This window comes from Nyctereutes procyonoides, unplaced genomic scaffold (genome assembly GCF_905146905.1).
Source record: "Nyctereutes procyonoides isolate TBG_1078 unplaced genomic scaffold, NYPRO_anot_genome, whole genome shotgun sequence".
NCBI lineage: Eukaryota > Metazoa > Chordata > Mammalia > Carnivora > Canidae > Nyctereutes > Nyctereutes procyonoides.
The window spans coordinates 59,280,436-59,352,524 of NW_026575125.1; the positions used below are offsets into that span (position 1 = coordinate 59,280,436).

The 72,089-nt window shown below is 39.4% G+C and overlaps 1 protein-coding gene across 1 annotated transcript; it reads right to left on the bottom strand.

Annotated features, from left to right (window-relative positions):
• Window positions 1-3,123: 3,123 nt before the first annotated feature.
• Window positions 3,124-45,740, bottom strand: CYSLTR1 (cysteinyl leukotriene receptor 1). The gene is made up of 3 exons (XM_055338670.1): window positions 45,577-45,740; window positions 13,875-13,957; window positions 3,124-4,173 (listed from the first exon to the last, which is right to left on the bottom strand). The coding sequence occupies exon 3, from the start codon at window positions 4,144-4,146 to the stop codon at window positions 3,124-3,126; it is 1,023 nt and encodes a 340-aa protein (XP_055194645.1). The 5' UTR covers window positions 4,147-4,173; window positions 13,875-13,957; window positions 45,577-45,740.
• Window positions 45,741-72,089: the final 26,349 nt, after the last annotated feature.

The window sequence follows — 72,089 nt, forward strand, 5'->3', positions numbered from 1 at the left end:
CCCTCCTGGGTCCTGCTCCAACTCCCTGCGAGCCCCTTTCCGCCCGCCCGGGAAGGTTGGTGCAGCTCCTGCTCCTCCGGGACGGGGCTCTCCTGTCCTGGGGACACTCGCCCCGGCCTCAGCCCGGCTCCTCGCAGGGCCCCTCCCCCTTGGAGGCCTTTTGTTTCTTTATTTCTTTTTCCCCGTCTTCCTACCTTGATAGAAGCGCGAACTTTTCTCACTGTAGCATTCCAGCTGGTCTCTCTTTACATCTCAGGCCGAATTCGTAAATTTTCAGGATGGTTTGAAGGTTATCTAGGTAATTTGGTGGGGACAGGTGATTTGGGGACCCTGCTCTTCCGCCATCTTGCCCCTCCCCCCCTGGAGTCAGACTGTCTAGATTTGAACCCTGTTCTGATCCTTAGCTGTCTGACAATGGACAAGTGCCTCAGTTTTTAAATCAGCAAAACAGGGATAAGAATGGTATATATATTACAGGACAATTGTAAGCATTAAATGAGGTGATATAGGTAAAGTACTTAAAATAAAAGCTCAGTAATTGTCAGATAGCATGACTTATAGGCATATTTTTCAACCTCCAGGAATTGATAAGTCCATAAAGTGATGATTTCACTTTTGGAGAAAACACAACTATGGAAAAATTGGAAAATAATTAAGTATTAAATAGTTTTGTATAAGATATAAATATAAATGACATAAAGAATAACAAATTAGTGGTTAGCTTATGGGGATTGAATTATAGTATGTTTCTGTGTGGGAGAAAGTGGGATTGCTAGCAGAAGTGAGAACATAGGAGAACACCTAGAGGTGGGAATAAGTAAGACACAACCTTTTTTAAAAATGTGAGTTAGAATTTAACTATGCCCATATTTTGTTCTAAATCTTTCAAAATTTAGAATCCATGTTGTAAATATTAATCAGTACATTTAAGTAACAAAACCATCTATAAGTACTTTAAAATTATTTAAAGGTAAAACTTTAACATATGTATATATGTTATGATTACATTTGAGTTTCAAAAGTGCCTTATAAAAAAAAGGCAAGACAAGTATTATTGTTCCCATTTTGTAAATGAAGAAGCTGAGGATCAGAATTTATATCACTCACTTAAAGTTACACCACAAGTAAGTAATAGAGACCTAACAACCAGGTCTTCTAGCTTCCAATTTAGTGCTCTTCTACCACATCATACTTTCTGAATAGCAAAAAGCTTAGAACATGAAAAATGAGGACTGAGTTTTTTTGATAGATATTATGTATGCTCCTCGTCTCAAAAGAGCAAAATATGGTATAGGATAAAAATGTTGATACTGCCAAATCAATAGGTATGTTAAAAATAGATGGGAACCAGTTAGTTATACTATGCTTTCAAGGTCCTCTTTCTTTCTGTTTTGAGTGTTTTCCTAAGGGGTTGCAACATTAGTAGTGAAATAGAAGTAACATACACATGGCAGATTTAGATAGAACTTCTCCTTTCATAGCTTTATTTTTTTCACCATTATCATTTATTTCCTCTGAGGTAACATGCCTTTTGAAACAGAGAATAAAGGAACAGACCATACTTCAGCAAAAGCTTGCCCATGAATATTATATTTCAGCCATAATCAAGTTGTGTTTTAATAACAAAGCTTCCACAGTAATATAAAACCCACTGTAAACATATCCTTGATATTCCGGTCAACATGCCAATAGAGAAGAAAAAGTATAAAATAATAATAAGACTTATAATTAACTTCCACTCATAAATGCATATCATAGAGCAAAATCTCTGACATACTTACATAAATATAATTACTTCTTTTTTTTTAATTTTTATTTATTTATGATAGTCACACACACACACACACACACACACACACACACACACACACAGAGAGAGAGAGAGAGAGAGAGAGAGAGAGAGAAGCAGGCTCCATGCACCGGGAGCCCGACGTGGGATTCGAGCCCGGGTCTCCAGGATCGCGCCCTGGGCCAAAGGCAGGCGCTAAACCACTGCGCCACCCAGGGATCCCAAATATAATTACTTCTTAAAACACCTTGTAATATGAACATTCAAAGTTTTATTCAGAAAAACCACTATAGCTAGTTTTGATCCCAATAATAAGCACATAGAAAAGTAGAACCCTTTCCATCTTCTTTAGATAAATTTTAAATTACTTCTGTTCATTTATCGGAATGCCAGTTGTCTGGTTTTTAAGGAAGAATTGTATGTCATGTAGGGAGAGAATTCTCTGTAAGAACTTCAATAAGCAACAAAAACTCCACCATTCTCTTTTGAGGGCCTGGGTCAGGAGCAGAAGAAAATTAGACACAAACTGGCTTTTGACCAAGTTCATATTCTTCAGTTTCCAGAATACACCATTTGGGCCATTTGGCTGGACACTAGGCTGTTCTAGCACTTGCATATTCTGTTTTGGAAGAAATGGCCCTACTTTGCGTAGTCAGTCAATACTACAAAGGAAGAGGGTGACAGGACATTTTATGTAGCTCATGAACTGGGTAATTCTAGTTCTCATTTGGTGGCATGCATGCAAAGGAATATATTAGGATGATTGGGAAATAATTGCTAATTTTGTATCTTAAAGGGCTAGTTCTTATCCTTTGTGAAGCTTTTGAGAGGAAAACCTTTGGTCTCAGATCCATTTTTTACAATGCCAAGACAAAAATATTCTTTTTTTTTAATAAATTAATTTTTTTAATAAATTAATTTTTATTGGTGTTCAATTTACCAACATACAGAATAACACCCAGTGCTCATCCCGTCAAGTGTCCCCCTCCGTGCCCGTAACCCATTCACCCCCACCCCCCGCCCTCCTCCCCTTCCACCACCCCTAGTTCATTTCCCAGAGTTAGAAGTCTTTATGTTCTGTCTCCCTTTTATTCTTCACCTTTCAGTGAATGATCAAAAAACCACTTATAATTTAGTTCATAGTTGTGGACTGAATTTTTAACACTTAAATATCTTTAGAACCTGTAACAGTGTGGATTCATAAATGCAATATATTTATAGGCACACATTCAGTTAAGTATTTGCAATTTATTAATGTAAATTCTCATTTTTATTGTAGATAATTTGAGATAATACTTATTTGGGAAACTTTTTTCATTGGAAATGAGTTTAAATTACTCTTTACATATTTCTTCTCCTTTTTCTGGCAAAGAGGCCTTTTTCTTGGGTACATAAGTCACACTGGACAAAGAATGCTTTCTAAATGTAGACAGTCTTCTCCTAAAGTTCCCCCCTGAAAAGAAATATAGGAGAGGGTCAAAGCAACAATTTGATGCAGCCAGAGACAAGGTTATGACCACTGACTTTTGCATTCTAAGAACAGAATCACAGGGTTTAGTTTCATTGTGTAAAAAGTGAAGGTGGATGGTGCGTTGAATATGATATGGCATGAAGCTGATCAAAAAGGCAGCTGTCACAACTATTATCATTCCTATAGCTTTTTTACGACTTGATAGATTTTTCTTCATGGAATTTTTAAGTAAGGTTAAAATGATCATTGTATAACAGGCAATTATAATAACAAAAGGAATGATAAATCCTACAAACAATGACACATAATGCAAGACCAAAACATGATTTTTAGCCTGATTGTCCTGTGGAGGCTCAAAGCACTTGGTAATGTTTTCCTCATCTTTGTAAGATGTGGACAGCAAAAATGGAGAACTGGCCAAAATCACAAAAATCCAAATGCCAAGACACACAAACCTCGCTTTCTTCTGGGTAACCAAATTAATGCTCTGGACTGGGAAAACAATTGCAATACACCGGAAAAAGCTCATGGCTGTCATAAAGAAGATACTACAATAGAGGTTGACATACAAGGCATAGGTGCTGAGGCGGCACAAAAAGTCACCGAAAAGCCAAATGCCTTTGTGAACGTAATAGACCACACGGAGAGGCAATGTACACACACACAGTAGATCTGCTACTGCTAAATTAATCATGTATACTTGGAAAGCTGACTTCTCATGATATGTTTTTATGAGGACATAGAGCACAAAGCTATTGCCAAAGAAGCCCACAACGGAGATCATAGAGTACAAAGTGGAATATACTTGATTGCGGAAGTCATCAATAGTGTCATTGCACTTGTTATTATTGGCAGAAGATACTGTCAGATTCCCGACTCCATCCATGTTTCTCTAGGAATATCTGCTTGGTGCCTACAATATACACACAAACATATAATTCTTGTCAATTATTACCAGACAAAAAAATACAGGAAGTACTAAGATTTCACTTTATATTGTCATTATATATACTTTCTGATCATGGCAGGAAGCACAGGTGATGAGGCAATAAAGAGGGATTCAGCTGCATCTTGCTTACAGGGGAAGGATTTGAATCTTACAGGCATTAAGAAAAGTCTTTTTCCTTCTTTTTCCACCCAGTTTACCTAACGAACTTCCTGTTAATCGTCAAGACTTATATTAGCTCTGCTTTTTTAAAGTCATATTACTCTAGTACTATTCTGTAAATCTTCCTTTTTTATTTTACTTTATTTTATTTTTTAATTATTATTTTTACATATTTTTTATATGGAGTTCAATTTGCCAACATATAGCATAACACCCAGGGCTCATCCCATCAACTGCCCCCCTCAGTGCTCGTCACCCAGTCACCCCATCACCCTGCCCACCTCCCTTTCCACTATGCCTTCTTCATTTCCCAGAGTTAGGAGTGTCTCATATTCTGTCACTCTCACTGATATTTCCACTCATTTTCTCTCCTTTCCCCATCATTCCCTTTACTATTTTTTATATTCCTGAAATGAATAAGACTGTATAATGTTTGTCCTTCTCCAAATGACTTATTTCACTCAGCATAATACCCCCCAGTTCCATCCACGTTGAAGCAAATGGTGGGTATTTGTCATTTCTAATGGCTGACTAATATTCCATTGTATACATAAACCACATCTTCTTTATTCATTCATCTTTCTATGGACACCGAGGCTCCTTCCACAGTTTGGTTATTGTAGACATTGCTGCTATAAATATTAGGGTGCAGGTGTCCTGCTGTCTCACTGCATCTGTATCTTTGGGGGAAACCCCCAGCAGTGCAATTGCTGGGTCATAGGGCAGATCTATTTTTAGCTCTTTGAGGAACCTCCACACAGTTTTCCAGAGTGGCTGCACCCGTTCACATTCCCACCAACAGTGCAAGAAGGTTCCTCTTTCTCCACATCCTCTCCAACATTTGTTGTTTCCAGTCTTGTTAATTTTCACCATTCTTACTGGTGTGAGGTGGTATCTCATTGTGGTTTTGATTTGTATTTCCCTGATGGCAAGTGATGCGGAGCATTTTCTCATGTGCTTGTTGGCCATGTCTATGTTTTCCTCTGTGAGATTTTTCTTCATGTCTTTTGCCCATTTCATGATTGGATTGTTTCTTTGCTGTTCAGTTTCATAAGTTCTTTATAGATCTTGGATACTAGCCCTTTATCTGATACGTCATTTGCAAATATCTTCTCCCTTTCTGTAGGTTGTCTTTTAGTTTTGTTGACTGTTTCTTTTGCTGTGCAGAAGCTTTTTATCTTGATGAAGTTGCAATAATTCATTTTTGCTTTTGTTTCCTTTGCCTTCATGGATGTATCTTGCAGGAAGTTGCTGTGGCCAAGTTCAAAAAGGGTGTTACCTGTGTTCTCCTCTAGTATTCTGATGGATCCTTGTCTCACATTTAGATCTTTCATCCATTTTGAGTTTATCTTTGTGTATGGTGTACGAGAATGGTCGAGTTTCATTCTTCTGCATGTGGATGTCCAATTTTCCCAGCACCATTGATTGAAGAGACTGTCTTTCTTCCAGTGGATAGGCTTTCCTGCTTTGTCGAATATTAGTTGACAATAGAGTTGAGAGTCCCCTTCTGGATTCTCTATTCTGTTCCATTGATCTATGTGTCTGTTTTTGTGCCAGTACCACACTGTCTTGATGACCACAGCTTTATAGTACAGCCTGAAACCTGGCATTGTGATGCTCCAGCTCTAGGTTTCTTTTTTAATATTCCCCTGGCTATTTGGGGTCTTTTCTGATTCCACACAAATCCTAAGATGATTTGTTCCAACTCTCTGAAGAAAGTCCATGCTATTTTGATAGGGATTGCATTAAATGTGTACATTGCCCTGGGTAACATTGACATTTTCACAATATTAATTCTTCCAATCCATGAGCATGGACTATGTTTCCATCTCTTTGTGTCTTCCCCAATTTCTTTCAGAAGTGTTCTATAGTTTTTAGGGTATAGATCCTTTACCTCTTTGGTTAGGTTTATTCCTAGGTATCTTATGCTATTGGGTGCAATTGCCAATGGGATTGACTCCTTAATTTCTCTTTCTTCAGTCTCATTGTTAGTGTATAGAAATGCCACTGATTTCTGGGCATTGATTTTGTGTCCTGCTACACTGCCGAATTGCTATATGAGTTCTAGCAATCGTGGAGTGGAGTCTTTTGCCTTTTCTATGAACAGTATCATATCAGCTGTGAAGAGGGAGAGTTTGACTTCTTCTTTGCCAATTTGAATGCCTTTTATTTCTTTTTGCTGCCTGATTGCTGAGGCTAGGACTTCTAGTACTATGTTGAATAGCAATGGTGAGAGTGGATATCCTTGTCTTGTTCCTGATCTTAGGGGAAAGGCTCCCAGTGTTTTCCCGTTGACAATGATATTTGCTGTGGGTTTTTCATAGATGGGTTTTAAGATGTTGAGGAATGTTCCCTCTATCCCTACACTTTGAAGAGTTTTGATCAGGAATGGATGCTGTATTTTGTCAAATGCTTTCTCTGTATCTATTGAGAGGATCACATCGTTTTTGTTTTTTTTCTCTTCTGGATTTGATCAATCACATTGATTGCTTTATGAGTGTTGAACCAGCCTTGCATCCTGGGGATAATCCCAATTGGTCATGCTGAATAATCTTCTTAATATACTGTTGGATCCTATTGGCTAGTATCTTGTTGAGAATTTTTGCATGTGTGTTCATTAGGGACACTGGTCTATAATTCTCCTTTTTAGTGGAGTCTTTGTCTGGTTTTGGAATAAAGGTGATGCTGGCCTCATAGAATGAGTTTGGAAGTATTCCATCTCTTCCTATCTTTTGGAACAGTTTTAGTAGAATAAGTATGTTTCTTCTATATATGTTTGATAGAATTGCCCTAGGATGCCATCTGGCCCTGGACTTTTGTGTCTTGGGAGGTTTTTGATGAATGCTTCAATTACCTCCCTGGTTATCGATAGGCCTGTTCAGGATTTCTATTTCTTCCTGTTCCAGTTTTGGTAGTTTGTGGTTTTCCAGAAATGTGTCCATTTCTTCTAGATTGCCTAAATTATTGGCATATAGCTGCTCATAATAAGTTTTTAAAATCGTTTGTAATTCCTTAGCATTGATGGTGATCTCTCCTTTTTCACTCATGATCTTATTAATTTGAGTCTTTTCTCTCTTCTTTTTAATAAGGCTGGCTAATGGTTTATTTATCTTATTAATTCTTTCAAAGAACCACCTCTCGTTTTGTTGATCTGTTCCACAGTTCTTCTGGTCTCTATTTCATTGAGCTCTGCTTGAATCTTTATTAAGTCTCTTCTTCTGCTGGGTGGAGGCTTTTTTTGCTGTTTTTTCTCCAGCTTCTTTAGGTTCAAGGTTAGCTTTTTTTTCCCCAGTTTTTGGATGGATGATTGTGTTGCGATGTATTTCCCTGTCAGAACTCCTTTTGCTGTATCCTAAAGATTTTGAATGGTTGTATCTTCATTCTCATTAGTTTCCATGAAACTTTTTAATTTTTCTTTAATTTCCTGGCTGACCCTTTCATCTTTTAGCAGGATGGTCTTTAACCTCCACACGTTTGAATTTCTTCCAAATTTCTTCTCGTGATTGAGTTCAAGTTTCAAAGCATTATGGTCTGAAAATATGCAGGGGACAACCCCAATCTTTTGGTTTCGGTTAAGACCTGATTTGTGACCCAGTAAGTCGTCTATTCTGGAGAAGGTATCACGTGCATTTGAGAAGAATGTGTATTCAGTTGTATTTAGGTGTAAAGTTCTGTAAATGTCTGCGAAACTGATCTGGTACAGTTTATCATTTAAAGTTCTTGTTTCTTTGGAGATGTTCTTTTTAGAAGATCTGTCAATTACAGAAAGCACCATGTTGAAGTCTCCCAGTATTAGTGTATTATTATCCAAGTATGTCTTTATTTTGGTTATTAATTGATGGGTATACTTGGCAGCTCCCACATTAAGGGAATAAATATTCATGATTGTTAGGTCCTCTTGTGGGATAGGTACTTTAAGGATGATATAGTGTCCCTCTTCACCTCTTACTACAGTCTTCGGGATAAACTTTAATTTATCTGATATGAGATGGATGGCCACCGCTGCTTTCTTTTGAGGACCATTTGGATGGTAAAGGGTTCTCCAACCTTTTATTTTCAGGCTGTAGGTGTCCTCATGTCTAAAATGAGTCTCTTGTAGACAGCAAATAGATGGGTCTTGCTTTTTTATCCAGTCTGAAACCCGGCGCCTTTTGATGGGTTCATTAAGCCCATTCACGTTCAGAGTGACTATTGAAAGATATGAATTTAGTGTCATCATGATACGTATTCAGTCCTTGTTTTTGTGGATTGTTTCCTTGGACTTCCTCTATCTTTTACAGAGTCTGCCTTAATAGTTCTTGCAGAGCTGGTTTGGTGATCACATATTTTTTTAGTTTCTGCCTATCTTGGAAGCTCTTTATCTCTCCTTCTATTCTGAATGAGAGCCTTGCTGGATAAAGTAGTCTTGGCTGCATGTTCTTCTCATTTAGGACCCTGAATATATCCTGACACCCCTCCTGGCCTGCCAGTTCTCTGTGGAGAGGTCTGCTGCTAATATAACAGTTCTCCCAATATAGGTTAGGGATCTCTTGTCTCTTGCTGCTTTAAAGATTTTCTCTTTATCTTTGAAATTTGCAAGATTCACTATGAAATGTTGTGTCGGAATGTTAAACGGTTTTTATTGATTTTAGGAGGGGGATCTCTCTATCTCCTGGATCTGAATGCCTGTTTCTCTCCCCAAATTAGGGAAGTTCTCAGCTATGATTTGTTCAAATACACTTTCTTGTCCTCTGTCCCTTTCGGCGCCCTGTGGAACCCCAATTATACGTAGATTTTTTCCTTTTGAGGCTGTCATTTTTTTCCCCTTAACCTTTCCTCTTGATCTTTTAATTGTTTTTCTATTTTTTCCTCAGCTTCCTTCCTTGCCATCAACTTGTCTTCTATGTCACTCACTCATTCTTCTACCTCATTAACCCTCATTGTTAGGACCTCCAGTTTGGATTGCATCTCATTTAATTGATTTTTAATGTCTGCCTGATTAGATCTAAATTCTGCAATCATGAAGCCTCTTGAATCCTTTATGCTTTTTTCCAGAGCCACCAGTAGCTTCATAATTATGCTTCTGAATTGGTTTTCTGACATCGAATTGTAATCCAAATTCTGTAACTCCGTGGGAGAGAGTAGTGTTTCTGATTTTTTCTTTTGTGGTGAGTTCTTCTTTCTAGTCATTTTGCTCAGTGCAGAGTGGCTAAAAACAAGTTGTATTGGAAAAAGGAAGGAAAAAGAGAAACAAAAAAGGGCGAAGCCAACAAACAAAAAACAAGGCAGGGTATCCTCTGATTCCATATACTGTAAGTTCCTGGGCTTCCCCTGGAGCTTTCCAGCACTGCTTAGTTAAGAACTTGCTCTTCCCCTGTCTTTCCAGCTGGTGTTCTGGGGGAGGGCCCTGCTGTGCTGGTTTTCAGGTTTGTGCACCTGGGGAAGCTGCCCCGTCCCCTGCCAGGTGCATGACTCAGTGGGAACTGTTTATCCTGTGAGGCCCTTGCTCCCTGGTAGCCCCGCTCCGTCCCAGGAACAAGGTGACACCAGGAAGAAGGAACAGTGGCGATGGCCAGCTCTCCAGCCCTAGAGTCAGTTCCAGCAGTAACTACTGCAGTCTCCCAGTACGCACTTGCCTGGATGCTCCGGGGGCAGCAGACGCGGATCTGCACAGCTCGGGGCCGCCCGGTGGCAAGAGCGTCCTTCTGCCCTGTGTCCTCCTGACCTCCGCCTGTCCCAAGGGGAGTGCCAGATCCTGGGCTGTGTCGCCCAGTGCTTTGGGCTTCGGGGTCTGCGCAGCTGGAATTGCTCTCCCGGGGCTGTGCAGCCCTGTCCCCTTGGAACCGCCGCCTGAGCCACTGCCTGAGCTGCCCCCAAGGCCCCGCCCCGTGCGCACTCCAGCCGTTTAGGGAGCTCGGCCCATGGTGTGTGGCACGCTCTCCCCCCGGGCGCACTTTCTATGTTAGTAACCCCGGGAACCGGGGGCTCCACTACTCCTGGGATCCTGCCTAAGTTCCCTGTGAGTGCCTTTCCATCTGGGAAGATTGGTAAAGTTCCTGCGTCTCTAGACGGGGCTTTCCTGTACTGGAGGCTCTTGCAGCCTGGCCTTAGCCTGGCTCCTCGCGGTCCCCCCCCCCCCACACACACACTGGGTGCTTTATTTATTTATTTATTATTTATTTATTTATTTATTTATTTCTGTCTTCCTACCTTGATAGAAGCACGAACTCTTCTCACTGTCGCATTACAGCTGTGCTTTCTTTAAATCTCAGGATGAATTCATAGGCTTTCAGGATGATTTGAAAGTTATTTAGGTAAGTTGTTGGGGATAGGTGACTTGGGGATCCTATTTTTCTGCCATCTTTCCCTGCCCCCTATATCTTCCATTGAATTGGGTTTTTCTATTAGATCAAAACTTTGAAGATGTAGTTCCATAAATATAAATATCCATCTAGCTGCCATCTAACCATCTATAGCTATTTATCTATCATCACCTATCTAATTTGGCAGAGCATTGAATTCTCTTGGGGAATAAAATCTATGTGAAAATGCTTGTTTTTTTCAAGACGAGGGCTTCCTAGGTAACATCTGTTGGTTGATGCTTATCTGATTGTTTTAATGAGGGGAAAAGTTCCAAAGAAGTAAAACACATTTATAAAATTTGCACCATAAGTTAAGTTTCTGAGGAAAGATGTAGCATACATAGTTTAAATATATTTTCTGGGTAAAAATATTGTTGTAGATGTTCATCCTTATTCTCTTCCTAGACTCACTCTCAAAGTCTTGCTATTCAACAATACATGGTCATTTCTCTTACACCAAGAGGCTGTTACTTGGTGTAGCTTAATTAAGCTTTATCAAGACAGTCAATTAAGGCAGTAACCAAGGTCTGATCAGATAGATCTAGAGATGAGACAACATAGAAATAATGATATTTAGTGTTCCTCCAGATTCTTTTATTCTTTAAGAAAGTGGGAGCAACTCACCAATGTAGAATATGATGGATAATCTTTTTTTGTGGATAATATTTGTTCAAAATCTGATTTCTTGGGTTTTTACATAGCTCTTTCTCCCTAGTAAGAGGGAGTTGGGGTTATTAAGGTGTAAAGACTACTTGAACATGAAGAAATCCCAACAATAGATGGGACTGATCTTGTCTCTGATTTATAGGTACAGAGACAGATGACTATCGTAGTGGTTGTAGGTAGGATATAACTTCCACATTTACTACTGCTAACAACTTGACTAGTTGCTTCAATTTCCCCTTTAATTAAAAAAGGTCATTATTTTTCGCCAAGAACTCTTGGTATATGACAAAAAAATGAGGATGAAATCATTCTGAAGGTGGATATCAAGATCAAAGAGAAAAATGAGTTGACTATTCTGAACTTCTGCATTATTTCTCAGTTTCCTTTCCTTTCACCATTGATTCTCTGAACACAGATGCAATTGTGGAAAAGAAGGAAACTGCCTAAACTGATTAAAGTCTTTCTGTTAACCTTGTAGCTAAGGTTTTCCACAAATTGGGCAGTTTTATGATGAGGCACTAGATGGTGCTGTTGAGATTTTTGATAAAACCTTTGTTTTAAGAACTACTCTTGACTATTATTTATAAAGGGAATATAAGGGAAGGGAGAAGAAATGTGTGGGAAATATCAGAAAGTGAGACAGAACATAAAGACTCCTAACTCTGGGAAACGAACTAGGGGTGGTGGAAGGGGAGGAGGGCGGGGGTTGGGGATGAATGGGTGACGGGCACTGAGGGGGGCACTTGACGGGATGAGCACTGGGTGTTATTCTGTATGTTGGTAAATTAAGCACCAATAAAAAATAAATTTATTATAAAAAAAGAACTACTCTTGAGAGATAATTACCATCTGGCATTCCTACCACCATCAATTCTCACTACATACTTCTAAAAACTATAGAATAATTTTCCATATATTGGTGCTTCCAATTATGTCATATTCTGTTCTAAAGCCTTCAATGGTCCTTGAGGGCTTTCAGAATAAAATGCAAACTTCCTGGCCTGATATTTAAGGCTCTCTATAGTCTGGTTGCAACTAAATTTTTCTAGCTTCTCTCTCACTTTTCTCCTTTACACATCCTGTAGTTCAATGAAACAGATATTTTACTATGCTAGGGACATGTGCTACATGTTTTCTCACTTGACTGCCCCTTTTCATGGTATTTATTTTTCCTGAAATATTCTTTCTTCCATCTATGTGTATGCAAAAACTACCTACCCTTTAGCTCAAATTACACTCTTCTTGACTAAGACTTTTTTCATCCTCTTTCCAAAGTAATTTCTATCATTTTCCCTTCTAGGGAACTCTAAATTTCTCTTTCAGATCAATGATTTGTATGCATATGTTATCTTCCCTTACAGACTATCTAGTTGACATATAAGAAGGCATGTCACACAGGGTTAACACATATGTACTTTAACCATAAATGCTCAATAAATGTTAACTGAGTGAATGGATAAATGAATGATGAAGAAGTTTGTCATTTTAAAGTATTATTTGTCATTTAAAACCACTTAGAATTATGTTTGCACTCCATTATAATTTAAAAACTTTCCGCCTCAGACCCTAAAGTTGCTTCCTAAAATATTAAGGAAGGAACTAAATCATAATACTAACTATAAGATTAAAAAACATTTGTATCTTGATGTAGAATAATCACTTATTTATTTTTCTGTTAAATATTATAAATTTGACATTCCCAGATCTTTGTTTTTTGTTTTTTTTAATAATAAATTTATTTTTTATTGGTGTTCAATTTGTCAACATACAGAATAATACCCAGTGCTCATCCCATCAAGTGCCTCCCTCAGTGCCTGCCACCCATTCACCCTCACCCCCTGCCCTCCTCCCCCTCCACCACCCTTAGTTCGTTTCCCAGATCTTTGAATAAAAGATGTGAAATAAAACTGATAAATAAATTAATGGAAAATGGATGGTCATTAGTCACATTAATAACTTTCCAGTCCTTAAAGGTCAAAATAAGCTTTGCTAGTAATGTTGTTATTTAGGTTCAATTGTTTATAACTCAGTCAAATCAATAACTTATATTAGGTCGTAAAAAGAAAATTGTAAAACTTTCAAACGAGTAATGAATCCTAGAGGGATAGAGATCACTTAGTCCAAGCCACTCATTTCATGAATGATGACTTTGCTTGTCTTAAACAGCATTTAATTCATTTTTATAGATTTTTTTTGTGATCCTCAAATAATAAGACCCAAACCATATGGATTCAGAGATACCTAAGATCACCTACCTGCCTTCCAGCAGCTCATAGTCTGGTGAGGGGAGAGAAGTGATAACTCAGCAGTATTAAAGTTTACAATACAGTATGGTAAGAACTATTTTAGAACAAAGCAAATGGGCTATTAATTGGTTAATATAAACAAGCAATAAACACACATAAGATTATTTTTTTGTACAGATGACAAAGGAAGTTACTTTGTTAGGATAATTTGCAAGTTGAAGAAACAAGATTGATTTAGAAAATGGAACCATACCTCTTTCTGACACTGCAGTGCCTTTCACGAATTTTCCTAGTTGGTGGTCAGCTCTTATGATGTAATTTCAGATGAAGCCTAAGCTGAAATCATAAGATTGAAAAAGGAAGTCAATGACCTTAGAAGCAATCCAGAAGGGTCATGGGAGCTTAGTGGCCTTAAGTACATATCCAGGGTGTGTCATAGGACATCACAGCCTTACTGACAGATTTAGAGCTAGCTATTAGATTCTATGCCTCCTTTTTACCCCTCCATTCATTTTTAAATTCCCAGGGAAGGGAACTTGGAATACTGACCAGAGCTGATCACAGATATTTGTTGCTTTTTACAGGAAGCTTCTGTATCTAAAGATGAACCCAGTGTTATAAAAATACTCCTCTATGTAACCATATTTTCCCTATTTTCTCTTCTAAACTGTTTGTTATTAAGTTCAAAGGGGAAATAATTTGGAAGTTCATATCGAAGGACCTAGCAAGAAGAGTTAGAACATTAAAAATATCAAAAATATCTGTCTGGAATGGCTTCAGGACAGTTCTCCTTGAAGAAATGACAGATTAGGGGATCCCTGGGTGGCTCAGTGGTTTAGCACCTGCCTTCGGCCCAGGGCATGATCCTGGAGTCCTGGGATTGAGTCCCACATCGGGCTCCCTGCATGGAGCCTGCTTCTCCCTCTGCCTGTGTCTCTGCCTCTCTCTCTCTTTGTGTCTTTCATGAATAAATAAATAAAATCTTAAAAAAAAGAAATGATGGATTAGAAGACTTTAGACTCTTCTCCCTAAAATCTCATAGTAGCAGTTATTGTTTATATCAGTAATTTGGCATATATTATATACCTTCAGAAATCAACTGTCTTGTAGTTTGTATTGTTAACTTTTCATAAGTATATGCTTCAATTAAACCGTATCAGAAAATCTAACAAAGTGTAACAAATCTTAAAGAAATGAACAAAGAAGGGATTTTGTGAAATGGTAGCAACTTGAACACTGAGCCCTCCCCCAATTTGTATTCCCGTTTGGCAATTTTCATCCTTGTTTGAAAGGGCGACACAGGAGGGGCAAGATGGCGGAAGAGCAGGGTCCCCAAATCGCCTGTCCCCACCAAATTACCTAGATAACCTTCAAACAATCCTGAAAATTTACGAATTCGGCCTGAGATGTAAAGAGAGACCAGCTGGAATGCTACAGTGAGAAGAGTCCGCGCTTCTATCAAGGTAGGAAGATGGGGGAAAAGAAATAAAGGAACAAAAGGCCTCCGAGGGGGAGGGGCCCCGCGAGGAGCCGGGCTAGGGCCGGGGCGAGTGTCCCCAGGACAGGAGAGCCCCGTCCCGGAGAAGCAGGAGCTGCACCAACCTTCTCGGGCGGGCGGAAAGGGGCTCGCAGGGAGTTAGAGCAGGACCCAGGAGGGCGGGGATGCCCTCGGGCTCCCTGGGACACTAACAGACACCTGCGAGCGCAGGAGAGTGCTCCGAGCTCCCTAAGGGCTGCAGCGCGCACGGAGGGACCAACTGGAGCAGCTCGGAGGGGCTCGGGAGCGGCTCCAGGGAGGGAGCTGCAGGGCGGGAGCGCGAATCCAACAGCGCAGGCCCCGGAGCACAGGGCGCCGGGACACAGCCCAGGATCCGGCCTCCCCCGGGACAGGCATTCCTGCGGAGGCTAAATCCAGGCTTCCAGAGTTGCCATAGCAACTGCTGCTGTTCCTCCTGGGGCCCCACGGGGTAAACAACCCCCGCTGAGCCCGGCAGCAGGCAGGGGCAGAGCAGCTCCCCCAAGTGCTAACATCTGAAAATCAGCACAGCAGGCCCCTCCCCCAGAAGACCAGCTGGACGGACCAGTGATACTCCCCCGTGTTCCAATACAACTTGTTTTTGGCCACTCTGCACTGAGCAAAATGACTAGAAGGAAAACCTCACCTCAAAAGAAAGAATCAGAAACAGCCCTCTCTCCCACAGAGTTACAAAATCTGGATTACACTTCAATGTCAGAAAGCCAATTCAGAAGCACTATTCTACAGCTACTGGTGGCTCTAGAAAAAAGCATTAAGGACTCACGAGACTTCATGACTGCAGAATTTAGATCCAATCAGGCAGAAATTAAAAATCAATTGAATGAGATGCAATCCAAACTAGAAGTCCTAACGACGAGGGTTAACGAGGTGGAAGAACGAGTGAGTGACATAGAAGACAAGTTAATGGCAAAGAGGGAAACTGAGGAAAAAAGAGACAATCAATTAAGGGACCATGAAGACAGATTAAGGCAAATAAATGACAGTCTAAGGAAGAAAAACCTACGTTTAATTGGGGTTCCCGAGGGCGCCGAAAGGGACAGAGGGCCAGAATATGTATTTGAACAAATCCTAGCTGAAAACTTTCCCAATCTGGGAAGGGAAACAGGCATTCAGATCCAGGAAATAGAGAGATTCCCCCCTAAAATCAATAAAAACCGTTCAACACCTCGACATTTAATAGTGAAGCTTGCGAATTCCAAAGATAAAGAGAAGATCCTTAAAGCAGCAAGAGACAAGAAATCCCTGACTTTTATGGGGAGGAGTATTAGGGTAACAGCAGACCTCTCCACAGAGACCTGGCAGGCCAGAAAGGGCTGGCAGGATATATTCAGGGTCCTAAATGAGAAGAACATGCAACCAAGAATACTTTATCCAGCAAGGCTCTCATTCAAAATGGAAGGAGAGATAAAGAGCTTCCAAGACAGGCAGGAACTGAAAGAATATGTGACCTCCAAACCAGCTCTGCAAGAAATTTTAAGGGGGACTCTTAAAACTCCCCTTTAAGAAGAAGTTCAGTGGAACAATCCACAAAAACAAGGACTAAATAGATATCATGATGACACTAAACTCTTATCTGTCAATAGTAACTCTGAACGTGAATGGGCTTAATGACCCCATCAAAAGGCGCAGGGTTTCAGACTGGATAAAAAAGCAGGACCCATCTATTTGCTGTCTACAAGAGACTCATTTTAGACAGAAGGACACCTACAACCTGAAAATAAAAGGTTGGAGAACCATTTACCATTCAAATGGTTCTCAAAATATACCCTAAAAACTATAGAACACTTCTGAAAGAAATTGAGGAAGACACAAAGAGATGGAAAAATATTCCATGCTCATGGATTGGCAGAATTAATATTGTGAAAATGTCAATGTTACCCAGGGCAATTTACACGTATAATGCAATCCCTATCAAAATACCCTGGACTTTCTTCAGAGAGTTAGAACAAATTATTTTAAGATTTGTGTGGAATCAGAAAAGACCCCAAACAGCCAGGGGAATTTTAAAAAAGAAAAGCATATCTGGGGGCATCACAATGCCAGATTTCAGGTTGTACTACAAAGCTGTGTTCATCAAGACAGTGTGGTACTGGCACAAAAACAGACACATAGATCGATGGAACAGAACAGAGAACCCAGAAGTGGACCCTGAACTTTATGGTCAACTAATATACGATAAAGGAGGAAAGACGATCCACTGGAAGAAAGACAGTCTCTTCAATAAATGGTGCTGGGAAAATTGGACATCCACATGCAGAAGAATGAAACTAGACCACTCTCTTGCACCATACACAAAGATAAACTCAAAATAGATGAAAGATCTAAATGTGAGACAAGATTCCATCAAAATCCCAGAGGAGAACTCAGGCAACACCCTTTTTGAACTTGGCCACAGTAACCGGAGAAGGACAAACAGTGTATGTTCTCATTCATTTGGGGAATATGAATAATAGTGAAAGGGAATATAAGGGAAGGGAGAAGAAATGTGTGAGAAATATCAGAAAGGGAGACAGAACATAAAGACTTTTAACTCTGGGAAATGAACTAGGGGTGGTGGAGGGGGAGGAGGGCGGGGGGTGGGGGTGAATGGGTGACGGGCACTGAGGGGTACACTTGACGGGATGAGCACTGGGTGTTATTCTGTATGTTGGTAAATTGAACACCAATAAAAATTAATTTATAAAATAAAAAAAATATGAAAGGGCGACACAGCCTGGCCACTTACATTTAGTTGTGGCCTAAGTACCAAAAAAATAAGCGCCTTCTAGTTTATTCTTAGCAAGTTTAAACACACTGGGCTTTTTAAAGGAACTCTGCTGAAAATAAAAGGAAATCAAAAGTTAAAGAAGATGTGGTTTATGTATACAATGGAATATTACTCAGCCATTAAAAATGACAAATACCCACCATTTGCTTCGACGTGGATGGAACTGGAGGGTATTATGCTGAGTGAAATAAGTCAATCGGAGGACAAACATTATATGGTCTCATTCATTTGGGGAATATAAATAATAGTGAAAGGGAATAGAGGGGAAGGGAGAAGAAATGGGTAGGAAATATCAGAAAGGGAGACAGAACATGAAAACTCCTAACTCTGGGAAACGAACTAGGGGTGGTGGAAGGGGAGGTGGGCGGGGGGTGGGGGTGAATGGATGACGGGCTCTGAGGGGGGCACTTGACGGGATGAGCACTGGGTGTTATTCTGTATGTTGGTAAATTGAACACCAATAAAAATAAATTTATTATTAAAAAAATAAAAAAGAAGTACATAGGATAAAAAATAAAAGGAAATCAAAAGAAAAATAAAATTAAAATATAAAATATAGACAAGCTTTAAAAGTAAGAATATGAACCTATAGCTATATTATTGCTGTGTGATCCCACTCTATATTCAGATAATCATTTTTTAGATCTTCTCCAATTTCTTTTCCCTTTCTGAATTTCCCTCCTTCCCCCAGTAAGGAATTGACATAGGTAACCTGCTACTAGCAGGCTGGGTAAAGTATGATTTAAGCTGGTTTTTATATTTTTTTACTCAGTAAACTCTTTTTATTTAGCTTGTCCTAAGTCTCTTTAATCAATAAGGTATACTGACTGAATTTCAAATGAAAAAAAAATCTCTGAGCCTAAAATTACATTATTTCACTCATCTATGAAGAAAATTAACTTTGACTCTGTCACAATTTTGTGTTTAGACAAAGCTTATATTTTTTCCTAGTGTGGAAAGACAAAGTTTATCAATTTCTTTTTTTCTTTTTTTTAATTTTTATTTTTTTATGATAGTCACGCACACACAGGGAGGGAGAGAGAGAGAGAGAGAGAGAGAGAGAGAGAGAGAGAGAGAGGCAGAGACACAGACAGAGGGAGAAGCAGGCTCCATGCACCGGGAGCCTGATGTGGGATTCGATCCCGGGTCTCCAGGATCGTGCCCTGGGCCAAGGGCAGGCGCTAAACCGCTGCGCCACCCAGGGATCCTCAGTTTATCAATTTCTAAGACCCATCTACGATAAGTGTAATATTACTAGTTATCCATATCCTTGGTAGCTGAACAATTATAGTTTAGTTCACAAGTGATTACATGTCACACTGGGTAGCAGTGTAGTGTTTCCTCAAGTTTGGGATTCTGGGGTATATTCTATTATCTTTGCACATAGCAGGCACCCAATACTTCCACTCTTTGCCTTTCTTTTTTTCCAGTTTCCTAGAGGACTTTTGTCTCTGACAGCAGCTTCTGCCGTAATTGGATTCTACCATTCTTATCTATCATCTATCTATCTATCTATCTATCTATCTATCTATCTATCATCTATCTATCATCTATCTATCTTCTTTCCTTCAGCCCTTAGCCTCCACTGAATTTATAAATAACCTGGTCAAGCCCCAGTGAATGAGGCAAATATGAGATCCAGAGATAATCTGAGAATACAAGGTCCCAATTTATATACCATACACACTTTTTATTGTTGCTGCATTAGAACTACCTATGAACAAGGATGACTTAGACACTTTGTGCTTTCTAAGTGTGGTCTGGGTACAGCTGGTGATCTACAAGTATCCCCAGGGTGGTGCTTTCTATTTTTTAAAAGATTTTATTTTATTTATTTATGAGAAACAAACATAAAGAGAGGCAGATACCTAGGCAGAGGGAGAAGCAGGCTCCCTGCAGGGAGCCCTATGTGGGACTCGATCCCAGGACCGCAGGATCACACCCTGAGCTGAAGGCAAGTGCTCAACCACTGAGCCACTCAGGCGTCCCTGGTGTCTTCTTAAATGAAGATAGCAATAGTGCTTCTTTTTTATTTCCAGTTAAACAAAAAGCTATTCTTTTCCTCTTAATCCAATTTAGTGCAGTTCTTCATTGAAGTCTTGCTGTTTTGTTTGTACCTTTCTTAATAATTGTTTTCATTTATTGTTTTGTGTCATAGTCATCTCTCTGGTTTTTCAATGTAAACTTTTTCATTATTCCTACCCCAATTCCACTAGACTTAAAGAGGAATAACCAAGTCTTATTCTTTTTGTATTTCATGCTGTACACACTTCAATGTATTTTAAATATTGGCTGATTTGAATTAATCAACTTATTATATACTTTCATTAATGTCTTATCAAAATTAGTGGGAATCCTTGCATGGAAAAAGATAATGAACATGGAGGAGGGATCCCTGGGTGGCGCAGCGGTTTGGCACCTGCCTTTGGCCCAGGGCGCGATCCTGGAGACCCGGGATCGAATCCCACATCAGGCTCCCGGTGCATGGAGCCTGCTTCTCCCTCTGCCTGTGTCTCTGCCTCTCTCTCTCTCTCTCTCTCTGTGACTATCATAAAAAAAATAAAAAAAAAGAACATGGAGGAAAGTTTGCAGGACTGATAGGCACAAGACTTGGATCATACCTCAGGCTATGTTGGATTCATTGTGCGATCTTGAGTAAATCACTTTCTGTGATCTCTTATCTCCAATTCAATAGGTTTATATTATGTGATCTCTGAATTTCCATTTAGTTTGCCATTCTGTAATGGTCATGGTATCATTTTCTTTAGTTTAGTTAAGTATTAGAAAAAAAAGCATGTAGTATGAGAAATCTATGGATTTAGTGAAGAGGGACATGGATAAAAGTTGTTGCAAGCTTGATTTAAGACTAGTAGGTGACCCTGAGTTTTAGGTGAACATCTGAGAGATATACTCACTTACTCTTTGAATATATTAGCTGTTCTCAGGATACAAATTTGGCCAAGCCTTCTAAAGGCAACACAGAAGTTCTAGCTTTGACAGTGGTTTTTAAACTAAGTGCTAATCTTATGATGTGAAGTTGTCCCACTTTCTAGGGCCTCTTTCTCACTGGACTTACCCCTTTTGTTATATAATAACAAGTTACAACATCTCTTGTTCTGTCAGTATTATCACCATTCTTCAGATCTTCTAACAGAGAAACTTCTCTAGTCATCTTTGTTGTTTCCTTTTGTATGAGATACCCACCATGCTTGATCATATAGTGTTAAGAGTTCCAGGACCAACAATACATCCATCCATTTCTTAGCTAATACCTAAAATCTATCCTTCAGAGTATCTGACAAGCCTTAAATTCTGTTAAAATGACTTTATGTTTACATCAGTCAATTCCCGAATTTATTAGATTCTGTCATCTCAGTTAAATGGAAAGAGTCTGGAAAGCTTTTGCTAAAGCTGATAGGGACAAGATGAAAATAGCAAAAAGGTGTTGGGAATCTGAAACTTGAGGACACTGAAGTTAAAATTTTAGATAGGGAAAACAACACTGATCTGGGATGTTGGGGCAGGGAAAAAGGGGGAGGGATCTAACTCCATCTCAATTTGGCTCCAGTTCCAGCTACTCTTTATCCAATCTGATACTTAGTATCAGATTCCTCTTCATTCCCTTTCATTACTAATACTACTTCATCACTTCTGGCTCTCATTACCTCATACATAGATGACATAATTACCTACTTCTTACGTGTACCTAGCATTTTAGCTATGCTGAACTGTTTGTAATTCCTAGAGATGTTTCTCATACCCCAATAATTTTATGCTTTTTTCTCAAAATAATCTTACACACTACAGCCACACGAGTCACTCTGTTTTTTAATTTTTAAAAAGATTTTACTAAAAAAATTAAAAAAAATTAAAAAAATAAAAAACTTAAAAGCCAAATTAAAAAAAATAAAATAAAAAGATTTTACTTACTTTTTCATGGGAGACAGAGAGAGAGGCACAAGGACACAAGACACAAGGAGAGGGAGAAGTAGGCTCCATGCAGGGAGCCCGACATGGGACTCGATCCTGGGTCTCCAGGATCATGCCCTGGGCTAAAGGTAGGCACTAAACCACTCAGCCACCCGGGCTGCCCTCCATTCATCTTTCGATGGACACCGAGGCTCCTTCCACAGTTTGGCTATTGTGGACATTGGTACTATAAACATTGGGCTGCAGGTGTCCCGGCGTTTCACTGCCTCTGTATCTTTGACGTAAGTCCCCAGCACTGCAATTGCTGGGTCCTAGGGCAGATCTATTTTTAACTCTTTGAGGAACCTCCACACAGTTTTGCAGAGTGGTGGGACCAGTTCGCATTCCCACCAACAGTGCAAGAGGGTTCCCCTTTCTCCACATCCTCTACAACATTTGAGGGTTCCTATCCTGTTAATTTTCCCCATTCTCACTGGTGTGAGGTGGTATCTCATTGTGGTTTGGAGTTGTATTTCCCTGATGGCCAGTGATGTGGAGCATTTTCTCATGTGCTTGTTGGCCATGCTTATGTCTTCCTCTGTGAAATTTCTGTTCGTGTCTTTTGCCGATTTCATAATTGGATTGTTTGTCTCTTTGCATTGAGTTTAATAAATTCTTTATAAATCTTGGATACTAGCCCTTTATCTGATAGGTCTGTTGCAAATATATTCTCCCATTCTGTAGGCTGACTTTGAGTTTTATTGACTGTTTCTTTTTCTGTGCAGAAGCTTTTTATCTTGATGAAATCCCAATAATTCATTTTTGCTTTTGTATCCCTTGCCTTTATGGATGTATCTTGCAAGAAGTTGCTGTGGCCAAGTTCAAAAAGGGTGTTGCCTGTGTTCTCCTCTACGATTTTGATGGAATCTTGTCTCACATTTAGATCTTTCATCCATTTTGAGTTTATCTTTGTGTATGGTGGAAGAGAATGGTCTAGTTTCATTCTTTTGCATGTGGCTATCTAATTTTCCCAGCACCACTGATTGAAGAGGCTATGTTTTTTTCCCGTGGATAGTCTTTCCTGCCTTGTCGAATATTAGTGGACCATAGAGTTGAGGGTCCATACTGAATTCTCTATTCTGTTCCATTGATCTATGTGTCTCTTCTTCTGCCAGTATCACACTGTCTTGATGACCACAGCTTTGTCGTACAACCTGAAATCTGCCATTGTGATGCCCCAGCTCTGGATTTCTTTTTCAATATTTCCCTGCCTCTTCGGGGTCCTTTCTGATTTCACACAAATCTTAAGATGATTTGTTTCAACTCTCTGAAGAAAGTCCATGGTATTTTGATAGGGATTGCATTAAATGTGTAAATTGCCCTGGGTAGCATTGACATTTTCACCATATTAATTGCTCCAATCCAAGAGCATGGGATATTTTTCCATTTCTTTTGTTTGCCTCAATTTCTTTCAGAAGTCTTCTGTAGTTTTTAGAGTATATATCTTTTACCTCTTTGGTTAGGCTTATTCCTAGGTATCTTATGCTTTTGGGTGCAATTGTAAATGGGATGGAGTCCTTAATTTCTCTTTCTTCAGTCTCATTGTTAGTGTACAGAAATGCCACTGACTTCTGGGCATTGATTTTGTATCCTGCCACGCTGCCAAATTGTTGTATGAGTTCTCACAATCTTGGGGTGGAGTCTTTTGGGTTTTCTATGTAGAGTATCATGTCATCTGCAAAGAGGGATAGTTTAACGTCTTCTTTGCCAATTTGAATGCCTTTTATTTATTTTTGTTGCCTGATTCATGAGGCTAGGACTGCTAGTACTATGTTGAATATCAGTGGTGGGAATGGACATCCCTGTCTTGTTCCTGATCTTAGGGGAAAGGCTGCCAGTGTTTCCCCACTGAGAATGATATTGGATGTGGGCTTTTCATAGATGGCTTTTAAGATGCTGAGGAATGTTCCCTCTATCCCTACACACTGAAGAGTTTTGATCAGGAATGGATGCTGTATTTTTGTCAAATGCTTTCTCTGCATCTATTGAGAGGATCACAGGGTTCTTGTTTTTTCTCTTGATGATATGATCTTTCACATTGATTGCTTTCCAATGTTGGACCAGCCTTTCATCACAGGGATAAATCCCCCTTGGTCATGGTGAATAATCTTCTTAATGTACTCTTGGATCCTATTGGCTAGTATTTTGTTGAGAATTTTTGCATCTGTGTTCATCAGGGATTTTGGTCTATAATTCTCCTTTTTGGTGGGGTCTTTGTCTGGTTTTGGAATTAAGGTGATGCTGGCCTCATAGAACGAGTTTGGAAGTACTCCATCTCTTTCTATCTTTGTGAACAGCTTTAGTAGAATAGGTATGGTTTCTCTTTTAAATGTTTGATAGAATTCCCTGGGAAGCCATCTGGCCCTGGAGTTTTGCGTCTTGGGAGGTTCTGGATGACTGCTTCAATTTCCTCCCTGGTTATCAGCCTGTTCAGGTTTTCTATTTCTTCCTGTTCCAGTTTTGGTGGTGTGTGGTTTTCCAGAAATGGCGTTCATTTCTTCTAGATTACCTAGTTTATTGGCATATAGCTGCTCATAATAAGTTTTTAAAATCATTTGTATTTCCTTGGTATTGGTGGTAATCACCTTTTCATTCGTGATTTTATTAATTAGAGTCTTTTCTCTTTTGTTTTTAACAAGCCTGGCTAATATTAGAAACAGCAAATACCCCCCATTTGCTTCGACATGGATGGACCTGGAGTGTATTATGCAGAGTGAAATAAGTCAATCAGAGAAGGACAAACATTACATGGTCTCATTCATTTGAGGAATATTAAAAATAGTGAAAGGGAATAAAGGGGAAAGGAGAAAAAATGAGTGGGAAATATCACAAAGGGAGAACATGAGAGACTCCTAACTCTGAGAAATGAACTACAGGGTGTTGGAAGGGGAGGTGGGCGGGGGGTGGGGGTGACTGGGTGACGGGCACTGAGGGGGGCACTTGATGGGATGAGCACTGGGTGTTATTCTATATGTTGGCAAATTGAACACCAATAAAAAATAAATTTATATATATAAAAAAACAAGGCTGGCTAATGCTTTATATATCTTATTAATTCTTTCAAAGAACCAGCTCCTGGTTTTGTTGATGTGTTCCACAGTTCTTCTGGTTTCTATGTCATTGAGTTTTGCTTGAATCTTTACTAACCCTCTTCTTCTGATGGGTGTAGGATCTATTTGCTGTTCTTTTCCAACTCTTTTAAGTGCAAGTTTAGCTTTTGTATTTGAGTTCTTTCCAGTTTTTGGATGGATGCTTGTATTGTGATATTTTTCCCTGTCAGGACTGCTTTGGTGTATTCCAACGATTTTGAACAGTTGTATCTTCATTCTCATTAGTTTCCATGAAATTTTTAAATTCTTCTCTAATTTCCTGGTTGACCCTTTCATCTTTTAGCAGGATGGTCTTTAACCTCCACATGTTTGAATGTCTTCTAAACTTCTTCTTGTGATTTAGTTCTCATTTCACAGCATTATGGTCTGAGAATATGCAAGGGATGATCCCAATCTTTTGGTATCGGTTCAGACCTGATTTGTGACCCAGTATGTGGTCTATTCTGGAGAAAGTTCCATGTGCACTTGAGAAGAATGTGTATTCATTTGCATTTGGACGTAAAGTTCTGTAGATACCTGTGAAATCCATCTGGTCCAGTGTATCATTTAAAGCTCTTGTTTCTTTGGAGATGTTATGCTTAGAATATCTGTCAATTACAGAAAGCACTGTGTTCAAGTCTAATAAGTATATTATTATCTAAGTATGTCTTAACTTTGGTTATTAATTGATTGATATACTTGGTAGCTCCCACATTAGGGGCATAAATATACATAATTGTTATGTCCTCCCATTGGATAGATCCTGTAAGTATGCTATAGTGTCCCTCTTCATCTCTTAGTGTAGTCTCTGGGATAAAATTTAATTTACCTGATATGAGGATGGCTACCCGTGCTTTCTATTGAGTACCATTCATTTGGGGAATATAACAATTAGTGAAAGGAAGTAAAGGGAAAGGAGAGAAAATGAAAGTATCAGTGAGGGTGACAAAACATGAGAGACACCTAACTATGGGAAATGAACAAGGGTTAGTGGAAAGGGAAGTGGACGGGGGTTTGGGGTGACTGGGTGATGGGCATTGTTATGCTGTATGTTGGGAAATTGAAATCCATTAAAAAATAAAAAAATAAAAGGCAAGAATCACAAAAGTAGTAAAATACTATAACATACACCAAAAATGTGATAAGGAGAGGAAAATGGAATAGTTTCAAACTTGAATGACCATCAACTTAATATAGACGCTATATGCAGAAGAGGTTATTACACATATAATGGTAACCATATATCAAAAGCCACTAATAAATCTGAAAAAAACAAAGAGAAAGAAAATATATTACTAAAGAAAATCAGCAAAATATGAAATAGAGACAAGAAAGAATTATAGAAAATCTCTAGAAATAAGCCCCCCAAAAGTAATAAAATGGCAATAAATGGCTATCTATCAATAATTACTTTGATGTAAGTGGACTAAGCACTCTAATCAAAAGACATAAGGTGGGCAGCACCGTTGGCTTTGGCTTGGAGTCTACCGAGGGAGCGAGGACTGGGGACGCGTGCACGTACCCGTTCCCGGAAAGTCCACTGCGCCACTCACTCTTTCGTCTCCGGCCTCATGCCACAGTCTTATTCAGGCCCCGCAGCCCTTCCACCTGCCTCCAATCGCTGGCCTGCAGAAGCAGACCTGGTGATAAGGATTCAGGTGCAAGTGGTATATATGCAAGGTGACTCCATGAAGCACTGGTGAGAGAGTGGAGAAGTGAAGCAAGGAAAGAAAGACAGTCAGAGGGGCATTCATGAGTCCTTTAGCACCGTGGACAGCCCACTGGGGAACTCTGGGAGTGCCTCAGCATTACTACCCCTTTCCCTGAGGGCTGAGAGATTTTATTTATTTGAGAGAGAGAGAGAGAGAGAGAGAGAGAGAGAGAGAGAGAGGCGGAGACACAGGCAGAGGGGGGAGAAGCAGGCTCCCTGCAAGGAGCCGGATGTGGGACTGGTTCCTGGATCCCAGGATCACACCCTGAGCCAAAGGCAGATGCTCAACCGCTGAGCTACCCAGGTTCATCTTGTATATATCCTGCCACAGATCTGGAAGCAGCCATTTCTCTTCAGTTCTTTCAGTGGGGAGTGTTGTCTGGAAACCACAAAATCTAGATACAGAAAAGGTTATCAAATGATGTCCCAATGTTAGGAAAATATTCAGAGCCACAATGACTCTTGGGCCAAAGGTGAATAAGGATCTCCCTCTGACCAGAACATTGCTTCTTCCTCTGTCATGTTCTGGTGCTCTGGAAGTGAGACATAATGAGACCCATGTGGCACATCAGTAAAAAAGATGAAAGACAATAATAGCTTCCTATTTATATGATGTTTATTACATTGATATAAGCTCTACGTTTGGGGAAGGCGGGGCAAGATGGTGGAAGAGTAGGGTCCCCAAGTCACCTGTCCCCACCAACTTACCTAGATAACTTCCAAATCATCCTGAAAACCTACGAATTCGGTCTGAGATTTAGAGAGAACAGCTAGAATGCTACAGTGAGAAGAGTTTTCACTTCTATCAAGGTAGGAAGACTGAAAAAAAAAAAAGAAATAAAAACGCATCCAAGGGGGCTGGGCCCCCGGGAGGAGCCCGGCTAAGGCTGCGCAGCGCGTGCCGTCAGGACAGAAAAGCCCAGTCCCGGAAAAGCAGGAGCTTCACCAATCTTCCCAGATGGAGAGGTGCTCACAGGGAGCTCAGGCAGGATCCCAGGAGGGGCAGGGATGCCCTCAGGGTCCCAGGGGCACTAACAGAGAAACTGCGCCCTGGGGGAGAGCGCGCCACACACCACGGGTCAATCTCCCTAAAAGTCTGCTGCGCGCACCGGGCCCCGGAAGCAACTCAGGTGGTGGTTCAGGCGGCGGCTCTGGGCCGAGGGGGCTGCATGGCCCCGGGAGCAGCTCTGGCTGTGGCTCAGGCAGTGGCTCCACATGAAGGGGGCTGCATGGCCCCGGGAGTGTGATTCCAGCGGTGCAGGCCCTGGAGCCAAGGGCGCTGGGAGACATAGCCCAGGATACTGCACTCCTCCAGGACAGGCAGAGGCCCGGAGGACGCAGGACAGCCAGGACGCTCCTGCCCCGAACTGTGCATTTCGGCACCCCCCGCCCCCGGAGCATACAGGCCCCTGCGGACTGGGAGGTGTGGTAGTTACTACGGAAGCTGACTCCAGAGCTGGAGAGCTGGACATCGCCAATATTGTTGTTCCTCCTGGTGTCACCTTGTACCTGGGACTGAGCAGGGGCCACACAGGATAAACAGCTCCCACTGAGCGCTGCACCTGGCAGGGGGGCTAGGCAGCTCCCCCAGGTGCACACATCTGAGAATCAACAAAGCAGGCCCCTCCCCTAGAAGACCGGCTAGAAGGACAGGGGAAAAGGAAGTTATTGACCAGGCAGCACTGGAAAGTTCCAGGGGAAGTCGAGGGATTTCTAGAATATAGAATCAGAGGATACTCCCCCTTCTTATTGTTTTCAGTTTGTTTACCCCCCTTTTTTCTTTCCTTTTCTTTTCTTTTCTTTTTTCCCCCTTTTTCCCTCTCTTTTTATCCTTTTTCCAGTACAACTTGTTTTTAACCACTCTGCACTGAGCAAATTGACTAGAAGGAAAAACTCACCACAAAAGAAAGAATCAAAAACAGTCCTCTCTTCCACAGAGTTACAAAATTAGGATTACAATTCAATGTCGGAAAGCCAATTCAGAAGCACAATTATAAACCCACTGGTGGCTCTAGAAAAAAGCATAAAGGATTCAAGAGACTTCATGACTGCAGAATTTAGATCTAATCAGGCCAAAATAAAAAAATCAATTAAATGAGATGCAATCCAAACTGGAGGTCTTAACGACGAGGATTAACAAAGTAGAAGAATGAGTGAGTGACATAAAAGACACGTTGATGGCAAGGAAGGAAGTTGAGGAAAAAAGAGAAAAACAATTAAAAGATCATGAGGATAGGTTAAGGGAAATAAATGACAGTCTCAGAAGGAAAAATCTACGTTTAATTGGGGTTCCACAGGGTGCCAAAAGGGACAGAGGTCCAGAAAATGTATTTGAACAAATCATAGTTGAGAACTTCCCTAACATAGGAAGGGAAACAGACATTCACATCCAGGAAATAGAGAGATCCCCCCCTAAAATCACTACAAACCACTCCACACCTTGACATTTAATAGCGAAACTTGAAAATTCCAAGGATAAAGAGAAGATCCTTAAAGCAGCAAGAGACAAGAAATCCATAACCTTTATGGGGAGAAGTATTAGGATAACAGCAGACGTCTCCACAGAAACCTGGCAGGCCAGAAAGGGCTGGCAGGATATATTCAGGGTCCTAAATGAGAAGAACATGCAGCCAAGAATACTTTATCCAGTAAGGCTCTCATTCAGAATAGAAGGATAGATAAAGAGCTTCCAAGGTAGGCAGAAACTGAAAGAATTTGTGAACACCACCCAGCTCTGCAAGAAATAGTAAGGGGGACTCTGTAAAAGAAAGAGGAAGTCCAGGCTCCCTGGGTGGCGCAGCGGTTTGACGCCTGCCTTTGGCCCAGGGCGCGATCCTGGAGACCCGGGATCGAATCCCACATCAGGCTCCCGGTGCATGGAGCCTGCTTCTCCCTTTGCCTGTGTCTCTGCCTCTCTCTCTCTCTGTATGACTATCGTAAATAAAATAAAAAAAAATAAAAAACACTTAAAAAAAAAAAGAAAGAGGAAGTCCAAGGAAACAATCCACAAAAACAGGGACTATGAATAGGTATCATGATGGCACTAAATTCATATCTTTTAATAGTCACTCTGAACGTGAATGGTCTTAATGATCCCATCAAAAGATGCAGGGTGTCAGACTGGATAAAAAAGCAAGACCTCACATTTTGCTGTCTGCAAGAGACTCATTTTAGACCTGAGGACACATACAGCCTGAAAATGAAAGGTTGGAAAACCATTTACCATTCAAATGGTGCTCAATAGAAAGCAGGGGTGGCCATCCTCATTTCAGATAAATTAAAGTTTATCCCAAAGACTGTAGTAAGAGATGAAGAGGGACACTATATCATACTTAAAGCATCTATCCAATGGGAGGACATAATAACAATCATGAATATTTATGCCGCTAATGTGGGAGCTGACAAGTATATCAATCAATAATCAAAGTTAAGACATACTTAAATAATAATACACTTACACTTGGTGACTTAAATATAGAGCTTTCTACAATCGACAGATATCCTAAAAACATCTCCAAAGAAACAGCTTTAAACGATACACTGGGCCAGATGAAATTCACAGATATTTACAGGACTTTACATCCAAACACAATTGAATACACATTCTTCTCAAGTGCACATGGAACTTTCTCCAGAATAGACCACATACTTGGTCAGAAATCAGGACTTAACTAATACCAAAAGATTGGGGTCTTCCCCTGCATATTTTCAGATCATAATGCTTTGAAATGAGAACTAAATCACAAGAAGTGTGGAAGGATTTCAAACATGTGGAACTTAAAGAGCATCCTGCTTGAAGATGAAAGGGTCAACCAGGAAATTAGGGAAGAATTAAGAAGACTCATGGAAACTAATGAGAAAGAAGATACAACTGTTCAAAATCTTTGGGATACAGCAAAATCAGTCCTGAGGGGAAAATACATCGCAATACAAGCATCCATCCAAAAACTGGAAAGCACTCAAATACAAAAGCTAACCTTGCGCCTAAAGGAGCTGGAGAAAAAACAGCAAATAGATCCTACACCGAGCAGAAGAAGAGAGTTAATAAAGATTCAAGCAGAACTGAATAAAATAGAGACCAGACGAACTGTGGAACAGATTAACAAAACCAGGAGTTCATTCCTTGAAAGAATTAATAAGATAGATAAACCATTAGCCAGCCTTATTAAAAAGAAGAGAGAAAAGACTCAAATTAATAAAATCATGAATGAGAAAGGAAAGATCACCACCAATACCAAAGAAATACAAACAATTTGAAAAACTTATTATGAGCAGCTATACGCCAGTAAATTAGGCAATCTAGAAGAAATGGACACATTTCTGGAAACCACAAACTACCAAAACTGGAATAGGAAGAAACAGAAAACCGGAATAAGCCAATAACCAGGGAGTAAATGAAACAGTTATCAAAAACCTCCCAAGACACAAAAGTCCAGGGACAGATGGCTCCACAGGGGAATTCTATCAAACGTTTAAAGAAGAAACCATACCTATTCCACTAAAGCTGTTTGGAAGGATAGAAAGAGATGGAGTACTTCCAAATTCATTCTATGAGGCCAGCATCACCTTATCCAAAACCAGACAAAGACCCCACCAAAAAGGAGAATTACAGACCAATATCCCTGATGAACATGGATGCAAAAATTCCCAACAAGATACTAGCCAATAGGATCCAACAACACATTAAGAAGATTATTAACCATGACCAAGTAGGATTTATCCCCGGGACACAAGGCTGGTTCAACACTCGTAAAACAATCAATGTGATTCATCATATCAGCAAGAGAAAAACCAAGAACCATATGATCCTCTCATTAGATGCAGAGAAAGCATTTGACAAAATACAGCATCCATTCCTGATCAAAACTCTTCAGAGTGTAGGGATAGAGGGAACATTCCTCAACATCTTAAAAGCCATCTACGAAAAGCCCACAGCAAATATCATTCTCAGTGGGGAAGCACTGGGAGCCTTTCCCCTAAGATCAGGAACAAGACAGGGATATCTACTCTCACCACTGCTATTCAACATAGTACTGGAAGTCCTAGCCTCAGCAATCAGACAACAAAAAGACATTAAAGGCATTCAAATTGGCAAAGAAGAAGTCAAACTCTCCCTCTTCGCCGATGACATGATACTCTACGTAGAAAACCCAAAAGCCTCCACCCCAAGATTGCTAGAACTCATACAACAATTTGGCAGCGTGGCAGGATACAAAATCAATGCCCAGAAATCAGTGGCATTTCTATACACTAACAATGAGACTGAAGAAAGAGAAATTAAGGAGTCCATCCCATTTACAATTGCAGCCAAAAGCATAAGATACCTAGGAATAAACCTAACCAAAGAGGTAAAGGATCTATACCCTAAAAACTATAGAACACTTCTGAAAGAAATTGAGGAAGACACAAAGAGATGGAAAAATATTCCATGCTCATGGATTGGCAGAATTAATATTGTGAAAATGTCAATGTTACCGAGGGCAATTTACACGTTTAATGCAATCCCTATCAAAATACCATGGACTTTCTTCAGAGAGTTAGAACAAATTATTTTAAGATTTGTGTGGAATCAGAAAAGACCCCGAATAGCCAGGGGAATTTTAAAAAAGAAAACCAGGGATCCCTGGGTGGCGCAGCGGTTTGGCGCCTGCCTTTGGCCCAGGGCGCGATCCTGGAGACCCGGGATCAAATCCCACGTCAGGCTCCCGGTGCATGGAACCTGCTTCTCCCTCTGCCTATGTCTCTGCCTCTCTCTCTCTCTCTCTCTCACTGTGTGCCTATCATAAATAAAAATTAAAAAATTATTAAAAAAAGAAAACCATATCTGGGGGCATCACAATGCCAGATTTCAGGTTGTACTACAAAGCTGTGGTCATCAAGACAGTGTGGTACTGGCACAAAAACAGACACATACATCAATAGAACAGAATAGAGAATCCAGAAGTGGACCCTCCACTTTATGGTTAACTAATATCGACAAAGGAGGAAAGACCATCCACTGGAAAAAAGACAGTCTCTTCAATAAATGGTGCTGGGAAAATTGGACATCCACATGCAGAAGAATGAAACTAGACCACTCTCTTGCACCATACACAAAGATAAACTCAAAATGGATGAAAGATCTAAATGTGAGACAAGATTCCATCAAAATCCTAGAGGAGAACACAGGCAACTCCCTTTTTGAACTCAGCCACAGTAACTTCTTGCAAGATACATCCACGAAGGCAAGAGAAACAAAAGCAAAAATGAACTATTGGGACTTCATCAAGATAAGAAGCTTTTGCACAGCAAAGGATACAGTCAACAAAACTAAAAGACAACCTACAGAATGGGAGAAGATATTTTCAAATGACGTATCAGATAAAGGGCTAGTTTCCAAGATCCTTAAAGAACTTATTAAACTCACCAGCAAAGAAACAAACAATCCAATCATGAAATGCTCAAAAGACATGAAGAGAAATCTCACAGAGGAAGACACAGACATGGCCAACATGCACATGAGAAAATGCTCTGCATCAGTTGCCATAAGGGAAATACAAATCAAAACCACAGTGAGGTACCACCTCACACCAGTGAGAATGGGGAACATTAACAAGGCAGGAAACCACAAATGTTGGAGAGGATGCGGAGAAAAGGGAACCCTCTCCCACTTTTGGTGGGAATGTGAACTGTTGCAGCCACTCTGGAAAACTGTGTGGAGGTTCCTCAAAGAGTTAAAAATAGATCTGCCCTACGACCCAGCAATTGCACTGTTGGGGATTTACCTCAAAGATACAGATGCAATGAAACCCTGGGACACTTGCACCCCGATGTTTATAGCAGCAATGTCCACAATAGCCAAACTGTGGAAGGAGCCTCAGTGTCCATCGAAAGATGAATGGATAAAGAAGATGTGATTTATGTATACAATGGAATATTACTCAGCCATTAGAAATGACAAATACCCACCATTTGCTTCAACGTGGATGGAACTCGAGAGTATTATGCTGAGTGAAGTAAGTCAATCGGAGAAGGACAAACAGTGTATGTTCTCATTCATTTGGGGAATATGAATAATAGTGAAAGGGAATATAAGGGAAGGGAGAAGAAATGTGTGGGAAATATCAGAAAGGGAGACAGAACATAAAGATTCCTAACTCTGGGAAACGAACTAGGGCTGGTGGAAAGGGAGGTGGGCGAGGGGATGGGGTGACTGGGTCACGGGCAGTGATGGTGTCTCTTGTCTGGATGAGCACTCATTGTGGTGCTATATGTTGGCAAATTGAACTCCAAAAAAATACAAAAAATAGAAATATAGAAAGAAACAATATGCCACTAAATAATGAATGGATCAACAAGCAAATCAAAGAGGAAATTAAAAGGTCATGGAAACATATGAAAATGAAAATACAATGATGCAAACCTTTAGAATGCAGCAAAAGCAGTCCTCAGAGGAAAGTTTGTAGCCATATAGGTCTACTTACAGAAGTAGAATAATATCTCATAAGTAACCTAACCTTACGTCTGAAGGTTCTAGAAAAAGAACAACACACAAAGCTTAAAATCATCAGAAGGAAGGACATAATAGAGACTAGAGCAGAAATAAATTATAAGGAAACTAAAGCAATGATAGAACAGATCAATGACACCAGGAGCTGGTTCTTTGAAATAATTAATAAAATTGAATAGCCTCTACTCATACTTATCAAAAAAAGGAGAAAGTATGTAAATAAATGTATCAGAATTAGAGGAGAAATAACAACCATCATCACAGAAATGTAATCAGAATATCATGAGAAGTGTATGCCAACAATTGGGTCAGTCTGAAAGAAGTATATAAATTCCTGGAAACATAAAAATGCCAAAACTGAAACATGAAAATTAGAAAAACTTAAAGAGACTGAAAATCAGCAAAGAAGTTGATTCAGTAATCAATTCCCAAGAAACAAAACTCCAGAAGCAGATGGCTTCACCCTCTCTTTTGTCTGGGTTGTCTGCCTACCTGGCAGCACATTGTATATGCGTTCTACCCTAGGCAGGCAAGCTGAGTTTTAAAACTGCAAGCTTTAGGGACTAAGTATCATGGGGACCCATACTGGTCCTCTGGGGGAGGGTGTTGCCATGCTGTGTGTGATGCACGTTTGTCCCAGAAGGGCAGTGATACCAAAGTGCAGAGGCCTGGAGTTTGGAATAAAGCAAAGCAAAGACCCAGTGTTCAGGTTAACTGCCCTCAGTAGGTGTTTCTGCTCCTATGCTAAGGGGCAGAGGAGGGTAATGGCTCCTGCTTGCTCTTTTGTCTCCAGAGAGGCAATGCCATCTCTCGAAGATGCACTGCAAGAAGGGGGAACTGTCTTTCCCAGTGTGTTCCAGGGGATTCTCAGATTTCTTCATCTGCTATGGGCTATCTGCCCTCCTACTCCACAGGAATAGTGCAGTGCCCTCAAGGTTCCACACAAGCCATGCCATGTATCTGTAAAACTCCAGTCTTTGAACCTTACTGGTTGTAAATCTCATGAAAATCAGCCCCTCATGTTTTCCCAGTTAATGGTTTTTAGGAAGTGTTTTCCTTGTGTGATCCCCTATATACTCCTCACTCTCTCTTTTTCTCTTTCTCTTTATTTCTCTTTACCCTCCCCCTGTGACCAGGGCTCTCTTCCTTTCACAGCACCTGTGATCTATTTCTCTGTCAAGTCACATCTCTGTACCTCCTACCTTCCACAGTGTGACCTCTACTTTCCCTCTATTTTTTCAGTTTGTTCTGTCAGTCCTCAGATTGATTTCATGGGTATTCAGAATGATTTGATATTTATCTAGTTGTGTTTGTGGGATGAGGCAAGCCTAGGGTCCTCCTACTCTTAGCTCCTGCTCCTAAGTTTGTGTAGTTTCTTACATGTGAGTCAAGAAATCTACTGTTTTATTGAATTTAGAACTAAAAAGAAAGAAGGAAAGGATAAAAGGAAGGAAGGAAGGATGAACAAATGAACGAAAGAAAAAAAGAAGAGAGAGAGAAAGAAAAAGAACAGACTAGGTATACGTGTGGAAAGCAAGCTTTAATTTGTTCATAAATGAGCAGTGAGGAAGTGGCTCTCACTAACACCATCTTGATCATGCATTCTCCATTCTCAGAGTCTCCTGATTGCCTAGAGGAGCAAATATAAATTTCTTCCCACTAGTCTGTACTAAATTTCTTCTTAAAGTCTCTTCTGTTACTGTAAATCTGTTAGCATAATATCAAATTTGCTTCTCTAAGGTGTATTCAATTATTTGAAAAATTCTTTTTTTTAATTTATTTATGATAGTCACAGAGAGAGAGAGAGGCAGAGACACAAGCAGAGGGAGAAGCAGGCTCCATGCACCGGGAGCCCGATATGGGATTCGATCCCGGGTCTCCAGAATCGCGCCCCAGGCCAAAGGCAGGCGCCAAACCGCTGCGCCACCCAGGGATCCCCTATTTGAAAAATTCTACCGGTGATATCTGGGCACTCTTTACCATATGAAATGACAGGACAAAGAGTAACTTAGCTGTGTCCTAGTTTTTAGGCTTTCATGAGGATGTGGAACCAGACATGATCACAGAGTGTGGTACACTGGAGTTTAAGATTTCAGTCATGTGATAATAAATGAGGCTCTGAGTGTGGCCATAGAATGAGTAGGTAAGGTGGAATGCGAATGGATGTTCTAGATAAGGAGGTCAAGAAATTTGAAGTCAGTTTACTAGGTTGGTTGTTTATATGAAAGGTGAAGATACAAAGGTGATAGCAGGGTTTAGGGTAGAGAGGGAGACTATAAGCCAAATGCTAAATTATTCAGTGAATTAAGAAAAAATAACTAGGAGGTCAATAGATGGTGATATTAATAAGGAAGATTAAAGGGTGGCATAGGTGAATGGCATTTGCATTATGGTAGAAGAGTAATGGTTAAACTTGGCACCAAAAGCCGGAAGACATCCAACAGTCTCTTGAGGTCTCACAGTAGATGGGATGTAGAAAAATAAGCAGTTTACTTTTGATGGGGAGGATCAGGTTTCACATAAGGCAATGAGGTGGTGGGAGAATTATTTGAAGAGATTTGGGATATAGGAGAACTTATATTTAAAAAGGAGGCTCTCAAGGGCACAGTGAAGAGAGGGTTAGTAGAAAGGTTAGATGTGGAAGGAAGAAGTAAGAGGGGTAAGTAAGTACAGGGTATTCTCAGGATGTTAGAACCTTGGAGAGCAGTTGAGCACAGTGGCCAATGGTTCAACTAGAGTATTCAACTTTGTATTTCTGCCCCTTTTTATTTTTTCTTATAGTACTTTGTATATTTACATAATCTCTACTACTGAATTATAGACTTTTTTGAGGACAAAGACCAGATCCAATTAATATGAATAGTTTCTATAAAACCTAGCAAGGAACGTTACACTTTTTGCTCAATGAATGTGTTGAATCAGACAAACTCATTTCAAAATTGTTTTATTGAATCACCTTAGTGTATAGTTCTTTTATTTTATTACTTCTTATTTTTCCTTTGGTGTAACTTTTGAAATAGGAACAGGAATTTTTCTCAGAATATTTTACTAAAGCAAAAAATTAATAAGGACAACTTTGTATGAGAGCTAAATTTAAACTGATTGTTTCTCCTCCAACTAAAGTGATACACAAGTCTGGCAGCAGAATTATGATTTACTGTAAATCAACTGAAAGTGAGACCAGTAAGTTCACCTAGATTGCAAGTTCCTTGAAAACAGGGGCCATATCTTTATGTTTTATTTTTCCCATTTTACTTCCTATTTTATACTTCCCCAGTTTTCTTCTAGAGTGGTTAGCATAGTACTTTGCATACATGGCAGGAACATAATTAATGTCTGGAGAGATTCTATGCCATTCTTTAAAAAATTATATTATTCAGCCATGTCAGTAGAATGTGCCTTTTTGTTATTCCAAGAAGTGTAGTACGAGGCAGAAGTGATCTTTAAAATCCTGTTCCAATGGACTTCTACATGTGAAAAATCTGGGAATGTGAGTGGAGTGGTGATGACTTGCTCAAGAGCATATGGTTAATGGCAGGGCTGGAACTAAAACCCAGGCATTACAAACTTCAGTCCAGTTCTGCTACCACACTGCTACTTTTCTTTTTGGTCTCCCTTCATCAGTGATAGGTTTTTCAGATAGACAATTGAGGTTGTTAGTGTATCCAAGGTCTCTGATATGCAAATGTTTGGTGTTTAGCTCTTTGTTTCTCTGTTTCCCTTGAATAACTATCAACTCCCATGGTTTAAAAGACCACTTTCATGTGGATGACTCAAATATCTGTCTCACCCACAAACTACTCACCTGAACTTTAGTCTCATTTTCAACTGCCTATAAGATTGCTCTTCTTGGATCTTAGGCTTTTTTCTCAATTTTAACATGCTTAAAGACATATATATTATCTTCCCTCCCAAATAAACTGTTCCAACTGACTTTTATTTATTTTTCATTAACATTAAACGTCTTCCAGTTACTTCAGCAAATATGATCAGGGTAGACATATTTGATCTTCTTTGACTTCATTCCTCATGTGTGAACTCAATGTTCTGTTGATTATTATTTTACAGTATCTCCTGGCCTTCTCCCACCAACTTAGATCAGGTTCCTTATCATGCCTTGTCTACTTGAGGATACTCAAACTATGTATCCTCTTTCACCCTTACATGGTCAAAGGGGTGAACTTGGCAAATTTCTACATATACTCCAAGATTCAAGTTGAAGTTGTTATTCTTTACAAATGTTCCTTGTTCATGGTTCTATTATTTATTACAGGGCTGTAATCACTCTTTTTGATTGCATGTCTGACATACCCATTTAGACAGTGGCCCTATTAATGACAATGAGTCAGTTTATTCAGTTCTGCTTTCTTCCTCTCATAATTGAGCAACTTTGAAAGAATAATTGTGGTAGTAGGTGCTTTTGAGAAATACAGTATTTGATTTCCCAAGGTGTGTGTCTAGGGAGGTGGAGGAAGAAACAAGCTTTTGATGTGGAAGCATTGGTGCTATTGTGCAGGCATCTAGAAAATGGCATAAAGTGGGAGTGAAATATAGACTTCACTAGTAGGGTAAAGTTTATTAAAAAGAAATCTGAAAAATCAGGTGTAGTATAGAGGACCGTGACCTCTGGATGAACACTACAAATCACTGGAAAAGAAAGTAAGGGGAGTGAAGCAGATGAATCCACACATTTAAGAAACTAAAGAAGGCAAAGGGCTTAAAACAAAAAAAAGCAAAAGTAGTTTGTTGGGGCTGAAGCAACTTTGGAAGAATAACTGTGTGGTATTGGTTTCAAAGTGGTGTAGGTCAGAGATTGATGAGAATCCAAAGACCCAAGGATGTGTCTGACTATAAGGTTTGGGTGAAACTGATGATGAGTGTTTTTTAATTGACCCAACAGGAGCCACTGAAAGATTAAATCAGTACTTGGATGGAATTTTATGATTGTACTAAATTTGATGCCTCCCCCAAGACTTCCTTTACCTTTCTAGTAAATGCTAGCATGTACCGGATGGTCTGTATCTGTTGGATGATTGCCAACAGGGATGGGGAGATGAGGGCAGGGCTAAAGCAGAAGAGGAAGTGGGGGAGGGTGTGACTTGGGGCTCAGTCTTCTAAAGCAGATACTTCTGCTGAGCAGTGGCAAGATGCAGGAAGCTTGATTTTCATGAAATTACAGCTCAAAGGGGCCCTACTTTTATTTGGCCAACTCCCCAGTGCCCTTTTTGCTATCTTCCATGTATCTTATTGTCAAATGGAGAAAGTTATTTGTGATGTTTATCCTGTAAAGGTAAGCTCAGGGAGGTGAGAGATAATTTTCCCCCAGCTTTATTGAGGTGTAATTGACAAATAAAATTGCAAGATATTTAAAGTGTACAACTTGATATCAAAGTACACACACACACATACACACACACGTTGCGAAGGGATTTCCCCCCAATCAAGTTAATAAGCTGGGGACAATGTTTTATTAATGTTTTGATACAACAAGTGTTTGTTGAATAGATGCATAATAAATAGGAGAATGAGCAAATATAACTGTTCTGTAAAATATAAAGCAGTATACAACTGTAAATTTTTATGAATCTGTTTCCTACTAATACTAAGCTCAGCTCAGGTTCCGCTTCCTGACACTTACTTTGACCACCCCATTCTTTTATTTGTTTATTTTTAATTTTTTTATTGGAGTTCAATTTGCCAACATATAGTATAACACCCAGTGCTCATCCCGCCAAGTGCCCCCCTCAGTGCCCATCACCCAGTCACCCCAACCCGCTACCCACCTCCCTTTCCACTACCCCTTGTTTATTTCCAGAGTTAGGTGTCTCTCATGTTTTGTCACCCTCACTGATATTTTCACTCATTTTCTCTCCTTTCCCTTTATTTCCTTTCATTAATTTTTATATTCCCCAAATGCATGAGACCATATAATGTTTGTCCTTCTCCGGTTGACTTATTTCACTCACCATAATACCCTCCAGTTCCATCCATGTCAAAGCAAATGGTGGGTATTTGTCGTTTCTAATGGCTGAGTAATATTCCATTGTGTACATATACCACATTTTCTTTATCCATTCATCTTTCGATGGACACCGAGGCTCCTTCCACAGTTTGGCTATTGTGGACGTTGCTGCTATAAACATTGGTGACCACCCCATTCTATACTCATATCTCTCTTCTTTCAACTTGAATTATGTTTATCACTTGTACCAATTATATGTCAGTCAGTATTCTACTATCTTGTAGCTTGTAATGTGTAAGAATCTTGTTTCCCTAGGTAGATTGTAAACTCCTATAGAGTTGGGGAAAAAAAGTCCAGCCTTTTTTTCCCTTAAGCTCTGTGAACCAATAAGCTAGCTTATCACAAAGTTTTGGACATATAAAATGTGCAATAAATGTTTATTGAGTGAATGGCCATAATTGGAGCAAAGCTACATGTCCTCTATCAGGTTTTAATCTATAAACAACCAAGCTTGCAGTAATAATTTTGGTGGCTTTATTCCATGGCAATAAATAATTTTGGAGAAGGGAGTAGAAAGACCAACCTGTCATCACAATAGCCTTATTATCCAATAATTAGCTTTTAAACTTGGCATTTCTATGAAAATGCTTAGCAGCATTCGCACTGGTATTAGGAAGTACAGGGGAGTCAATACTGCATTGTTGACAACTCAAAGATGTTTTCTTTCAGATAGCTTATTTATTGATAAGGGGCGAACATTATATCAATCAAATTGGGACACTCTTGTCAGACAGCTGGATTCCAAACCAAAGAAAGAGTTGAGCCTGAAAAGAACCTGGACTGTGGCATTCAGAGCTAATGACACAGTGTGTCCCTTTACGTAATACTATGACACAAATGTTTTATCCTGTATAATCAGAATAAAGTGATGCATGAAAACAGACTTGAAGGGAAATGCAAGTCACAAAATAGCAATAGAGGTATTAAGGAGTGCATGAGTGTTTGTGGTAGAAGATAGTTCTACCCTTAGTCTGAGTGATAGAAATATGTTACAGGCAGCTTATATGCTTTTGAACTTTTTGTAAAGCATTAACTGGAGGGTCTACTTTCTGACAGGGATACTTGTTAAGTCTCTACCGAATTACCAGCAACTTGGAATCCACCTAAGTTCTGAGGCCATTGCTCACAGCTGATTCTGAGGCCTGTATCTAACTTCTTGGAATTTAAATGCCTGGATCTTAGAAGCAGGATAATTGTTCTCTAGGGGACTGCCTTGTATTGAAGGCCTTTGTCTTAAGTAATAATTCAAATTCAGATTAAACATAATAGGTAACTAATTTGGAATGAAAAGCTTTTTATATTTTCTGAGGCCTGAACTTCCTAGGGACTTTACAATAAGTATATAAGATGTGTCAGAGATGTTTTAGTGTTGTCGTTGTTAGCTTAATTCCACTTATGCTAAATCCATGACAACACAAGGACAACCATATGTAAAAACAAAGTTAATCTGAGACAGAGGAGAAATCTCAGTAAGTCTTACATGTTAGATATCTCAAAATGTGATTCCAAATTGGATTTTTTATTTCCTTTTTAAGGAGGGATTGATAAAAAATAAAAGAAAGCCTGAATGTTCCAGGGGATTCTGAGTCTAGACTTCAGCTCCTTTTCCTTTTCCATTAGCTACATTTAAGTAGAAGCTCAAATGTCTGGGATGTATTGATTACACAAACACTGTAAATATGGTAATGACATTTTATTCATCAAAAGGAAAATCAACTCTATTTAAGTGTTCAAGGGTCTATGTTTACTCTTCTGTTTTGTCTCTTTCCCCTTATTTCTGCCAGGACCCCTCTCTTACTAACTTTTCTCAAACATTTAAAGATTTTTCTATTTTTCTCTCCTAAATACAGAAGAAAAACTGGTGGCCCCCCAAAAAGAGGAATTATGATGGAATAGGGTGGAATGGGATGAAATGAGGAAGCAGGATAGATGAGTTCTGTAGTGTTTAAACAGTGGTCTTTTCTACCAAACTATGAAGAATTACCAGTTGAAAGCAAAAGTAATTATAATCGGCACCAGTACTGTAACATGAATTAACAGAACAAAGATGTCTGGATTTATTGAATCAGGTTAATGGCTTACTTTGTTGCCTTTTCTGTAAGGATGAGGATGTACTACCACCTGCTATGAGTACATCAGACTTCTTAGCAGTTGTATTTCCTCAATGCAAATGAACAAATTGGCATTCACATTGAGGCTTGTACAGGTATGGTAGAATTAGTGGTAATCAGAAGGTTGGCTCCTACTTACATCTTAAAAGTAGGATAAGATTGCTGATGCTTACTTTGAGTGAGGTCCCTGTTTAGAGGTGTAATATTGGGAGCAGAAAGTAACAGGGTCTACTCCCTCTACATGCAATCAGTCTTGTTATGTGTCTTATTCTCCTAGAGTGGAATTTAAACACAATCTTTTTGGATGGTTTTCATTTTCAAGTTGCTTTCATATTTATCATTTTAGCAGATCTGAAAAATATCTCTATAAGCTCATTATTGCATTGGATATATGAGGAAATCAAGAAATAACTTGCTAGAGAACATACAGCTGATTAAAAGGCAAATCTAGGGGATCCCTGGGTGGCGCAGCGGTTTGGCGCCTGCCTTTGGCCCAGGGCGCGATCCTGGAGACCCGGGATCGAATCCCACGTCGGGCTCCCGGCATGGAGCCTGCTTCTCCCTCTGCCTGTGCCTCGCCTCTCTCTCTCTCTCTCTGTGCCTATCGTAAATAAATAAAAATTAAAACAAAAAAAGAAAAAAAAAGGCAAATCTAGGAGGAAGTCCCAGTTATCCAGGCCCAGTTTCCTTCCCATTGAAATCTATGCAGCAAGGTAGTTTAAAGATATAGAGTTTATGACAGAGTCCAATTTGAAAGATACTTGAAGCAAAATATCTCCTTGCTTATTTATATTAGAAAAACTTAATAGTTATTCGGTGCTCATGGTATGTCTAAGGCACTATGCTAGTTACTATTAGGGAGATGAAGTTTAAAAGAACAAATAACCTAATACTTTCTTCCAAAACTCTTGGTATATTTTGCAGAGAAGAATTATATTTCTGTGGCTCTTAATTCTCAGGACTTCTTTCTCTTAACCAAAAGTGTATGAACTGTATAGGTTTCAGCCCTTGGTCATCTGTTAGATTTGTTTTCTCTAAGATAAGCCAATCTTATGGCATTGGCTGTTACACTCCTCAGATTTAACTTTGGCCTCTACCATTTACCCATCTTTCATATTCAGGGCCATTGTTTCCAATCACCCATAAGACATTATTTCTTGGAATTTTTGCCATCTCCTTAAACTCAATAGGTCAAAAACAGAACTCATCATGTCCTACACTCCACACTTCCATTCCCAAATTACCTAATTCTATGAATAGTAGTAGCAACACTGCCCAGATACCACAGGTTCAAAATTTCAGGGACAGACCTGACTTTCCTATGCTGCCTATATCTAATCACTCACCAACTTCTCCATATCCTAGATATTCTTTTAGGCCTATCTCATTTTTCCTCCTCTATGAAGCCTTCTCCACTTAACCCAGCCCACTTCTCTCTTTCTTCTCTAAACTCATTAACCATTACAAATATAACACTGGTTTACTGTCTCATATTTTTATGTTCTGTGCGTCTTGTATGCCCACCAATATTGTAAATTCCCCAACGGCAGGAACTACATTTTACATTTGTGCCACATAATGTGTTGAGCTTAACTGACACTTGCTTAACTGGATTACAACAGATTTGATATTTTTTTTTCAGATTTGAGATTTTTAATAAGAACATAAGAAATAACAAAATGGATCAAAGTAGAGGTCTATGCAGAGCTAAATTATTTAAGGGATTATGATAATTAGCTTTCATGGCATCGAATCCACAAGATTAGATATGTTTTTTAAGGATCAGTGCCCTCCTTTTAATCCCTTATTAGCCAGTGATACTGCACAGGCAAATTTATAATTTTATGTACCATGGTAGAATCTTGCTTTTATGCCAGACAAGTACTTCTTAAACACATCAAAAGTTTGATTAAGGTAAGAGAGAGAAAGTAGAAAAAATGAAATTGATGATTCTGGGCTAGGAAGACACTAAAATGCTGGGTTTGTACTGGACTCAACCTGAAAACTTTCTTTAACCTATTCTGTTTGGGTTCACTGACTCCCAGGGTGATTTATGCTATTTGCAGGAATTAATTAGCTAGTGCAGTCATTTAAATATTATGGGGATCTGGGGAGCAGTTTATATTAAGTGTATATTAAAGACATAAATGTAGTACCTGAGGTCATTTATTTTCTATATAAACAGAGACCACTTTTAGTTCTAACTAGGCAAGTAAGGGTAAAACAATAGAAAATATTTTTGAATGATTGCAATAGATACTATAAACAAAATTATCTAGAAACAAATTTCGCTAATATATTTGAAAACTATGCAGCCTCAAGTCCTGGTTTACTTACATTTTGTTTTAGAATACTCAGTACATAAATACATGATGTCATGGCCTCTTTCTAGTTTTCAAATCAATCAGAGCACTGAAGGGCAGAACTACTAAATTTAAGGATTTTTCCCCCTTTTCTCTAGGGATGGTACTTACCAATCCATTTGTTTACCCTTGAAAAGAGCTGCTTTGCTGCTAAGTAGAATTATGCTCCTGGCCAAAGATTTTGATCGAAATGTATGAAGTGTTGGCTCTGCGTAAACCTGGTCTATGTCAGATATGTCTAAGTTATTAAATAGATCATGCAATTTCCTTATATTCATTTATAGTTGTGAGAGCTATCTATTTGCAGTAGCTAGTTAAAACTTGTCAATTTCTAGTTGTATGGTGTTTGTTAGAAAATTTGTTAATGCCTCTATTTCCTTATTTGCAAAACAGGGATCGTCATACTTACTCTGTATAAAATGCAGGATGTTGAGAGGTTCAAGTAGGATAATGAATGTGAAAGTACTTTGTAAATATACCAGGTCATTCTTCACTATTTGTTTAACTTTTATCAGTCACTATTTTCTTTCCACAATGAAGGACACCATCACAACAGATTAGAGAAATCTCACTGAGCCCTTAAAATAGGATTCTAAAGTATGTCTTATATCTCTAACTTAATTGTGAAGGTGCTGAAGGCTTGGGTAGTGTCCCCTCTATATTTTGCCACATCGAGCCCCTAGCAGAAGCACTGAGCAATAATTGTTGACAGACTGATTAGATTATCAAATATCTGGCCAATAAATAAAGGAGAGAGAATTCACGGTAGCAGCCTAATTGAAAGCAGGCAAGGCAGATTAGTTATCCCTAAACTTCTGGGAATTTGCTAAAATCTGCCAATAGCAGAATTTTACTACATACTGTTTTAGTCATAGCAATTGAAACATCAAATCTTACCTGCTACCTTCAAGATTGAGAGTTTGGGGTCCTTTTGCATTTATTCTGAGAAACAAGCTCCAAGTCTTCATTAAATCCAATCTACCCGTCCCTTGTAGAGCTAAACTTCTTGGTGAGCTGTACAGTGAATCTGAATACCCTGAAGGGCCTCAAAGCACACTCCATTTACAGAGTGCCTGTTCTTTAGGCAAGCTTCTTTGAAAAGATGAGTTGCTGCAATTTTCAAGAAGAAAGAGGCCAGGGCACATATGCTAGCCAGTGTACAGATTCTTCTTCCGCTTTTCAGATTAGTCCTCAAACTGTAAAGCACGGCTGTTTGACTTTTCTGGTGCAAAGTGGGGGAGGGGAGGGTAGAGGGAAGGAAGAAGAATAGAAACTGGAGACTTGCAAGTTGTTGTGTATATAAATAAGCTTTTATGCCTAGCTCCAGCAACATAATCCTCAGGAAATCTTGTAGCTGCTCTGAGATAGGAAGCAGGAATGAGTATACTCTGTTCAGCTTAGTTCTCTTTAATTTTTATGGTTAGAGTATTTGTAGGTGGAGAAAGACAATCTTACCAGTATATGCTAATCTAATTGCCATTATGTGAAACTTGATTTTAGGCAAAAGAAATTTCACTCCCCCCTGCCCCCTTTCTCTGTCTCTCTTTCCTTTATTACACTTGTGGCTCTATCCACATTCTAAAGAGCCTTTTTCTTTTTGGTGCCTTATGTTCTGGAAAATAATTTTCTTAGTTTGAGTTTCATTTCACAAAATCCCCATAACAGACATTGCCTCCACTAGATTAAAGGTAGTTTTGTTTCTGTCACACCGGGAATGACCTGGAATCAGTGGGCTTGCTGTCAGTGGTCCTGTGTTAGGAGTTTGGAAGGCAAGTAAATACTCACAGATTTTGACTAGGCTCTGGGGTGTTGGAATAATGAGATGCTCTGTCTTCTGGAGAATAAGGATATAGCAGTCTGCTAGGTCTTGATTGGAACTTGGGGTGGCACCTTGATGTTATGATGAACAAAATGGATGAGACCCTGGTGTGAGTTGATTACATCAATTATATAGAGTTAAATAAAGGTGGACTATATGGGGATGGGTATAAGTAAGTTCATTTTAACACCTTTTAAACATGGTCCCATAACTACTAATTAATAATTAATTAGGTACTCAGTAAAACATGAGCCCAGCAATATAGCCCATTGGCTTGCTACTTGCTCCAGAAACAAAGACATTTACCCAAACTTTGCATCTGTAGGTACCTGAATTATATTACAGGAAACCTGGGGCCAGGGAACTAAGAATTTTGAAATCTTCTTTTTGTTTCATAGAATTCTTAGTTTTGGTGGTTGATGGAGGAAAAGGCCATCCAAGTAAATTTAAGGGGGAGATAATATTTGGATCCATGACCAGACTCTTTAATCCTCCCCTGGGGAGTTTTACTAACTAAAGTGACAGTATAACTGGAATTTCTTCAGCTGAGTTTGGATTCTTAGAGACCAAGGGAAAAGGTAATAAGGGAGGCAGAGGATGAGTTGTCACTTCCCTTCTAGACTGGACTTTTACAGTCATCTTGAGCTATGGTGGAAAAGAAGTTTATACTCAGGTAAGGAAGAAAAGAGAGAGTGGTTATATATTTGATCTTCAAGATAGGACCACAATAGCTGTGACAGAGAGGGGATACCCTGTGCTGATTCTGTGTCTCCCCTACTTATCTCTTTCCTTAACTCCTTCTCTGCTTCCTGAATGATGGGAAGGACAGTGCCCCACCCATACCCATTTGGGTCTTTCCCCTGTATAGCTGCATCAATTTATAACCATGTTTGATATAATTGAGAGCATATTACTTATCTTCTTCCTTCACATTTCCATCTTTTATCCTCCTTTCTGTTATCTTCATCACATAATCTAGCATCTGTCATCTCAGGATATGGTAAAATGCTCAAACTGTTGACTCTCTGCTGCTTTCTCACTATTAGTTCCCATTTTCCCAGACTCTTTCAGTTCTTACTTTACTACTGAGTTGGAAAAGATCAAGTAGGGAATGGTAAGGAAGAGGGGAAATAACATGTAATTGGATGGGGGCTCTCTCTTAGTGAAGTAGGACTTTGGAGAAGGATTTTCATTCATATGACATTCATACATTAACTATGAGCCAGAAGATTCATAGCTTACATGGGCTCACAGAGCTGAAAACTGACCTTAAAATCATTTTGTTCAGACTTTTTATTCAATTGAATTCCTGAGGGTATCACAGGTCTAATTAATGATTTTGTCCCAAGCTGTTAGCTTACTGACTTATTTGGTATGTCAAATAAATAAATCTAGTCCAACTCTCTTATATTTCAGATGAGGAAACTGAAGCCAGAGAGAGAGACTGTCTCAAGATGTATTCATTTTACCACTAAATCAAGAGGAATCATATTTTTTTCCTTCCAGAACTGAAATTGTTTCACAATCAATAGTAATGACACTTTTGAAGGGAAGATAAAGTGTTACTATACTCATATCACACTGATATACACACATGTACGTTCATTCACAAAGACTGGGATACCCTTGATTCATCCTTTCATTTGAGCTTATGGAAACTCAGATACAATAAAAAATCAGTCTAAATACCATATGATTTCACTCATATGTGAAATATAAGAAATAATGAAAGCAATTATAAGGGAAAGGAGGGGAAGTGAGTGGGAAAAATTAGAGAGGGAGGCAAACCATGAGAGACTCGCAACTCTGGGAAATAAACAAATGGTTGTGGAAGGGGAGGTGGGTTGGAGGATGGGGTAACTGGGTGATGGGCACTGAGGAGGGCACTTGATAGGATGAGCATTGGGTGTTATACTGTATGTTGGCAAATTGAATTTAAATAAAAAAAGTAAATAAAAAGGGGGAACTTGATGTAATAAGCACTGGGTGTTCTATGCAATTGATGAATCACTAAATTCTGCCTCTGAAATTAATAATACACTATATGTTAACTAAATTGAAATTAAATAAAAAATAAAAAACCAATCTAGCTGTGAAAATATGGCTTTGAACACTTTCCCTCTTCCTGCCTCAGGTCTACCCCATGAGTATAAAGAAATCTGGATTATCATTTCTGGAGAGGTCAGGGTACATTAACAATTTCTGATAAGTTTGAATGAAACCTGTTGAACAGAATAGCATAGACCACCTAGGACAGATTGTACAGATCATTGAAGTCAACATCCCTACATTATTCTTGCTGTTCAATATGGTAGCCACTAGCCATGTGTGGTTATTTAAAATAAACTGTAAATTAATAAAACAATAAAATAAAATAAAATAAAATAAAATAAAATAATTCTGTCCTTCAATTACACTAGCCACCTTCGAGTTACTCATGGCCACATGTTATCCAGTGCATTGAACATCAAGGATTTATTTATTTTTTTAAAAATTTTTTTAAATTTATTTATGATAGTCACACACACACACACAGAGAGAGAGGCAGAGACACAGGCAGAGGGATAAGCAGGCTCCATGCACCGGGAGCCCGACGTGGGACTTGATTCCGGGTCTCCAGGATCGTGCGCTGGGCCAAAGGCAGGTGCCAAACTGCTGCGCCACCCAGGGATCCCCAACATCAAGGATTTAAAATAGATTTTAATCATAATCAATGATGACAAACTGGGACCTTCTCCCATAAAGTTAAGAACAAGATAAAGATGTCTACTCTCACCACTTTTATTTTTTTCATTTATTTTTTTTCATTCGATTTTATTTAACTTCGATTTGCCAACATGTAGTATAACACCCAGTGCTCATCCCATCAAGTGCCCTCCCTAGTGCCCGTCAACCAGTTACCTCAACCTCCTGCCTACCTTCCCTTCTGCAACCCTTTGTTTCCCAGAGTTAGGAGTCTCTCATGTTTTGTCTCCCTATTTTTTCCCACTCAGTTCCCCTCCTTTCCATTATAATACCTTTATTTCTTATATTAGCCGTATGAGTGAAACCATAAGATGATGGTCTTTCTCTGATTGACTTATTTCATTCAGCATAATACTCTTCAGTTCTATCCACATCAAAGCAAATGGTGAATATTCATCCTTTCTAATGGCTGAGTAATATTCCATTGTATACATAGACCACATGTCCTTTATCCATTCATCTGTCGAAGGGCATCATGGTTCCTTCTACAGTTTGGCTATTGTGGACGTTCCTGCTATGAACAATGGGGTGCAGGTATCCTAGCATTTCACTACATCTGTATCTTTGGGGTAGATACCCAGTAGTGCAATTGCTGGGTCATACGGTAGTTCTATTTTTAAGTTTTTGAGGAACCTCCACACTGTTTTCCAGAGTAGCTGTACCAATTTGCATTCCCACCAACATGCAAGAGGGTTCTTCTTGCTCCACATCCTCTCTACCATTTGATGTTTCCTGTCTTGTTAATTTTCACCATTCTCACTGGTGTGAGGTGGTATCTCATTATGGTTTTGATTTGTATTTCCCCGATGGCAAGTGATGTGTAGCATTTTCTCATGTGCTTGTTGGCCATGCATAGGTCTTCTTTGGTGAAATGTCTGCTCATGTCTTCTTCACATTTCATGACTGGATTGTTTGTTTCTTGGGTGTTGAATTTAGTAAATTCTTTATAGATCTTGGATACTAGCCTTTTATCTGATATGTCATTTGCAAATATCTTCTTCCATCCTGTCTTTTAATATTATTGACTATGTCTCTTGCTGTGCAGAAGCTTTTTCTCCTGATTAAGTCCCAATTGTTCACTTTCGCTTTTGTTTCCTTTGCCTTTAAAGCTGTATCCTGCAAGAAGTTACTGTGGGGAAGGTTCAAAATCCTCTAGGATTTATTATTTATTTATTATTTATTATTTATTTTTTGTATATTTTTTCATTGGAGTTCAATTTGCCAACATATAGCATAACACCCAGTGCTCATCTCGTCAAGTGCCCCCCTCAGTGCCTGTCACCCAGTCACCCCATCCCCGGCCCACCTCCCCTTCTGTTACCCCTAGTTCATTTCCTGGAGTTAGGAGTCTCTCACGTTTGTCACCCTCTCTGATATTTCCCACTCATGTAAGATTTTGATTGATTCTTCTCTCACATTTAGATATTTCATCCATTTTGAGTTTATCTTTGTATATGGTATAAGAGAATGATCTAGTTTAATTCCTCTGCATGTGGCTATTCAATTTTCCCAGCACCATTTATTGAAGAGATTGTCCTTCCAGTGGATAGTCTTTCCTGCTTTGTCGAATATTAGTTAACCATAGAGTTGAGGAACCATTTCTGGGTTCTCTATTCTGTTCCACTGATCTGTGTCTTTTTTGTGCCTGTACCACACTGTCTTAAGGATCACAGCTTTGTAATACAGCTTGAAATCAGACACTGTGATGCCCCCAGAATTGGTTTTCTCTTTCAATGTTCCTCTGGCTATTCGGGGTCTTTTTGATTGCATACAAATCTTAAGATTATTTGTTCCAACTCTGAAGAAAGTCCATGGTATATTGATAGGGATTGCATTAAACATGTAAATTGCCCTGGGTAGCCTAGACATTTTCACAATATTTATTCTTCCAATCCATAAGCATGGAATGTTTCTCCATCTCTGTCTTCCTCAATTTCTTTCAGAAGTGTTCTGTAGTTTTTAGGGTATAGATCCTTTACCTCTTTGGTTAAGTTTATTCCTAGGTATCTTATGGTTTTGCATGCAATTGTAAATGGGACTGACTCCTCAATTTCTCTTTGTTCAGTCTCATTGTTAGTATATAGAAATGCCACTGATTTCTGTGCATTTATTTTGTATCTTGCCAATTCCTGAATTGCTGTATGAGTTATAGCAATCTTGGAGTGGAGTCTTTTGGGTTTTCTATGTACAGTATCATGTCATCGGTGAAGAGGGAGAGATTGACTTCTTCTTTGCCAATTTGAATGCTTTTATTTCTTTTTGTTGTCTGATTTCTGAGGCTAGAATTTCTAATATTATGTTGAACAACACTGGTAAAAGTGGACATCCCTGGTGTGTCCTTGGCCTTAAGGGAAAAAGCTCTCAATTTTCCGCTATTAAGAATGATATTCACTGTGGGCTTTCATAGATGGCTTTTAGGATATTGAGCTATGTTCCCTTTATCCCTATATTGTGGAGAGTTTTAATCAAGAAACAATACTGTATTTTGTCAAATTCTTTTTCTGCATCAATTGGGAGGATCTTATGTTTTTTGTACCTTCTATTATTAATGTGATCCATCACTTTGATTGTTTTACCAGTGTTGAACCTCCCTTGCATCCTGAGGATAAATCCCACTTGGTCATGGCGAATAATCTTCTTAATGTATTGTTGGATCCTATTGGCTAATATCTTCTTGAGAATTTTTGCATCCTTGTTTATCTGGGGTATTGGTCTATAATTCTCCTTTTTAATGGAGTCTTTGTCTGGTTTTGGAATCAAGGTGAAGCTGGCCTCATAAAACAAATTTGGAAGTATTGTGTCCCTTTCAGTCTTTCAAAACTGCTTTAATAGCATAGGTAATATTTCTTCTGTAAACGTTTAATAGATTTCCCCTGAGAATCCATCTGGCCCTGGACTTTTGTGTCTTGGGAGGTTTTTGATGACTGCTTTAATTTCCTCGCTGGTTATCGGCCTGTTCAGGTTTTCTATTTCTTCCTGTTCCAGTTTTGGTAATTTGTGGTTTTCCAGAAATACATCCATTTCTTCTAGATTGCATAATTTGTTAGCATACAGCTGCTCATAAAGTTTTTAAAATCATTTGTATTTCCTTGGTATTGGTTGTGATATCTCCTCTTTCATTTGTGATATTATTAATTTGAGTTTTTCACATTTTGTTTTCATAGTCTGGCTAGTGGTTTGCCTCTCTTATTAATTCTTTCAAAGAATCACTTCCTGATTTTGTTGATCTGTTCTACAGTTATTCTGGTCTGTTTTTCATTGAATTCTGCTCAAGTCTTTATTATCTCCTTTCTATTTGGTGTAGGCTTTGCTTGCTGTTCTTTCTCCAATTCCTTTAGGTGTGAGGTTAGCTTGTGTATTTGAGTTTTTTCCAATGTCTTGAGGGAAGCTTGTATTGCAATATATTTCCCACGTAGGACCGCCTTTGCTATATCCCAAAGCTTTTGAATGGTTGTATCCTCATTTGCATTAGTTTCCATGAATTGTTTAAAATTATTCTCTAATTTCCTGGTTGACCCATGCATCTTTTAGTAGGATTTAACCTCCATGTGTTTGGGTTTCTTCCAAATTTCTTCTTGTGATTGAATCCTAGCTTCAAAGCATTGTGGTCTGAGAATATGCAGGGGACAATCCCAATTTTTTGGTATCTGTTAAGACCTTATTTGTAACCCAGTATGTGGTGTATTCTGGAGAAAGTTCCATTTGCACTTGAGCAAAATGTGTATTCACTTGTGTTTGGATAGAAAGTTCTGTATATATCTGTGAAATCTGTTTGGTCCAGTGTACCATTTAAGGCCCTTATTTCTTTGGCAATATTCTGCTTAGAAAATCTGTCATTTGATGATAGTGCAGTGTTGAGGTTTCCTACTTTTAGTGTATTATTATTTAAGTGTCTCTTTTCTTTGGTTATTAATTGATTGACATATTTGAAAGCTCCCACATTAGGGGCATAAATATTCATGATTGTTAGATCTTCTTGTGGGATAGACCGTTTAAGTATGATATAGTGTCCCTCTTCATCTCTTACTACAGTCTTTGGGATAAACTTTAAATATCTGATATGAGGATGGCTACCCCAGCTTTCTTTTGAGGACCAATTGAATGGTAAGTAGTTCTACACCCATTCATTTTGAGGTTAGAAGTGTCCTCAAGTCTAAAATGAGTCTCTTGTACACAGCATATAGATGGGTCTTGCTTTTTATCCAGTTCAATACTCTTCCTCTTTTGATGGGATACTTTAGCCCTTTCACATTCAGAGTAACTATTGAAAGATATGAATTTAGTGTCACCGTATTACCAGTTTAGTCCCTGTTTTGTGGATTATTTCTTTGAGCTCCCTCTTTCTTTTTCAGAGTCCCCTTAATATTTCTTGCAGAGATAGTTTGGTGGACACATATTCTTTCAGTTTCTGTCTATTCTGGAAGTGTTTTTATCTCTCCTTCTATTCTGAATGACAGCCTTGGTAGATAAAGTATTTGTGGCTGCATATTTTTCTCTTTTACTACCCTGTCTATATCATGCCAGCCCTTTCTGGCCTGCCAGGGCTCTGTGGAGAGGTCTTCTATTCATCTGATAATTCTCCCCTTATAAGCTAAGAATCTCTTGTCTCTTGCTCCTTTAAGGATTTTCTCTTTCTGCTTGAAATTTGCAAGTTTCACTATTAAATGTTGACGTGCTGAATGCTTTTTCTTGATTTTTTGAGGGCTCCTCTCTGATGGAACTGAATGCCTGTTTTCTTCCTCAGAATTGGTAGTTCCCTATGGTATTTTCAAATATACTTTGTGGTCCTCTCTTTCTAGCCTCTCCTGGAATCCCACATAGATGTATATTCTTCCTTCTCAAGCTATCAATTATTTCCCTAAGTCTTTCCTCATGGGTTCTTAATTATTTTTCCCCTTTTTACTCAGCTTCCTTTCTTACCATCAACTTGTCTTTTATGTCACTCATTCTCTCTTCTGCCTAATTAACCTTAGCCATTAGAACATCCAGTTGGGGTTGCATCTAATTTAATCCATTTTAAATTTCGGCCTACTTAGATCTCAATTCTGCAGTAACGATGTCTCTAGAGTGCTTTGCGTTTTTTTTTTCCAGAGCCATCTGGTAGGTTTATAATTGTACTTCTGAATTGACTTTCTGACATCATATTGAAATCCAAATTCTGTAACTCTGTGGCAGAGAGTATTACTTCCAGTTCTTTTTTTTTTAATTCTTCCTTGTCATTTTGTCCAGTGCAGAGTGGCTATATGAGGGGGCTGAGTCAAAAATGTCAACCATGACCTAAGCAAATACACCCTATATGATTCTGAAGAGGTCAGAGAGTAGAAAATTAAAAAAAGAACAGAACAAAATAAAACTTAAGGACCACTAAAGTGATAAATCAATTTTAAAACAAAGTAGTAAAACTAAAAAGCAAAAAAACAAAAACAAAGAAGAAAAAAGAAAAAAAGTAAAGAAAAGAGGAAAGATAAAAAAGATGGGGGTAGAGTTGGTGAGGAAGTTGTTGTGGAGAGAGAATGTAGTCTACCTGAGGGGTCCTAGTGGTTGATCCTCTTGTTTCTGGGGGTATTTTGTTCTGTATGTTAGAAGATGCTCCATACCAAATTTATATAAATCAGCAATACTTATATAAATCCCCAACATTGACCATCAAAACATAAACAAGATAAAAGAGGGGGGCAGAATAGGAAGGAAGAGAGAATATAATCTCCAGAGTGAACCAACACGGTGTTCCACTTGGCTCTGGGTGTATGTTGGTTGTGTTTTAAAAGCTATTAACGTCCAGCATTGTAACACAAAATGAGGCAGAACAAAGAAAAAAGAAAAAACAAATACCCATATCTTGTATATCTACCACAATGAAATCGAATACATCGAAGGGAATTCATAAGTGTAAAATATATCTAAGACATGTAATTGTAGAACTATAAAAGTCAAAAAGGAAGAAACTTAAAAATGAAGAGCTGGTCAAATATTGTATTTAACATGAGAAAAGAGAAAATATATTGGAAATTTTTAGTGTGATGTAAAAATGAGTCATAATATTTAAAAAAAGGACCCTCATTCTATATAATATTTTTGCTCAATTCTGAAACTTTTTAGTGCTGCTTGTTAAGTAAACTTGCTTTTCCTTGTACTTCCATCAGTTCTTCTGGGGTAGTAATCTGCTGCACTGTTTCTCAGGTATCTCTGCCTGGGTGGAGATGCCCTGCCCCTTGCCAGATAGGCTCAGTTTGGGCTTTTTATCCTGTGATGCCTTTTTTCTCTAGAGGCCCAGCGTCTCTGAGGCACAAGGTGAAACAAAGAGGAAAGAAAAAAGAATGGCAGTGGCCAGATTTTCAGCTCTGGAGCCTAGCTGCCTGTAAGTAAGTAACCATAGTCTCCCAGTATGCACTGGCCTAGATGCTCTGGGGGCAGGTGCGGGTGCACAGACATGCACAGCTTGTGGGGTACCTAGCGGCAGGAGAGTTCTTGCTTTCCTGTGCCCTTCCCACTTCTATCTGTACCAGGGAGAATGCAGGATCCCTGGCTTTGTCCACTTGGGTGCCCTGGGAACCGGGGCTCTGTGCTGCTGGACCCACACTCCCAGGCACCACCTCTCCTGAATGGAACAGGGCGAAGCCACCTCCTTCCATTGCCGAGCTCTAGGGTAAAGGGAGCTCCAGAGCTGGCTCACCTACCTGACTGGCTTCTCCCAAATACCCAGGAGGGCTGTGGCACTCCAGCTCTTTACCAATATCAGACTGTGGTTTGCAGTGACCTTACCCCTGGACACCCCTCCTCTTATAGTGGCTCCAGGAATCTTGAGGCTTCACTGCCCCTCCTGTGATTTTCGCTGATTTTCCTGCTAAACCCTTTTCCATCAGGGAAAACTCCTGCCCCAGAGGCTCTTACTGCTCCACTTTAGCCCTGCTAGTCACAGTTCCCCCACCCTGCTTTTTTCTTTTTTTTTTTTCATCTTCCTACCTTGTGAGAAGCAAAAACCTTTCTCTCTGTAGCATTCCAGCTGTTCTCTTTTAATCTCAGGTCTAATTCCTCTCACCACTTTTATTCAGCATAGTACTGGAAGTCCTAGCCATAGCAATCAGAAAAGAAAAAGAAATAAAAAGCACCCAAATTGGTAAGGAAGAAGCATAATTTTCACTATATGTAGATAACATGATACTATATGTAGAAAACCCTAAAGACTCCACCAAAAACACTACTAGAAGTGATAAATGAATTCAGCAAGGTCACGGCATACAAAGTCAATATACAGACATCTGTTCAATTTCTCTACAGTAATGATGAGGCAGAAGAAAGATAAATTAAGAAAATAATCAATTTATAATTGCACTCAAAATAACAAAATATCGAGGAAGAAAGACCTGTACTCTGAAAACTCTAAAACATTGATAAAAGAAATTGAAGATGAGAGAAACAAATAGTCTATTTGTTAGAAACAAATAGTCTATTTGTTAGAAACAAATGAGTCTATACTCATGGACTGGAAGAATAAATATTGTTAAAAATGCCTATACTGCCTAAAGCACTTTACAGATTCAATGTAATCGCTATCAAAATACCAACAACATTTTTCTCAGAACTACCAAAAAAGTCCTAAAATTTGTATGGAGCCACAGAAGATCCCAAATACTACAGCAAATTTGCAAAAAGAAATGTTGGAGGTATCACAATTCCATATTTATTTATTTATTTATTTATTTATTTATTTATTTATTTATTTTTATTATTTTTATTTTTTAATAATAAATTTATTTTTTATTGGTGTTCAATTTGCCAACATACAGAATAACACCCAGTGCTCATCCCGTCAAGTGCCCCCCTCAGTGCCCGTCACCCATTCACCCCCATCCCCCGCCCTCCTCCCCTTCCACCACCCCTAGTTCATTTCCCAGAGTTAGGAGTCTTTATGTTCTGTCTCCCTTTCTGTCATTTCCCACACATTTCCTCTCCCTTCCCTTATATTCCCTTTCACTATTATTTATATTCCCCAAATGAACAAGAACATACAATGTTTGTCCTTCTCCGACTGACTTATTTCACTCAGCATAATACCCTCCAGTTCCATCCACGTTGAAGCAAATGGTGGGTATTTGTCGTTTCTAATGGCTGAGTAACATTCCATTGTATACATAAACCACATCTTCTTTATCCATTCATCTTTTGTTTTTTTTAATTTTTATTTTTATTTTAATTTATGATAGTCACAGAGACAGAGAGGCAGAGACACAGGCAGAGGGAGAAGCAGGCTCCATGCATCGGGAGCCCGACGTGGGATTCGATCCCGGGTCTCCAGGATCCCGCCTTGGGCCAAAGGCAGGCGCCAAACCGCTGCGCCACCCAGGGATCCCTCCATTCATCTCTTGATGGACACCGAGGATCCTTCCACAGTTTGGCTACTGTGGACATTGCTGCTAGAAACATTGGGGTGCAGGTGTCCCGGCGTTTCATTGCATCTGAATCTTTGGGTTAAATCCCCAACAGTACAATTGCTGGGTCGTAGGGCAGATCTATTTTTAACTCTTTGAGGAACCTCCACACAGTTTTCCAGAGTGGCTGCCCCAGTTCACATTCCCACCAACAGTGTAAGAGGGTTCCCTTTTCTCCGCATCCTTTCCAACATTTGTTGTTTCCTGCCTTGTTAATTTTCCCCATTCTCACTGGTGTGAGGTGGTATCTCATTGTGGTTTTGATTTGTATTTCCCTGATGGCAAGTGATGCGGAGCATTTTCTCATGTGCATGTTGACCAACTCTCCTTCTTCGCCGATGACATGATACTCTACATAGAAAACCCAAAAGACTCCACTCCATGATTGCTAGAACTCATACAGCAATTTGGTAGCGTGGCAGGATACAGGTGGAGCTTTACAGAGAGAAGGGTTTTCCCTTCTAACAAGAATCATCTAGGGTGAAGTTGACTTATGTTGTTGATATTCTTGACTCAGCCCACTCATACAGCCACTCTGCACTGAGCAAAATGACTAGAAAGAAGAACTCACCACAAAAGAAAGAATCAGAAAGAGTACCCTCTGCCACAGAGTTACAAAATACGGATTACAGTTCGATGTCAGAATGACAACTCAGAAGCACAATTATTAAGCTACTGGTAGCTCTGGAATAAAGCATAAAGAATTCAAGAGACTTCATGACTGCAGAATATAGATCTAATCAGGCAGAAATTAAAAATCAATTAAATGAGATGCAATCTAAACTAGAGGTCCTAACGATGAGGGTTAATGAGGTAGAAGAAAGGGTGATTCACATAGAGGACAAATTGTTGGGAGGGAAGGAAGATAAGGAAAAAGAGAAAAACAATAAAAAGACCATAAATAAATGTTAAGGGAATTAAATGACAGCTTCAGAAGGAAAAATCTACGTTTAATTGGGGTTCTAGGGAATGCCAAGAGGGACAGAGGGCCAAAAAGCTTATTTGAATAAATCATAGCTGAGAACATCCCTAATTTGGGGAGGGAAACAGGCATTCAGATCCAGGGGATAGAGAGGTCACCCCAAAAATCAATACAAACCGTTCAACACCTGGACATTTAATAGTGAAACTTGCAAATTTCAAAGATAAAGATAATATCCTTGAAGCAGCAGGAGACAAGACATCCCTAACCTTTATGGGGATAAGTATTAGATTAATAGCAGGCCACAGAGATCTGGCAGGCCAGAAGGGACTGGCAGGATATATATTCAGGGTCCTAAATTAGAAGAACATGCAGCCAAGAATACTCTACCCAGGAAGGCACTCATCCGATTAGGAGAGAGAAAGTGCTTCCAAGATAGGCAGAAACTGACCACTGTCGGAAGCCGTCCCGCGGTGTGAGGCAAGGTTCCAAGTTGAGCCAAAGCTCCTTGTTGTCCCTGGCCAACCCGCAGTCCTGCGGTGCGAGGCAGGGTTCCAAGTTGAGCTAAAGCTCCCTGTTGTCCCTGGCCAACCCGCAGTCCTGCAGTGCGAGGCAGGGTTCCGGGTTGAGCAAAGGCTCCTTGTCATGCCTGGCCAACCTGCTGGGACTGCACCTAGCTCTTCCCCCTTATCGAAGTAAAAGTACATATTTGCTTCTCCTTTAAAATATTATTGGGACAAGTTCCCATAAAGTGAGCAAGGAAGTGGCTTGACATATGACTGCCTTGGTAGTCATTACTTAATGAACAAACCTCATTGTTTATTCTAAATGTGGCATTCATGCTCTACTGCTTAAGAACAAGTGACAGGAATTTGCGGTGTTCTAGCTATTGTTAGTTTTAAAGACAATGTATGTTCGTCCATGAGATGTATTTCTCCTTAGAGAAATAGGTCACCCGCTTATAGAGGCTATATAAACTATACATGTAAAAATAAAGCTTGTCCATTGCCGCCATCAGCTGCATGGAACCTCCTATCCCATGAACTTTTAGTCTCTTGTTTCTTTCTAATCCGCTTGCCCTCGGTTCCTGAATCCGGAACTTCTTGCGCCGGCCGCGACAGTATACATAAACCACATCTTCTTTATCCATTCATCTTTCGATGGGCACCGAGGCTCCTTCCACAGTTTGGCTATTGTGGACATGGCTGCTAGAAACATCGGGGTGCAGGTGTCCCGGCGTTTCATTGCATCTGAATCTTTGGGGTAAATCCCTAACAGTGCAATTGCTGGGTCGTAGGGCAGGTCTATTTTTAATTCTTTGAGGAACCTCCACACAGTTTTCCAGAGTGGCTGCACCAGTTCACATTCCCACCAACAGTGTAAGAGGGTTCCCTTTTCTCTGCATCCTCTCCAACATTTGTGGTTTCCTGCCTTCTTAATTTTCCCCATTCTCACTGGTGTGAGGTGGTATCTCATTGTGGTTTTGATTTGTATTTCCCTGATGGCAAGTGATGCAGAGCATTTTCTCATGTGCATGTTGGCCATGTCTATGTCTTCCTCTGTGAGATTTCTCTTCATGTCTTTTGCCCATTTCATGATTGGATTGTTTGTTTCTTTGGTGTTCAGTTTAATAAGTTCTTTACAGATTTTGGAAACTAGCCTTTTATCTGATATGTTATTTGCAAATATCTTCTCCCATTCTGTAGGTTGTCTTTGAGTTTTATTGACTGTATCCTTTGCTGTGCAAAAGCTTCTTATCTTGATGAAGTCCCAATAGTTCATTTTCAGGTTGTACTACAAAGCTGTGGTCATCAAGACAGTGTGGTACTGGCACAAAAACAGACACATAGACCAATGGAACAGAATAGAGAACCCAGAAGTGGACCCTGAACTTTATGGTCAACTAATATTCGACAAAGGAGGAAAGATGATCCACTGGAAGAAAGACAGTCTCTTCAATAAATGGTGCTGGGAAAATTGGTCATCCACATGCAGAAGAATGAAACTAGACCACTCTCTTGCACCATACACAAAGATAAACTCAAAATGGATGAAAGATTTAAATGTGAGACAAGACTCCATCAAAATCCTAGAGGAGAACACAGGCAACACCCTTTTTGAACTTGGCCACAGTAACTTCTTGCAAGATACATCCACGAAAGCAAAAGAAACAAAAGCAAAAATGAACTATTGGGACTTCATCAAGATAAGAAGCTTTTGATTCTTTCTTTTGAAGTGAGGTTTTCCTTCTAGTCATTTTGCTCAGTGCAGAGTGGCCAAAAACAAGTTGTATTGGGAAAAGGAGAAAAAGAGAGAGAAGTAAAGAAAAGGGAAAGAGAAAAAAGAAAAAGAAAAAAAAGGAAAAAAGAGAAGAAAAAGAGAAAGAAAAAGAAAGAAAGGTGAAAAAAAAGCGGGGTGGGGGAAGCAATCAGAAATCAAAAAGAAAAGAAAAAAAAAACCAAAAAAAAAAAAACACACGGGGGAGTATCTTCTGAATCTGTAGACTTTAAGTCCCTTGACTTCCCCTGGAACTGGTCCTTTCAGCTGGTCTTCTGGGGGAGGGGCCTGCTGTTATGATTTTCAGGTGTTAGCACTTGGGGGAGCTGCTCTGCCCCTGCCTGGTGCAGGGCTCAGTGGGGTTTGTTTACCCCGTGAGGCCCCAGGAGGAACAGCCGCAGTTGCTATGGCAACTCTGGAAGCCTGGATTCAGCCTCTGCAGGAACTATGGGGCTCTCTGTCTGCAGGGCCTGGAGGCTCCGGGGCGGGGCCGCTGATCTGCTCAGCTCAGGGCAGGAGTGTCCTTGCTGTCCTGGGCCCTTCCGGCCTCTGCCTGTCCCGGGGGAGGCCGGATCCTGGGCTGTGTTCCGGCGCCCTGTGCTCCGGGGCCTGCGCTGTTGGATTCACGCTCCCGCCCCGCAGCTCCCTCCGTGGAGCCGCTCCCGAGCCCCTCTGAGCTGCACCGGCCCCGCCGTGCGCGCTGCATCCCTTAGGGAGCTCGGCGCACTCTCCCGGGGCGCAGGTGTCTGTTAGTGTCCCAGGGAGCCCGAGGGCATCCCCGCCCTCCTGGGTCCTGTTCCAACTCCCTGCGGGCCCCTTTCCGCCCGGGAAGGTTGGTGCAGCTCCTGCTTCTCCGGGACGGGGCTCTCCTGTCCTGGGGACACTCGCCCCGGCCTCAGCCCGGCTCCTCGCGGGGCCCCTCCCCCTCGGAGGCCTTTTGTTTCTTTATTTCTTTTTCCCCCCGTCTTCCTACCTTGATAGAAGCGCGAACTCTTCTCACTGTAGCATTCCAGCTGTTCTCTCTTTAAATCTCAGGCCGAATTCGTAGATTTTCAGGATGATTTGAAGGTTATCTAGGGAATTTGTTGGGGACAGGTGATTTGGGGACCCTACTCTTCCGCCATCTTGCCCCTCCCCTTCCGCCATCTTGCCCCTCCCTGTTTTCCCCTTTTTATTATTTTTGTATTCCACAAATGGGAATGCACTCCTGTTTTTACATTCTCACCTCTATTTTAAAGATCTCAGGGCGAGAAAGAACCTTATATGTCAAGACGCTTCCTCACTTCCTCCTTCCATTCCTTCTTCCATTCCTTTCTTTCTTTTCTTCTTTTTCTTTCTTTCTTTCTTTCTTTCTTTCTTTCTTTCTTCTTCTTCTTCTTCTTCTTCTTCTTCTTCTTTTCTTTCTTTCTTTTCTTTCTTTCTTTCTTTCTTTCTCTTTCTTCTTTCTTCTTTTTTCTTCTTTTTTTTCCAGTGTAGTTAACATAGAGTGTTCTATTAGTAACTATCAAGAACAAATTGATGATGGTTTATCCAAAGGGGGTGGGTTGGGGGAAAGGTTAAATAGATAACGGGGATTAAGGAGTACACTTCTTAAAAGGACTGAGTAATATACAGAATTATTGAATCACTATATTGTACACTTGAAACTAATAGAGCAGAATCTGTTTGTCTCTTTTTTCTTCATTTGTTTTATTTCTTAAATTCCACATATGAGTGAAATCATATGGCATTGGTATTTCTCTGACTTTTTTTTCTTAGCCTTATACTTTCTAGGTCCATCCATGTTCACATGTAGAAGGATTCTATTCTTTTTCTACGGCTGAGTAATATTCCAGTGTGTGTGTGTGTGTGTGTGTGTGTGTGTGTGTGTGTGTATGCATGCGTGCATATGCCTCACATCTTCTTTATACATATATATGCATAAATGTTCATAAATATATATGTATATATATATATATATATTTATTTAATTATATGCACACCACCTCTTCTTTGTCCATTCATCTATCGATGGTCACCTGGGGTATTTCCATAATTTGGCTATTGTAAATAATGCTGCAATAAACATAGGGATGCATATATCCTCTTGAATTAGTGTTTTTATATTCTTTGGGTCCTTATACACCTGACTGTACACAGCCTATTAAAGTATTCTAAACTTTCACTTGATTTCTCTCACCTACATTTTATTGCTAAAACTTAGAATATGTCATTATCAAACTGAAAACATTCATGGAGAAAAAAGATAACAACTTATATTACCCATTTTAATTATTTTATTAATTTGAAAAATATCCCAACTCAAGAAATACAATGGAAATACTAAATCAGAGTAGTGTTTTTGGACTAAAGAAAAGGTGTATTCACACAAATTAACAATTATACCCAATATATGAAAGGATTTCAGAAATAATTAACTTAATGGAAATTAGTATATAATATGGAAATTATGGATCACTTAATTCTTACCCTGAGTATATTATGGTCATCATCTTGTTATCAGGCAGAATCAATAAAGGATATGTGTACAATACCCTGAAATTCTAAAATTTTAAGATCTAGTATGAAAATGCAGTGGAGGGACACCTGGGTGGCTCAGTGGTTGAGTGTCTACTTCAGCTCAGGGCATGATCCCGGAATTCTGGGATCGAGTCCCACATGGGGCTCCCTTCCACGAGCCTGTTTCTCTCTCTGCCTATGTCTCTGCCTCTCTGTATCTCTCATGAATAAATAAATTTTAAAATATCTAAAAACAGAAAGTAAAAAAAAATGCAGTGGAAAATAGAAATGGATAGTAAAACTAAGATTTTTTTAACCCCCCTGATCTTTGGAGCTAATAGACCTTTTGTACTTTTTGAGGTTAATATAAAATATATAATATGATAAGTTCCTCACTATTCAAGATACCACTAATTATTTATGATTTTTTAATCAAATGAAGTAGCTCAAATATCTTAGAATCTAAATGTTGGTTAATAATGATTAATAATGGTTAAGATACTGGTTAATAATGAGGAAATAAATAGTTCAATATAAAAATCAATGGAAGTATATGAACTTCCAGAAATGAGTAACTCACAAAAACATGATTAATTCTTAGATAATTTCATTGAAAAATACCCCACAAAATAACCATTTATTAAAAATTTGTCATTCAAAACAAGAAAAAATGGAAAGAAATTGCTGGTGCTGCAAACACGAAAAAAATTCAGGGAATGTCAAAGAACTAAAGTATATTGAATATTGAATGCATATGTTAGTAACCCAAAATAAGGTTTAGGTTAGTTAAATTCAACTTTAGTACTGGTGTAATATATTATATAGCTATATACATAGATGCATGCATCTACAAATTATACAAGAGTGGGAAATGAAAGTAACCAAGAGCAGCCAGTTAATAAATGATTAACTAGGCTGATACTATCCACAGGTGATCAGTTTATTATTGCCAAGTCAAACCAGCTTTGCAAGAAATATTAAGGGGGACCCTATAAAAGAAGGAGGAAGCCCAAAGAAACAATCCACAAAAACAGGGAATGAATAGGCATTACGATGACTCTAAATTCATACCTTTCAATAGTAACTCTGAACGTGAATGGGCTAAATGATCCCATCAAAAGGCACAGGGTTTCAGATTGGATAAAAAGCAAGACCTATTTGCTGTCTACAAGAGACTCATTTTAGACAGAAGGACACCTACAGCCTGAAAATAAAAGGCTGGAGAATCATTTACCATTCAAATGGTCCTCAAAAGAAAGCTGGGATAGCAATCTGCATATCAGAAATTATTAAAGTTTATACCAGAGACTGTAGTAAGAGATAAAGAGGGACACCATATCATACTTAAAGGATCTATCCAACAAGAGGACCTAGCAATCATGAATATTTATGCCGCTAATGTGGGAGCTTCCATGTATGTCAATCAGTTAATAACCAAAGTAAAGACACACTTAGATAATAGTATACTAATACTAGGAAAATTCAACTTGGCACTTTTGGCAAATGACAGATCTAAGCATAGCATCTCCAAACAAACAAGAGCTTGAAATGATACATTGGACCAGATGGATTTCACAGATATATACAGAACTTTCCATTGGAAAGCAACTAAATACACATTCTCCTCAAGTGCACGTGGAGCTTTCTCCAGACTAGGCCACATACTGGGTCACAAGTCAGGTATTAACCAATACCAAAAGACTGGGGTTGTCCCCTGCATATTTTCAGACCACAATGCTTTGAAACTTGAACTCAAACACAGAAGTTTGGAAGAAACTCAAACACGTAGAGGTTAAAGACCATCCTGCTAAAAGATGAAAGGGTTGATCAGGAAATTAGAGAAGAATTAAGAAGATTCATGGAAACAAACAAAAATGAAGATACAACTGCTCAAAATCTTTGGGATATAGCAAAAGCAGTCCTAAGAGGGAAATACATCGAAATACAAACATCCCTCAAAAAATTGGAAAAACCTGAAATACTCAAGCTATTCTTGTGCCTACAGGTACTGGAGAAAGAACAGAAAATAATCTGTACATCAAGAGAAGAAAAGAGTTAATAAAGATTTGATCAGAACTCAATGAAATAGTTTTTAGGGTATAGATCCTTTACCTCTTTGGTTAGGTTTATTCCTAGGTATCTTATGCTTTTGGGTGCAATTGTAAATGGGATTGACTCCTTAATTTCTCTTTCTTCAGTCTCATTGTTAGTGTATAGGAATGCCATTGATTTCTGGGCATTGATTTTGTATCCTGCCACGCTACCAAATTGCTGTATGAGTTCTAGCAATCTTGGGGTGGAGGCTTTTGGGTTTTCTATGTAGAGTATCATGTCATCGGCGAAGAGGGAGAGTTTGACTTCTTCTTTGCCAATTTGAATGCCTTTAATGTCTTTTTGTTGTCTGATTGCTGAGGCTAGGACTTCCAATACTATGTTGAATAGCAGTGGTGAGAGTGGACATCCCTGTCTTGTTCCTGATCTTAGGGGAAAGGCTCCCAGTGCTTCCCCACTGAGAATGATATTTGCTGTGGGCTTTTCGTAGATGGCTTTTAAGATGTCGAGGAAAGTTCCCTCTCTCCCTACACTCTGAAGAGTTTTGATCAGGAATGGATGCTGTATTTTGTCAAATGCTTTCTCTGCATCTAATGAGAGGATCATATGGTTCTTGGTTTTTCGCTTGCTGATATGATGAATCACATTGATTGTTTTATGAGTGTTGAACCAGCCTTGTGTCCTGGGGTCATGGTGAATAATTTTCTTGATGTGTTGTTGGATCCTATTGGCCAGTATCTTGTTGAGAATTTTTGCATCCATGTTCATCAGGGATATTGGTCTGTAATTCTCCTTTTTGGTGGGGTCTTTGTCTGGTTTTGGAATTAAGGTGATGCTGGCCTCATAGAATGGATTTGGAAGTACTCCATCTCTTTCTATCTTTGCAAACAGCTTTAGTAGAATAGGTATGATTTCTTCTTTAAACGTTTGATAGAATTCCCCTGGGAAGCCATCTGGCCCTGGACTCTTGTGTCTTGGGAGGTTTTTGATGACTTCTTCAATTTCCTCCCTGGTTATTGGCCTGTTCAGGTTTTCTATTTCTTCCTGCTCCAGTTTTGGTAGTTTGTGGCTTTCCAGGAATGCGTCCATTTCTTCTAGATTGCCTAATTTATTGGCGTAGAGCTGTTCATAATATGTTTTTTAAATCGTTTGTATTTCCTTGGTGTTGGTAGTGATCTCTCCTTTTTCATTCATGATTTTATTAATTTGAGTTTTCTCTCTCTTCTTTTTAATAAGGTTGGCTAATGGCTTATCTATCTTATTAATTCTTTCAAAGAACCAACTCCTGGTTCTATTGATCTGTTCCACAGTACTTCTGGTCTCAATTTCGTTGAGTTCTGCTCGAATTTTAATTAACTCTCTTCTTCTGCTGGGCGTCGGGTCCATTTCCTGTTTTTTCTCTAGCTCCTTTATGTGTAAGGTTAGCTTTTGTATTTGAGTTCTTTCCAGTTTTTGAATGGATGGTTGTATTGCGATGTATTTCCCTGTCAGGACTGCTTTTGCTGCATCCCAAAGATTTTGAACGGTTGTATCTTCATTCTCATTAGTTTCCATGAATATTTTTAATTCTTCCTTAATTTCCTGGTTGACCCTTTCATCTTTTAGCACGATGGTCCTTAACCTCCACGTGTTTGAGGTGAGGTCCTTCCAAACTTCTTGTTGTGATTTAGTTCTAATTTCAAGGTGTTATGGTCTGAGAATATGCAGGGGACGATCCCAATCTTTTGGTATCAGTTCAGACCCGATTTGTGACCCAGTATGTGGTCTATTCTGGAGAAAGTTCCATGTGCACTTGAGAAGAATGTGTATTCAGTTGAGTTTGGATGTAAAGTTCTGTGGATATCTGTGAAATCTATCTGGTCCAGTGTATCATTTAAAGCTCTCGTTTCTTTAGAGATGTTGCGCTTAGAAGACCTATCGAGGGTAGAAAGAGCTAGATTGAAGTCACCAAATATAAGTGTATTATTATCTAAGTATTTCTTCACTTTGGTTAATAATTCGTTTAAGTATTTGGCAGCTCCCACATTCGGGGCATATATATTGAGGATTGTTAAGTCCTCTTGCTGGATAGATCCTTTAAGTATGATATAGTGTCCCTCTTCGTCTCTCACTACAGTCTTCGGGGTAAATTTTAGTTTATCTGATATAAGGATGGCTACCCCTGCTTTCTTTTGAGAACCATTTGAATGGTAAATGGTTCTCCAACCTTTTATTTTCAGGTTGTAGGTGTCCTTCTCTCTAAAATGAGTCTCTTGGGGATCCCTGGGTGGCGCAGTGGTTTGGCGCCTGCCTTTGGCCCAGGGCGCGATCCTGGAGACCCGGGATCGAATCCCACGTCAGGCTCCAGGTGCATGGAGCCTGCTTCTCCCTCTGCCTGTGTCTCTGCCTCTCTCTCTCTGTGTGTGTGACTATCGTAAATAAATTAAAAAAAATTAAAATGAGTCTCTTGTAGACAGCAAATAGATGGGTCCTGCTTTTTTATCCAGTCTGAAACCCTGCGCCTTTTGATGGGGTCATTAAGCCCGTTCACGTTCAGAATTACTATTGACAGATATGAGTTTAGTGTCATCATGATATCTATTTAGTCCTTGTTTTTGTGGATTGTTCCACTGAACTTCTTCTTAAAGGGGAATTTTAAGAGTCCCCCTTGAAATTTCTTGCAGAGCTGGTTTGGAGGTCACATATTCTTTCATTTCCTGCCTGTCTTGGAAGCTCTTTATCTCTCCTTCCATTTTGAATGAGAGCCTTGCTGGATAAAGTATTCTTGGTTGCATGTTCTTCTCATTTAGGACCCTGAATATATCCTGCCAGCCCTTTCTGGCCTGCCAGGTCTCTGTGGAGAGGTCTGCTGTTACCCTAATATTCCTCCCCATGAAAGTCAGGGACTTCTTGTCTCTTGCTGCTTTAAGGATCTTCTCTTTATCTTTGGAATTTGCAAGCTTCACTATTAAATGTCGAGGTGTTGAATGGTTTTTATTGATTTTAGGGGGGATCTCTCTATATCCTGGATCTGAATGCCTGTTTCCCTTCCCAGATTGGGAAAGTTTTCAGCTAGGAGTTGTTCAAATACATATTCTGGCCCTCTGTCCCTTTCGGCGCCCTCGGGAACCCCATTTAAACGTAGGTTTTTCTTCCTTAGGCTGTCATTTATTTCCCTTAATCTGTCTTCATGGTCTTTTAATTGTCTGTCTCTTTTTTCCTCAGTTTCCCTCTTTGCCATTAACTTGTCTTCTATGTCACTCACTCGTTCTTCCACCTCGTTAACCCTCGTCGTTAGGACTTCTAGTTTGGATTGCATCTCATTCAATTGATTTTTAATTTCTGCCTGATTGGATCTAAATTCTGCAGTCATGAAGTCTCGTGAGTCCTTAATGCTTTTTTCTAGAGCCACCAGTAGCTGTATAATAGTGCTTCTGAATTGGCTTTCTGACATTGAATTGTAATCCAGATTTTGTAACTCTTTATAGAAGCGCGAACTCTTCTCACTGTAGCATTCCAGCTGGTCTCTCTTTAAATTTCAGGCTGAATTCGTAGATTTTCAGGATGATTTGAAGGTTATCTAGGTAATTTGGTGGGGACAGGTGATTTGGGGACCCTACTCTTCCGCCAACTTTCCTACTAATTTGTTTTAAAATTTGTTTCTCACTTTAGTGGTCCTTTGGTTTTATTTTGTTCTTTTTTTCTCTTTTCTTTTATTTTCTGGTCTCTGACCTCTTTAGAATCATCTAGGGTGTATTTTACTTAGGTCGTGGTTGATATTGTTGACTCAGCCCACTCACACAGCCACTCTGTACTGGAGAAAATGACTAGAAGGAAGAATTCACCACAAAAGAAAGAACCAGAAAAAATAGTCTCTGCTACAGAGTTACATAATTTGTATTTCAATACGATGCCAGGAAGTCAATTCAGAAGTACAATTATAAAGCTACTGGTGGCTCTGGAAACAAGTGCAAATGATTCTAGAGACTTCAGTAGTGCAGAACTGAGATTTAATCAGGCCAAAATTAAAAATGGATTAAATCAGATGCAATCCCAACTGGATAGTCTAACAGCTAGGGTTAATGATGTGGAAGAGAGAGTGAGTGACACAGAAGACAAGTTGAAGGTAAGGAAAGAAGCTAAGTAAAAAAGAGAAAAACAACTAAGAGCCCATGAGGAAAGGCTTAGGGAAATAAATGATAGTTTGAGAAGGAAGAATATATGTCTAACTGGGATTCCAGAATAGACTGAGAGAGAGAGGACCACAAAGTATATATGAAAATAGCATAGCTGAGAACCTCTCAAATATGGGGGAAGGAAACAGGTGTTCTGATCCAAGAGAAAAAGAGGACCACCCCAAAAAATCAATCAAAACTGTTTAGCAACTCAATATTTAATAGTGAAATTTGCAAATTCCAAATTTAAAGAGAAAATATTTTTAAAGATTTATTTATTTATTTATTTATTTATTTATTTATTTATTTGAGAGACACACACACAGAGAAAGGGAGAGAGGCAGAGATACAGGCAGAGGGAGAAGTAGGCTCCATGCGGGGAGCCCGACATGGGACTCGATCCCAGGACTCCAGGATCATGCCCTGGGATGAAGGCGGCGCTAAACCGTTGAGCCACCAGGGCTGCCCAAAAGAGAAAATTCTTAAAGCAGCAAGCGACAAGAGAGTCCTAACTTATATGGGGAGAAATATCAGATGAATAGAAGACCTCTCCACAGAGACCTGGCAGGTCAGAAATGGCTGGCATGATATAGACAGGGTACTAAATGAGAATAATATGAAGCCAAGAATACTTTATCCAGCAAGCCTGTCATTCAGAATAGGAGAGATAAAGAACTTCCAGGATAGACAGAAACTGAAAGAATATGTGGCCATCAAACCAGCTCTGCAAGAAATATTAAGAGGGACTCCATAAAAGAAAGAGGTAGCCCAAAGAAACTATCCATAATAACAGGAGTCAATAGATAATATGATGATTCTAAATTCATATATTTTAATAGTTACTCTGAACATGAATGGGATAAAAGAGCCCATCCAAAGACATAGGGTAATGGTCTGGATGAAAAAGCAACAACCATCTACATGCTGTCTACAAAATACTCACTTTAAATTTTTTTTTATTTATGATAGTCACAGAGAGAGAGAGAGAGAGAGAGAGAGAGAGAGAGGCAGAGACACAGGCAGAGGGAGAAGCAGGCTCCATGCACCGGGAGCCCGACGTGGGACTCAATCCCGGGTCTCCAGGATCGCGCCCTGGGCCAAAGGCAGGCGCCAAACCGCTGCGCAACCCAGGGATCCCAATACTCACTTTAGATCTAAGGACACCTCCAGCCTCAAAATGAAGGGGTGGAGAACCACTTACCATCAAATGGTCCTCAAATGAAAGCTGGGGTAGCAATCCTCATATCAGATAGATTAAGGTGTATGCCAAAGCCTGTGGTAAGAGATCAAGGGGGACACTAGACTATACTTAAAGGGTCTATGCAACAAGAAGACCTAAAATCATGAATATTCATTCCCTTAATGTAGGAACTGCCAAGTCTATCAATCAATTAATAACCAAAGTTAAGACATAGTTAGATAATAATACACTAATACTGGGAGACTTCAACATAGCACTTTCTGCAAATGACAGGTTTCCTAAGCAGAACATCACTAAGAAACAAGGGCCTAAATGATACAATGTAACAAACAGATTTCACAGATATATACAGAAGTTTCCATCCAAATGCATTTGAATACACATTCTTCTCAAGTGCACATGGAACTTTCTCCAGAATAGACCATGTACTGGGTCACAAATCAGGTCTCAACCAATACCAAAAGATTGGGATTGTCCCCTGCATATTTTCAGACCACAATGCTTTGAAAGTTGAACTCAATCAGAAGAAGACATTTGGAATAAACTCTAACAGTTGGATGATAAAGACCATCCTACTAAAAGATGAATGAGGTAATCAGGAAATTAGAGAAGAATTAAAAAGATTCAAGGAAACTAATGAAAATGAAGATATAACCATTCAAAGTCTTTGGGACACAGCAAAAGCGGTCCTAAGATGGAAATACATCCCAATACAACTTTCCTTCAAAAAACTGAAAAAAACCCCTCAAGTACACAAGCTAACCTCACACCTAAAGGAACTGGAGAAAGAACAGCACGTAGAACCTACACCAAGCAGAAGAGAGATAATAAAGTTTTGAGTTGAACTTAATGAATGGAGACCAGAAGAACTGTAGAACAGATCATCAAAACCAGGAGTTGGTTCTTGGAAAGAATTAATAAGATAGATAAACTCTTATCTAGCCTTATTTAAAAGAAGAGAGAAAAGACTCAAATTAATAAAATCATGAATGAAAGAGGAGACATCACAACCAGTACAAAGGGAATTCAAATGATTTTAAAAACGTATTATGAGCATCTATATGCCAACTTAAGCAATCTAGAAGAAATGGATGCATTTCTGTTAACCCACAAATTACTAATACTGGTCCAGGAAGACATAGAAAAACTGAAGAGGCCATTAGCTGTGAGGAAATTAATGCAGGAATCAAAAGCCTCCCAAGAACAAAAGTCCAGGGTCAGATGGTTATCCAGGGGGATTCTAGCAAATGTTTAAAAAAATAATACCTATTCTACTAAAGCTGTTTCAAAGGATAGAAAGGGATGGAATATT

Bases quoted from the DNA above. Each gene is read 5' to 3' on its own strand.
- CYSLTR1 (XM_055338670.1), bottom strand. From the start codon at position 4,146: ATGGATGGAGTCGGGAATCTGACAGTATCTTCTGCCAATAATAACAAG.